The 63508-nt window shown below is 41.5% G+C and overlaps 1 protein-coding gene across 1 annotated transcript; it reads right to left on the bottom strand.

Moving 5' to 3' along the window:
- Nucleotides 1-25602: 25602 nt before the first annotated feature.
- On the bottom strand, nt 25603-58922 carry ubald2 (UBA-like domain containing 2; the record flags this gene model as incomplete). The annotated part of the gene is made up of 4 exons (XM_080723596.1): nt 58520-58922; nt 45252-45308; nt 26961-27114; nt 25603-25853 (listed from the first exon to the last, which is right to left on the bottom strand). Exons 1-4 carry the CDS (start codon nt 58637-58639, stop codon nt 25603-25605), a joined length of 582 nt encoding a protein of 193 aa, XP_080579722.1. The 5' UTR covers nt 58640-58922.
- Nucleotides 58923-63508: the final 4586 nt, after the last annotated feature.

Raw genomic sequence — 63508 nt, 5'->3', positions numbered from 1 at the left:
TCTCCAGGTATATATATATATATATATATATATATATATATATATACCTGGAGAGGTAGTCTCATCCTCTCCAGGTATATATGGATATATATACCCGGAGAGATAGTCTCCAGATATGTATCCTCTCCAGGTATATATAGACTAGAAAAAAAGCCCCCTGCGGGGGCTTAAGGGGAACACACGCTGGACGCGGAGGCGGCGCGGAACGCCTCGTCTGCCGTGCCGACACGCCACTGTTCTATTTGACCAGCATTGCCGCGCGTTGAACATGTTCTCCCATGCTTCTCCCCACCGGGGGAAATGGATGTGCTGTGTGGCAGCGCGCCGCATCCAGTTGGGGTTACCGCGCGGCACTTCACGTGCGTCGATACCGCGATGCGACGCTGCGCAGCTGCCTGCGTTCAGTGTGTGCTCCCCTTTATGTCCCTAGTGCCCAGTTGTCTAGGTGGCCACCTCTCCAAGTGCCCACATATCCCTATTGGCCAGTTAAAGGGAATGGCCTACAGCAAAACACGGCCCTGACTGCGTGGGGCCCCAGACAGCCACTGTCAGACTGTCCATGTTTGCATATTATCTCTTTGTCATTTAAATATTATAGTGACTGTGACAGTGGTGTTACAGTACATGTCAAACCTACACACGGCTATCCTATGCACTCCATAGTAATCACATAAATACAGAGCTATTGGAATCAGGTGCGCCCAAATAATTAATTAATTTATGTCCCGATACTACATTCTTTGGTGCAGTATTGAACAGTATTGTAAAATGAACAGTATTGTAGGACTATATTGTTTTAACATTAGGCTATACAAAATAGATATGTAGGCTATTAGCCTATATAGGTCTATATAAGATATATAATACACCTAATAGCCTATAGAATCAACCTTGCCAGTCAACGGGCATTAAAAACTATTTTGCCATTTTTTAGGAATAAAATGTGATGTAAATAATAAATGTCAAATAAACTGTTAGATTCACTTGACACCACTGTCACAGTCACTATGATATTTAAATGACAAAGAGAAAATATGCAAACATGGACAGTCTGACAGCAGAATTGAGGGTAGGCGAAATGGCTCAGACAGGTAGGTGAAAAGACTCTCCTCCAAGGCGAAAATGCCATGCGAAAGGACCAAATGCGTGTAGGCGAATATGTTATAGGCGAAAGTGCTGGTGACCTTTTTTAGCACCAATATAACAGGAGTCAGGACAAATCAAATGGCGAAAGTAGGCACGTTCTGAGACATTGTCGACCCGTTGATTGTTGTTAATATTTGGGGTTTTTGATGTTGGAAATTACATAAATGCCTCGCTGGTATCATGTTTTTTGTGTATTCCACTATTCCTCATCCTACCCCTGCTCTCCATTGCAGAAAGCAACATAACGAATGAAGCTTGCACGTTAGAGCAGCGTCCCTCCGTCAACACAATGTTACATGCGTAGGCTATTTAGTTACACCATAGCATTTGCACGATCGCGAATGTGTCATTGTGTGCGTTCGGCGTGCATGTTCTATTAACGCATTATTATGATGCACGATCCAGTGGTTATGGAGTGAGGCAATGTTTTTTGTGAACATGGATCGGAGAGACAGAGAAACAGACAGGTTTTCACTGCAGCGCACGCACGCACGCACACGCACACACGCACACACACACACACACACACACACACACACACACACAGGACGGAGGACGGTGTATCTTCCTCTGTCTGTATCATTCCGATCCGAGGCATTAAAACGGTCCGGTCGCGCCCCCCGCCGCCGCCGAAAACCGAAAGAGAAAACGTGTTCCTAAAAGCTGTTTATGTGTTTGCAGCGTGTGTATCTTGTGCAATAACAATACTATCCGTGTTGTGTCCAAAAATGCCATACGATTCTCTGTCTGCTGCTGCTGCTACTGCGTGTTAGATATGGGACGTTCGCGAACGAATCAAGTCTTGTGAACGGCTCTTTGAAATGAACGATGGGATCCGGTTCGTAGTAGGGAGCCGTTTCTTTTGTAAATGAACAGTGGTGGAAAAAGTACTCAACTTCTTTACTTAAGTAAAAAAAATATCAATACTGCAATCCATGTGGAAATACTCTGCCACAAGTAGAAACTTGGAATGTTAAGTAAAAGTACAAAAGTATTGGTATCAAAATGTACTTTAAGAATGTCCTATTTCACAGGTTTTCCAATGAATAAAATGTAAAAAAAATGAAAAAAAAATATTTGTGAGCTTTGTAGATCGGCTATTTTCAAATAGCAGGTATGTAGGCTACATATGTATGTCAGAAATACATTTATATAGGGTTGAAGTTATTTGTAATCATAATCAAAATGCCAAAATCTACATAGTAACTCAAATGAGCCAGTCTTTTGAACGGCTCTTTGAAAGGAACGGATCCGAGATCCGGCTCACTTGAGAGAGCCATAAATCCCATCTCTACTGTGTGCACTGCAGTTGCACATGCGCAGTAGAGTGGGAGGGGGGTCCTAGCGAGAGGTGGCTAAAATATATGCCTGTATAAAAAATGTCGTTTTATATTAATTGTATGACAATTAAGTACAATCATGGCGGCAAACATAGCTTAGTAGCTTGCCAGAGTATTGAGCAGTGTACATGCCAAGCGGGGAACCGTTACGTTTACTGGTTTGCTGGGAATAGCCCTTCATGGCCTCCATGGCCTCTCTCACAAATAATATTATAAAGATATGTATACCTGAAGAGGATATATATCTAGAGACTAATATAGATATATATACCTGGAGAGGTAGTCTCCAGGTATATATACTCTCCAGATATTATGGATATACCGTATACCCGAAGAGATAGTCTCCAGGTATATATCCTCTAGAGCCCGACCGATACATCGGTCAATTCGATATATCGGTCGTTTTGGAGCTATCGGAGGGGTATCGGACATCGGTGAATTATTCCACCGATATCCAATATTAAGTTATATAGGCCTATTTGTGGGCAATACCAGAATTATCCAGCAGAGTGCAGTATAATAGTCCAAGACGCAAGCCAACACTATAGTGGAGTTGCTGCCTCTCGTGTGTCATTCACTCACCACATGTGCTGTATAACTCTGATTTTTCATTTTGGGGTGAAGGAAGGTATGTAGACCTATGTGAAAATCCACAGAGAAATATAGATGTCTGACTAGGGCTAGGCCTACTTTATAACCAATTGGAATGAAATCTGCTCAAACTGTCTGATATACGGATACAGAACCATATATACTAAGGCTATATAATGTCTGGTGGACATTTTTTTTATGTTTTGTAAAAAAAAACATATATATATATTTTTACAAAACATCGGTATCGATATCGGTATCGGTGCTCTAGCACTCTCCAACATCGGATATCGGTATCGGACGAAAAAAATGGTATCGGTCGGGCTCTAATATCCTCTCCAGGTATGGATATATATACCTGGAAAGGTAGTCTCCAGGTATATATCCTCTCCAGGTGTGTGCCGGTGTATATATCCTCTCCGGTTTATATATATTATATATTATATATTATATTATATTATATATTATATTATATTATATATATTATATATATATATATATATATATATATATATATATATATATATATATATATATTACTATAGTATACTTCAGTGTTCCAATGTGTGCCACAGACAAAAACCTTCAACTGAACGCAGTACTTGCGCCTCATATTTTATATGGCCAGAAAGCTGCAGCAAAAAGATGTCTTGGATTTCTGGAAAGAAATCAAGATAATTAATAATAGTAAAATACTGTTGCCTTCCAATATTGACGGGATCACAGGGAGTGCAAAGATTGCAGAAATGTGGAAGCGACACTACAAAGACCTTTTTAATTGTGTTAAAAGTGATGATTTTAGTGTTGGAAAGGTGTCCCCTGATGAAGTAGTCATTAGACCGGATGAACTCAGAAACGCTATAGGAAAGCTAGCTCTTAATAAGTCCTGTGGCCCTGATCAGATAACAGCTGAACACTTGAGGTACTCCAGCCACAGAGCTTCAGTACTACTTGCCCTGTGCTTCTCTGGAATGCTGATGCATGGAATACTTCCTGACTATATGATGTCAGTTATGCTAGTGCCTGTAGTTAAAGAAAAAACAGGGAAAATCTCTAGCATTGACAACTACAGGCCTATTGCCTTGGCTAGTGTGCTGTCAAAAGTGCTAGAGAGAATAATACTTGAAAGACTACATAAGTATATTGTCTCCACTGATGAGCAATTCGGGTTCAAAAGTAAACATGGCACTGACATGTGTGTATATGCTCTAAAAGAGGCAGTCGGTAAGTACAATAAACATAATTCCACCATGTTTACGTGCTTTCTGGACGCCTCTCGAGCCTTTGACCGCATTAACCATGGCAAACTTTTTGCAAAACTAAGAGAGCGAGGGGTCCCTTCCTACTTAATAAGAGTTTTACATTTTTGGTACTCCCATCAAACCATGCAAGTAAGATGGGGTGATACTATATCTGGTCCATTTCAAGTGACTAATGGGGTCAAACAGGGTGGGATAATATCACCTGTGCTTTTTAATTTGTATATGGATGAACTCTCAGTCAGTCAGTCTTAAAAAGTGCAGGACTGGCTGTATGATGGGAGAAAGGCTTGTTAACCACTTAATGTATGCGGATGACCTGGTTGTCATGTCTCCCTGCTCTGCTGGGTTACAGCAGCTGCTTAGAGTGTGCTCAGATTATGGTCAGATGTTTGACATTAAATTTAATCCAAAAAAGAGTGTTGTCATGATAATGAAAACTAAGGAGGAACGAAAGGCAGCTTTCCCTTCTTTTCAGCTGGCCGACAAGGTGCTTAATGTTGTGAACAAGGTCAGATATCTGGGGCACATCATTAGAGACGACCTCAGTGATGATGATGATATACAAAGACAATACTGTAAACTATATGCACAAGCCAATATGCTCTCACGTAAATTTTACATGTGTACTGATGATGTAAAGATAGCCCTTTTTAAAGCCTATTGTACACCACTGTATACTGCCCACTTGTGGTGCAGTTATAGCAAAGGTAAATATAATAAGTTGCGGGTGGCATACAATGATGCTCTCAGAATCCTGCTGCGGGTCCCAAGGTGGACAAGTGCCAGCCAGTTGTTTGTGAACAGTGGGGTTGCCACTTTGAATGCGGTAATCAGGAATCTGATGTACAGTTTCATGATGAGGTTGAAGGACTCAAAAAATGAAATTATAATGACTCTAATCATGCCTAAAAAGAGCAGCATTAGGTACTCCTCTTGTCTCTGGAGACATTGGATTGAGTGTCTGTATGTTTTTTAGTGCCTTTTCTGTTGTGCCCTGTTGTTGTTGTTGTTCTTGTTTTTAATCTCTGTTGTCTCTTGTATTGTTGGTTGTTGATATATGGACCTGTAGAGTCTGAAATAAAGATTGATTGATTGATTGAATATGGGCGCAAGTAATAATACTGGTCAGAATTTACTCCAATACGAGTAAAGGTACCTCATTCAAAATGTTACTTGAGTAAGAGTAAAACAGTACTTGTTTATAAATGTACTTAAGTAGTCAAGAATACATGCGTTTAAATGTACTTCAGTAAAAGTAAGAGTAAAATCACAATTTTTCACAATTACTGTATTTTTATCACAATTCATTTATAGGACCTTGTATAACTCTTGTTTCAGAGAATTAACTCTTTGAAACCACCTTCACTGATGTGCTTGCTTGTAGAACCTGCTTGTAGAACCAATTTACTATGTTACACAAAACCAACCAACCTTCCTTCCTTCCTTCCTCCTTCCTTCCTTCCTTCCTTCCTTCCTTCCTTCCTTCCATTGACTGAAACCCAGGAACTTCTAGCTGTGAGGCAACGGCACTACCAACTGGTGCACTGTGTTTTGTCAACTGCATTTTAGGGGGCAAAGAGTGCTCAGTACTTTTCAGAGTACAAATATTTGTCTTGGAAATGTATTTGAATAAGAGTAATCAAGTATCAAAGAAATCTAATACTCAAGTAAAGTACAAATCCTCAGAATCTGTACTTACCGTAAGTACAGTAGCCTGATAACCTTTTCATTTATTTTTAATTATATTTTTGTATTTCATTTTTTCCATTTTCCCAAATAATTATTAAAAATAAATGAAAAAAGTTATCGAAAAAACACTGCCTGCTCATGTATTAGGAGGGTAATATGAGTCACCAGAAAAAAATAATGGTTGTTTTTAATGAATCTATCATGGTTAAAATAGAGTTTGAAGTTAACAATGGGTGTTACAATGGGCGTGTATGTGGAGAGAGACCCTTCCACTGCTCCCTGTTGAAAGTGGAATATCCATTTAACTGTTCATACAGAATGTTAGTGGAAAGTGTGCGTGTGTGTGTGTTAACTTCTCTTAAATATAATTATGTTAACAACTGAAAATGAAGCCTGATGTGTTGAATGACTAATTGCTTCCACAGATCCATACTTTAAATAGGGCTGAAGTGGTTAAAGTGTGTTTTGTAATAATTCAAATCTACATTATGTCCACTCGTGTTCATAACATGATGGACAGTTACACTGAGGGACATTTTGACACTTTAGTGCTGAATAGCTCAAATTAATAATATTTTGTATTTATACATTAGCTTACAAATATAATATTTTTTTGTTGTGAACAAGATGATAAAGACTTGTGAAACGTAATAAACAGAATGCAGAATGCAACAAAAGACTTGGAAATGTATTTGAATAAGAGTAATCAAGTATCAAAGAAATCTAATACTCAAGTAAAGTACAAATCCTCAGAATCTGTAAACTGTACTTACCGTAAGTACAGTAGCCTACTCAAGTAAATGTATTTAGTTGAGTACTGTCCACCACTGTTGGATATAATAGTGACAGTTCCTGTGCACCTCAGCAAACAGACAACAGCACACTGTCAGATAGTGAACAGGCAGGGGAGTCACAAGGGGGGTAAAATTGGGAATGAGTTATTAGGGCCCAAGGTGGAGGGGCCTTAATTATTTCATACTTTAGCTATTTTTGAAAAATCGTGAAAATGGGTGCAAATCTTTGAATATAGGCCCTATGTATTTTTTATTTGTAACTAAAATTTTGCTTCTGGAACTAAATATTTTGAGATGGGGATCCTTGACCAAATACATATCATTTTGGGGGTACTTGACATGAAAAGGTATGAGCACCACTGACTTAGAAACATAGGTTTTTCAAAAGAATATTTCAAATATTCAAAGATTTTTTTGATAGTTTAAGCACAAAATAATGCGGAATAATGCGTTCCCAGGTCCCCCTATGAAGAACATTCATGGGGGGCCCGCAGTGAATCCTTGTACCCAGGGCCCAGAGTTTGGTGCGACACCCCTGTGAACAGCTCAGCCCTGATACGCGCCATGGCCCCTCCCACCAGACACAACCAAATAATCAGGGTGATTTGTAATATACTGTCACTTCTGTTCAATAGCCAAGAACCAGCACAAAAAATAACATAATGTAGGCCTACATTTCATTTAGACTTTTAACTTTCAGTGCCCAGTGTCCCTGATCTTTAACACCTTGAAAACCATGTCCATATATAGGACGAGGTTGGTTTGGCCCAATTTGGCCCCAATCAGAGGTTGGCTACAGGTGTGTTCCCTGGCAAACCTATAAAAGGAATTCCACCCCATTTTGCTACTATTGGAGCCTGAGCAGAGCTAAGGTGAGAGACTTGTTTGTGTGACCCATTTGTTGAGTCTTCCTTGAATAAATAACTTTAAAGTTTGTAGTTTGGTTGTGTCTGCAATTAAACTAGGTAGAAAGTGTGCACCATTGATAGGCATGTGCCATGCACACTACAGCACAGAACATTGACCATGACAAACACTGTCATAGTGTGTCTAAAGATGTTGTGTATTCTCACCAGGTTCCTGTCAGATCTCCAGGATGTGGACCATGTTGAGTGTCACTGCTGTTCTCTTGGTTCTTTTCATGCAGAATGTTCCTGGAAACAGTCAAGGTAAGCTGACTCTAATGTCTAATTATTAATATTAAAGGGATATTTCACTTTTTAAAAAAATAAAAACTTTGGGCAATTTTATCATCTAATCAGGCTTTTATGAATACCCTGAACAGTTTTTAATTAGCTTGATTGCATATTTAGATATTTGATGTAAATGTTACCAGGCCTTCCAGGCCCATGGCCTCTCCCCACACACACCCATTGTAACTTCAAACTTCATTTTAACCATGATAGATTCATTAAAAACACCCATTATTTTTTTCTGGTGACTCATACTACCCTCCTAATATGTGAGCAGGCTGTGTTTTTTTTTTTTTTTTTTTTTGATAACCTTTTCATTTATTTTTAATTATATTTTTGTATTTCATTTTTTCCATTTTCCCAAATAATTATTAAAAATAAATGAAAAAAGTTATCGAAAAAATACTGCCTGCTCATGTATTAGGAGGGTAATATGAGTCACCAGAAAAAAATTATGGTTGTTTTTAATGAATCTATCATGGTTAAAATAGAGTTTGAAGTTAACAATGGGTGTTACAATGGGTGTGTATGTGGAGAGAGACCCTTCCACTGCTCCCTGTTGAAAGTGGAATATCCATTTAACTGTTCATACAGAATGTTAGTGGAAAGTGTGCGTGTGTGTTAACTTCTCTTAAATATAATTATGTTAACAACTGAAAATGAAGCCTGATGTGTTGACTGACTAATTGCTTCCACAGATCCATACTTTAAATGGGGCTGAAGTGGTTAAAGTGTGTTTTGTAATAATTCAAATCTACATTATGTCCACTCGTGTTCATAACATGATGGACAGTTACACTGAGGGACATTTTGACACTTTAGTGCTGAATAGCTCAAATTAATAATATTTTGTATTTATACATTAGCTTACAAATATAATATTTTTTTGTTGTAAACAAGATGATAAAGACTTGTGAAACGTAATAAACAGAATGCAGAATGCAACAAAAGACTTACATTAGTCTTTTCTTCTTCTAAATCTTTTAACAGCGTGTCCTGGGGCAGCAGCAGATATTGCATTCCTACTGGATGGCTCGGGCAGTGTTTCCTCCAGTGATTTCAACTTGATGAAGACGTTTGTTAAGCATTTGATTGACTCACTACTGGTCCAGGGACAAGCTACACAGGTGGGTCTACCATAAATAGTCTTGTCAAATTATAACTTAAAAGGATTTATTCCAAACTGGGACATTTTCTATGCTGTTGCAACATGCTGATCAGAGGAAAAAGGTCACTGTAGAGCTGCACATATAGAACATTACATATGAATCATGATGTGATAACCATCCATATTACCTGGGGAAGAGAACTCCTTTAGCTTATAGCTGAGGAATTTACTTATAACCAGTTGACTATAGTCCACGGAATGCACTGCTTCCTGCAGCTTCTACTGTAAATACAGTTGACCTAACATGTGCCTACAATACTTGGCCTATTTTCAATGCTATGCTCATGCAGACGTTTGCAAAACAAACTTGGCCCAGTTTGAGGGAGACTGAATATTTAACTGAGATGATGATCGATGACTTTTGGCTTTTTGTCAGCTTGATTGTCAACCACTTCATTTGCTTGAATGTAACTGCACAATACTGGATTTCAGTGAGATCAGTGTTTTCTGTTTTGTTTTTGTGTTTACAGTTCGCCATTGCTCAATACGCGTCGGACACCACCATCCACTATTATTTTGATAATTTTGCCACCTCAGGATCTTGGAGATCTCAAATTGATCGTATTCGTCAAAAACAGGGGGGTACCTATACAGCTAAAGCAATTAAAGATGTTATGTAAGTGCCCATCTTGACAAATGAACACGAATGTCAAATATTTTATGAGAAACGTTTGCAAGTAAAACATTTATTCTTTTCGACAGCAATTACGTTTTTGTAGGACAAAGAGGGCCGAGACCAAACGTGAACAAGTTCCTGATCGTCATTACTGATGGATCGTCTTCTGACCGACACGACTTGCCTAATGCTGCTTCCCTAGCTGCAAGGCTGGGCATTATTCGATTTGCCATTGGGGTAAGTTGTCAGACTCACTTTTCCTTTTGAAAAAAGTACTGTACACTAATGCAGCTGTCAACTGGCAACTGCATGGTCAATGTGCATGTGATGGATGTATTTAATGCTGCTACATTGTGCCCAACAATAATTGTACTCTTGTGTCCAAGATTTAAAATAAAGACGCCTCGACCACTACCTTGAGGATAAATTACAATTACTTTTTTTGTGTGCCTCCTTAGGTTGGAGGTGCTTTTGCAGGTACTGGTACAAAAGCAGAGTTGGAAACCATTGCTACCATTCCACACTCGCATGTGTTTACAGTGACCAACTTTGGAGCTCTTCATATAATCCAGAAAACATTGAAGGATGGCATCTGTAAAGGTAGGCTGATTTCAGAAACCCCATGGAGTGTTTGTTGGTTTATTTTGCAGTGTGGGAGGGTGCCATGTTGTTTTTCCGACCACTTCACCCTAACCTCAGTAAAACAAACGCTGGTGAATGCCAATCTGGTGAATGTTAACCTGGTCAGACCAACAGGAGGTCAAACCAATGCCCAGTCCCCTGTGGGAGGAGGGGATTTGTTTTAGTAGTCATTAGTCAGATCCTATACCTACATGCTGTGTCCTCCAGCATGGTGTTGGGATGAAATTGGTGACCTGCTGAGATATGTGACCATCTTGTGAACGTCACATGGCCTAAAATAAATGCCACTAGCTTTGTTAATAAACACAGCGGTAGGTGAAGAGTTTTGGGATCTGGCTTATGAAGACCATGGCACCACCTGCTTGGCCCAGGCCTTGCCGTGTATATCCCAAGTTTCCTATAGGGAGCTTACTGGGGAAACGAGACTGCATGAATTATGGGCATCGTTTCCTGTTCAAGTGATCTGTGTCGGTCAACAACGTGGGAACACCACCTGACAAATTAAGAAAGGTCATTGTACCGTACAAGAGCTCCCTCCACACGGCTGATTCAAATTAATTGAATGACAACAGGAAGTGATGCCCATAATTCACACATGGCATCATGGGACATTGGAACTCAGAGATGGACTTGTGTGTGTGGCGGGCAATGTTGCAGAGATGCTTTCTTTCATGTTGTCGTTCACATACTGTAATTACAGTGGTTTGTTTGCTAGTGTTGAAGGCCTGAGTTTTTTCTCTTCCCCAATGTACAGTTACTACAACACCACCGACGACTACAACGACAACACCACCGACGACTACAACGACTCGTGAGTCATTAGTCAGCTCCTATACTCAATGTCCTGACTGTATTGTAATTATCAGTACATTATCAGAATTAACTTTTTTTTTTTTTTTTTTGTCTTCAGAAAAGTCATGTCCCAGTGGATGGAAGAAGCTTGCAGACAGATGTTACTTTACAACTACTAAAGATGGAACATGGCAGGACAGTAGAGATGAATGTCATTTGCTAGGAGCAGAAATGCTGATCATTAACAGTAAAGAAGAACAGGTTAGTATGTGTCCACAAAGTTGCATGCATGTTAATAATTCCATGATTAAAGTGAATGTACTGGATAATATTAATGGTGATTCCATCATATACAAATGATCAGGAATTTGTCAGAGGAATGAATCGTTATGACTCATGGATTGGTCTGAAGAGGACCCAGGGCAGCTGGGCGTGGGTGGATGGAACGCCACTTAGTCCTACAACACAGTGAGATGTTTTACATTTTACAGTTTTTCTATTGTGACTCAGAAGTCACTGTATGACTGGATGTGGTTCAAATGCATTGTTCTTTATTGTGCAGGTACTGGGAGAGTTCTCCTCGTGAGGCTAAAGACCTGAACTGTGGAATCTACGTTCACGGGACTGACCCTGCAACATGGCTTAATGTGAAATGTTCAGGTCCATACTCAACAATCTGTGAGAAATGATGTTTTCACTTTGTATTCCTAATAAAATGATTACAATTGCATCTAAAAATGCTTCTCCTTCATTCAAGTTTTGTGAATGTAGCCTTGGCTCAGGAGGAGCTGATGGCTTCAGGCAGTGTCCAACAATCATCGGGTGTTTTGACCCTGAACCGCGAACCCTCTCATGGGTCGGCATTGGTGGCCAAATCACTGCCTATCTCCTCCTCCTGGCCAAGGCTAAACTCCTCTCTTGCTCCATAACGAGCAAGAGGCTCCTCTGGGAAGGTATTGGGTCCCTCATGAGGTTTTGAGGTGACTCATGTGCTTTTACTGGGAGTAAAAGTACTTTTTTTGCAGAATGTCCCGTTGAAAATGGCAGATCTGCTATTTTCAAATATTCTAAGAATGCATAATCTAGGGCTGAAGTAGCATGTTTTTAAAAACTTTAAATCTACAATGTAACTAATGTTTTCAAATTGTAGTGGAGTATAAAGCATAATATTTGCATCTGGAGATGTAGTGGAGTAAAATTATAGAAAGAGACTACAGTAAAGTAAAAATCCTCAAATTTGCACTTGAGTAAAAGCACAAACTGTTGTCTCCATAACCACTTCAATACATCTCTGGGAGTTGAGGGTAATCTAATATGATGTGTCACAGGGCAGCCCGTGCCCTCTACACAGATACAGTGATTGAGGACGGCGTACACACCCAACTGCAAAGCGGCTTCCATTTGACCAACTTGGCTGGCCGGCTTTGGGGAATGACTGAAAGGGTTGGTTCATGCCATGGTCCGTGTTAACGTATTTCAATGTTCTCCAGTTGATTGAATCGTGGTGGTGGTAATCGGGGTCACCTCCCTAGTTGTCTCTCCTGCATGGCTGGTGGCTATTCCTTGTTTAATAGGATTGTGCCAAGCAGGGGCGCATCCATGGGTGGGCCTATGTAGAAAGCTGGGTCACCCACTGGTTTTGGCCAACATTTATTTATTTATTTTTTTATTTCTTTGTATATGCATATGTGTGTATATGTATAGTCTTGCTTAATATGAATAAATGAACAGTACTTTGCAACTGTCGCTCTGATGTTTACACTAGCAGCAGTTGGCTACTGTATGTTTGGAGGGGGAGTGTAACCCTAATGATTAACAGAACCCCCCCCCCCCCCCCCCCCCCCCCTGTGCCCACCCTGAAGTTGCCAGGCCCAGCCTATTTCTCTGTTCTGGCTGTGCCAAGTGCTGTGGAGGAGAGGGGTGTTTCCTCTGTTTGCAAAGTTATGCGTTTATTTAAAATGTCAATAATTTGAAGTTCACCCCAATAGTTTAATTATATTGCATCATTGAGAATGTTTAGGTTACTCATAGCTCTGGGTTATGTATGGAAGTATTTATTTGGTAGTATTAATAGAGGGTATGCGCATGACATCACTGTTGCTGGAAGTTGCGTGGGAACGCCTACTGAGTGGCAAAAAACAAATTTCTGCCATTGACAGCCAAACATACATCCAAACAGAAAAGGCCTTTCTGATTTTATTAAACCAAGTTAAACTCACCAACATTGTGGCTGTATTGAAAGCTTGAATTATTATCCTCTTTCTATCTGCAAAGTTTTTGTTTCATAAAAATTAATCCACCATAGACATGTTATGAGCTACTTTCTGTCAAGAAATTCTGTGCAGGGGATTATTTTTTACAAGTGTCAGAGTTTGGAAGCGCTCGTTTTCAACAACACAACATCCTGCTGCCTCCTGCATTATGTGCAATTTAGAAACGGGTGGTATGCAGGACCGTTGAGTGATTTGCAACTAGCACTTCCAAACGTTTTGCCACTCAGTCTCGATTGGGGGGCGGGTCCCAGTGGACGTGCATACCCTCTATTGGTGCTGTGTCCATTCATTTTTAAGACGAATAGAGCACAATCAAGCAGAAAGTGTAGAAATGCAGAACACATTTTGAGAGGTATGGCCAGAAAAGAGTCAAACTTGCAATCTTCCTTCCACGTTTTGGATGAATGTCATCTGTGAGCAGCAGCAGCTTGGGTTGTAGAGGCACATATGTGTGCCACAGCACGGCAGCTAAAATAAATAAATGAAATTCTTATTCATTACAGAGGGGGCAATCAACCTTTCCCTTTATTACAATAGAGGCTGTGAGACACCACGCCAAACCAATCAGAGTGAGAAACATGGGCTGTAGGGGCCCTCCGACTGCCACCTGGTCCACTCCTTCATCCCTTAACTGTCACGGTTCAAGTCAGGAGAGACTAGAGAGTAGGATCCAAGTGCAAGATGAGAGGCACAGTTCAAATTAGAGTTTTTAATGATCACCAAACTAAACCGGCAAATCAAACACTTCAGGCATGAAGCAACACAAGGAACTGAAGAACACGGTGTAAACTAGGGATTATACACTGGGAAACACTAGGAGATCTTGAATACAAAGCAACAATGAGTCGAGAACAAATAATGTAATAGAATAAAAAAAAGTAGGCTAATCTTTATTCTAAGCTTGAGAGAACAACTGTTTGAGGTGATTCACTCTTTCACCTATCACCAGAATGTCATGAGCTTGTCTTGTATTATTCCTGAACCAGAGCCTTCTATGGATTTTTGTCAATCTGGGTTTTTGTGGAATTGAAGTCTAAAAATCATTTTTCCTTCAATCGCCTGATTTTCTAGCCCCCCAAAAAATAAAATATTGGTTAAATTTTCCAATTTTCTAGCCCACAAAAAGATCTGGAAAATGCTTCAATTTTGCTCAATTTTTTGAACTAGTCCTTACCCGTTCAAAGATATGAGCTCCGAAATGATGTGCAGTGTGTGGGTTATGGGGTGTGCACTGTGCACACAGTATATGAGGGATGGAAAGTAACTTTCTGGTGCTTGCATGATAATGTAGGAGCATCAATGTAAGAAATACCCGTTTCGTTTAAAGGCTACAGAGATACTGTGTACCCCCCCCCCCCTCCCCCCCACCCGCCTACACACACACACACACACACACACACACACACACACACACACACACACACACACAGCTGGTTAAACATGTTGCCCCATGCTAGATGCAGAATAGATATGCCTCATGCTAGATGCAGAATAGATAGTAGATACACCATAAAAATGCTAATATACAGCATATGATTTGTGAAAGTGACAAACGGGCTTCACAGTTATGTTAGGTGTGTTCATATGCTAATGGTGATGCGATTTCAGATGAATTGCTCCAGCCACTGAGGAGAAACGCTGTGACAGACACTCACTCAGACAGACAGACAGACAGACAGACAGACAGACAGACAGACAGACAGACAGACATTCGCAAAATTATAGTATAGACTAGCCCTTACCCGTTCAAAGATATGAGCTCCAAAATGATGTGCAGTGTGTGGGTTATGGGATGTGCACTGTGCACACAGTATATGAGGGATGGAAAGTAACTTTAACTGGTGCTTGCATGATGTACTGTAGGAGCATCAATGTAAGAAACCCGTTTTGTTTAATGGCTACAGAGATACTGTCCCCCCCCCCCCCCCAGCCCGCCCGCCCGCCTGCCTGCACACACACCCGCCTGCCTGCACACACACACACACACACACACACACACACACACACACACACACACACACACACACACACACACACACACAGAGAGCTGGTTAAACATTTTGCCTCATGCTAGATGCAGAATAGATGTGCCTCAAGCTAGATGCAGAATAGATAGTAGATACACCATAAAAATGCTAATATACAGCATACGATTTGTGAAAGTGACAAACGGGCTTCACAGTTATGTCAGGTGTGTTCATATGCTAATGGTGATGCGATTTCAGATCAATTGCTCCAGCCACTGAGGAGAAACGCTGTGACAGACACTCATTATTTGATTTGGAACAGACAAAGAAAAAACCTCTTAAAAAATATTCCTTAAATAAAGGAATTGTTACCTATTTCCTCCCGTGAGGGAAATTCAGTATTTTCAGCCCAACCCAGCTTGATTCCCTGCCCACAAGGAGCGCGTGAGCAATTAGGGGTTAAGAGTCTTGCTCAGGGACACACAATGCCCTGGCCTGCAGAGATGGGATTTGTGGCTCTTTGAAGTGAGCCGGATCTCTGGGATCCGTTCATTTCAAAGAGCCATTCAAAAGACTGGCTCATTCTAGTTACTAGTTACTTTGTAGATTTTTGATTATAATTACAAATCACTTCAACCCTATATACATTTATTTTGGACATATATAGGTACATACCTGCCATTTGAAAATAGCCGATCTACAAGTTTGTAGATCGGCTATTTTCAAATGATTTTTCAAAATGTTATTCATTGGAAAACCTGTCAAACGGGTACTTTCTACCATTGGTACTTTAAGTGCATTTTGATACCAATACTTTTGTACTTTTACTCAAGTACATTTTAATTCCAAACTTCTACTTGTGGCAGAGTATTTCTACATTGCAGTATTGATACGTTTACATAAGTAAAGAATGTTTGTGCTTTTCCCGCAACTCTTCATTTAGAAGGAACGGCTCCCTATTGCGAACCGGATCCCATCGTTCATTTCAAAGAGCTGTTCAAAAGACTTGATTCGTTGGCGAACGTCCCACCTCTACTGGCCTGGAATCGAACCTGGGACAACCAGGGGCTCTGGGTTCCCCAGACGGAACCCTTTTTGCACTGTTATTTTGTTTTATTTTTCTCTGACTATATCTACTGCATAGTACTGTTCTATCCGTCTGTCATTCAATGTTATATGATATACTTCAATTAACCTGACTTTCGCCAGATAGTTGCAGCAGTGCGTAACTCTGCCTTACATCTGGGCTCTCTCGGACACACTCGATGTAAGGGGCGGGCCATTTTTTGAATTTCTGTAGCAGGTGATTGGATGTGGCCGTTTCTATCACAGTCTGGGAGTGCCAACTCCAACCACTCATATTGGCCTGTCTGCATGACGTTGCACCCAGAATCCGCCTCCTGGGTTTCCACGTGGTCTGCAATAAGACTCTATTGGCTCAGAGCCGCTCAGAGCCCGCCCATAGCTGCCGCTGATTGGTCCGGCCCGGGACTTTACGAGTGTTATCAACTCTGGCGGACCGAGCCCAGATGGTAAAGCAATGCAACGCAATGCTGCCACCATCTGGCGAAAGTCAGGTAATACTTCAATGGCTTCCTGTGCAAATAAGCAGAAACGCTTACTAGGATCTCCTTTTAGTTGTCCTTGTACCAGTGAACCATACAGTCATGAAACTGTACCTTTTCATATGCAAACTTCTAATAACGTCTTCAATCAATCAATCAATCAAAGGCTGTATGCTATGGACACAAAACCAGAACCAAAAAGAAATTAATGACTAAAGGCCCATTCCCACTGGGCCAGATAAACAGATAAAAATATCTGTTTCTCCATTCAAGTGGATCGTAAGATTCAGATAAAAAAAAAAAATATCTGTGACAGATATTTTTATCTGTATCTTACGATCCACTTGAATGGAGAAACAGATATTTTTATCTGTTTATCTGGGCCAGTGGGAATGGGCCTTTAAACTGGGCTATACCTTTCAGAATACTAAAATATGACTAAAGTTTAATGAAATTGTATTGAACTCGACTAAAACTACTTCAAAATGTGCCTGTCAAAATGAACAGTGAGTCTGTGACAGAGGCAACAGTATGGTGTCACAGAGTGTCAGTTGGTCACTTCTTGTGTGACTAGATAAGACTCAAAGTCACACAGCAGTTTCACAACAGCTCAACAGCAATGTTCCACCTACTTTACCACATCCTTCCACAATACACAGCTTCACTAATTCACAGAAAACAGGACTTATTTGTAGCTGTGTGAGTGTTTGTGTGTGTATTACTACACGCACGTGTGTGTTGGTGTGTGTACTAATTATGTGAGAGCCGAATGTGTCCTGCATGCAGGGGTGGAAAAAGTACTCACATTTTCTACTTAATAGGGGTGTAACGATATAGTAACTGTATCGAAATATCGTTTTTAACTTTGAAAAATCGAGGTATATCGAAATGAAAAAAGCTAAAATCAAATCGTATCGTTTTATTTTGTATCGTATCGAATCGGCAGTGCAAAGAATCGATTGTAATGATACTACCTTCGTGTGCATTGTATTTAGTATTTTTTAGTAGAACAAATGAAAAGGAGGGATTTAATTACTTTTCCTTTCCATATAGCTACACTGGTCTATCGATAAATGTGTGTAATCTCTGGGTTCATGTCAAGGTGCGGGTTTGTCAATATACAATGTTCATGTGTTTGGCAGATAATCACAGTGTTTACTTATTTATATCCATAATAATACACGTTTCCCTTAAAAACCTGCACTATCCACACCTTTCACACAGATTTAATTTCTTTGCTAAATAGTTACTATATCGATTTTATCATTGAATCGAATCGTATCGTATCGCCATGAATGAACCAATATCGTCCATGTATCGTGATATGCATCGAAATGCTATTAAAATGTATAGGTACACCCCTACTACTTAAGTAAAGTATGCAATACTGCATTGTAGAAATACTCTGTTACAAGCAGAAACCCAGAATTCAAAATGTACTTAAGTAAAAGTACAAAAGTATTGGCATCAAAATGGACTTAAAGTGTTAAAATGTTAAAAGTAAAAGTACAAAATGTTTCAAAATAGCAGATCTACAAACTCACAAAGCTTGGCATCGGCGCATTGTGAGCTTATAGATCGCCATTCCGCCAATGCATTTCAATGAGAATGGAGCGGTTTCATGCCAGTAGAGGAATTTTGTAAAAAAATGCTCCAATCTCATTGAAATGCATTGGTGGAATGGGGAATCCACTCTCATAGGTATTTTGGTGTGTGTGCACCCTTATGTATGTTTTGTAATGTTATAATGTATATCTGCAAACAGTGCACACTAATAGTAACTAAACTTGTCAAATACATGTAGTGGAAAAAAAGTACAATATTTGGATCTGAGATGTAGTGGAGTAGAAGTAAAGGTATTGAGAATTGGAAATACTCAACTCAAAACTGAGAAATGTCTCCTTGTCCTTACAAGAGAAAGTTAGGTTTGGGGGTTTCGGAGTTAATGCCTGATTTGAACATGGTTACGTGGTTATTAAGAGTTCTCAACGGGACTGAAAAATTAAGGCCCGGCCCTAACTGGGCCCTAACTACTGTAGGTAGGCTCGAGGCCCTACTCGGCCCGACTAGTTAGCATACATTTTAGGCCCTACTTGGCCCGAAAACGTCGGGTCGGGTCCGTTATTGTCGGGTTTATCACAGAGTAATAGTAATAAAATAATTAAAACATATATTTTCTTTTTTCATTGAGCCCGAGTACATTTTAGGCCCTACCCTACCCTAAATGTCGGGTCGGGTTCGGGCAGAATTTGAGAACTGGTTATACAGTAAATTACCCATCTAAAAGCTCACAACGCTTGTAGATCAGCTATTTTTGCTTTAGGCTTCAAACCTCTTTTTTTTTACTGGCATTCATAAAATCGGCAGTTCCTAAAAATGTTTAGGTCCTCACAAGTATATAGTAATGCAAACGTGAGTGTGTGTGTGTGTGTGTGTGTGTGTGTGTGTGTGTGTATAAAAATGGGTGTTCTCAACAGAGGATGTCTGTTCACAGTTAACTAGGGCTTTCACGGTTATATGACGATTGTCACTCAAATAATTGCGATTAACAATTTAATTGTGTATTTGTCGTTGACAATTACATTTCTGTACAAGCTCACAATGTGTCGCATTGTGAGGTTGTAGATCGGCTATTTCCACAATTTTTTAATTAAAAGAATATATGAACATTTTTCATCATGGAAACGATTATGACATTTATGAAAAATAATCGTGATTGTCAAATAATTGCGATTAGACGATTATGTAATAATTGTGACAGCCCTACAGTTAACCTGCGGTGAAGCTGCAAAAAGACTCGCCACCAAAAGCCAGACGGAGATCATACTGTGTTTTATTAAACATATTAAACATATAAATACAAATTTCAACAGATAGAGAAAAAGAATGAACACAAAAATACTTGAGACAAGTCTATAGAAAACAAAACAAACAAAAAAAGAGCGTGGATCAGAACATTGTGGATTTCCGAGGGTTCCGTGAGAAAGTAGACAGTTTTTGCTTTCCGTCGAGCGACTTTCCACACACTTGATCGAATATTTAAAATAAAATAAACAATGAACGGACATGGGGTGGGGAGAGTCTTAATAAAATATTCTTCTGGGTTCTGAAAGTGTGGCTCTAAACCTTTTTAGAAGACATCTTTAGAATCGACCCCAGGTCTAATGGGTTAAAATATCCGATCTACAAGGTCCAGAAATAAGAACAGTTCATTCGTGGTAATCGAGGCAACGGTTTCAAACAATCATGATATCGTCTTGAAGTGGTTATCGGCCAGCCCTGTTGTTACTTCAGAACAAATCAGCAAACAGAACGATCAACAGGTCCCAAAACAGAAAGGACTTAAATCTCCACTTACTGGTCGAGCTAAAACTGCTTCCATCACAGTAGATCATAGACATTGTATCTTATAATCAGTTTAATTTGAATAGAAATAAAACTTTTGAAGGCAGAAATGATTTCTTTTGGCATACTTTGCCACCTCGTATTTTTGTCGTAGCAATCAGAATTGTCCGTCTTCCTCTATCACAGTCCAACGCAGGGGTCTTCAACGTTTTCAGGCCAAGGACCCCTTAGTTAAGAGATGAAGCAGGGACCCACTACAACCTTTTCATAGATTCCATATAGTTTCATTGTTTGACATCACAATCATCAGTGTATTTTGGATTCATGTCAATTTGTGTTTTCAGATATTTAACCACTTGAACACTTACTAAACTTGACCTTTCACTCTGTACTTAGTCTGCTCTTTTCCCCCTCTTCACCAAACCTCTTTGCCGAAAATAGACGATCCGCTATTTTGGTTGCAGTTCTCAGAATATTGACGCTAGGGTTCAAGTTGGTTAATATAAAAATAATTGGAAGATTTGGAGTAACTCTGAGGACCCGCTAGGGGTCCCGGACCCCCTGTTGAAGACCCCTGGTCTAAAGACATTTGTGACACAGCAAAACCCTGTCTCATTGTTAAATTATACTTATACAGGACGTCTTCAGACTTTTATCCACAAATATATATTTTTAGTTTTGACATACATGAGTAGTACATGAAAAGCGGTTTTCATCACAAGATAGTCTCTCAAGGTTGTCGTTTCAAAATGTTATCACCGTTGTAAACTTGATCAGAACAATCATGGCCTCGCAGGACTATGTATTTCAGATTATTTCTACCACTTGAATAAACTAAAATACATGTAAAAAAACAAAAATACACACATTTAACCGGTCTGTAATGCTATGATGTAATTCCCTTTACTTTTTGGCAGGAACTACTACAAATATATGAAGCACCGGAGAATATGAACTGCTGGTTTAAAACCATAGGGCACTCAGGTAGAGGCTTGGGTTTTAACTTAACCTCGTCAGGAGGCAGCCGAGAGTACAAATGGAACCAAACGGATCCATTAGTAGACTCTCAGAGTTATGGTGGTCCTTGAATTTAAAAGAAAAGTTTGAGAAACACCGGTATTGTAGTAGGGGTGGGACGATATGAAAATGTCATATCACGATTATTGTGTCAAAGGAAATCGCGATTTACGATATTATCTCAATAATCAAAAAAATCCATTATCCTGGGGCGGAACATTTGCCAAGAAATAGCTCATAACGTTTGCCCGGCTCTAAAAAATAAAAGAAAAAAGAAAAAGAAAAAGAAAAGAAAAAACGGTTCTGGAAAAAAAATTGATGGAAACCGATTCCTGGTTCCGGTTCCTGCGGTTTCCGGGTCCCAAAGGTTACATCGTGACAAGGCAAAACCCTCTACCAAAGTGTCTTATCGCTTTAAAAGCCATTTAATGGTGTGTGTGTCTGCAGAAAAGAATACATTCAAAGCAGGCGTGGGGCCTCCCCTCCCCCCATTCAGAGGTAGTAGCACTGTTGAGCTGCGCTAGGTTGTGTGGAAAGAAATCACTGAGCCGGCCTTTACCCCCGCAGTCCAAATCCTCAGGCTGACGTGTGTTCACATGGAACTTTGCAGCACTCTCTGAGAGCTACAAATGGATTAAAAACAGAAAAACTAAAATGCTGTAAGTGATATATCTTCGTTAAATTAAGTGTTAAAGAGCTCATAATCATTGCGTACGACACTTTCGCCCATCTCTTATAGGAGAGAGACGCAGTTTGGTTTTCTTATGCTTGCTGCAAACATAAATGTAAATGACAAACTAAAAGATGTTGAATCTTGAGTAGGGATGGGACGATATGAAAATGTCATATCACGATTATTGTGACAAAAGAAATCGCGGTTTACGATATTATCACGATAATCAAAATCCATTGTCCTGGGTCGGAACATTTGCCCAAAAATAGCAGATCTACAAGCTCACAACGCGTCGCAATGCGACGCGTTGTGAGCTTGTAGATCGGCTATTTTTTGGCTAAGACATTTGATAGAGTGAAAAAAAGACTATCAAATACGTATATTATAAGTACCTTTTACCAATTATAGAGGGTTTAAATTGTACCGGATATGCAGCTCGGCAAATAAAAGGTGAGTTGATCCCAGTGCATGACGGAGGACGATATTACGATAAATGAAATCTCCACGATACGATTATCGTGAGTGTTTTTTATCGCGTTAAACGATAATATCGCTTAGCGTCCCATCCCTAGTCTTGAGTTGCTTGCAGAGTGTTTGTCTCTCGGGCTCTTTAGTTAACAGAAAATGCCCTTTCTCCTGGTGTCCCACCAGAACATGTTGTTCATTTCTTTTACAATAGATGGGGAGACCCCTGATACCGAACAAACACTATGGCAACTGACTTAACGACAAACTCTTTGTCTGAACCAAAAACATATCCCTTACAGCAGAGTCTTGTCCGTGGCTTAACGGCGCAATTGACGTCCGTGTTTCTTTTTTTTCCGCTGGTCTGTTTTTGTTTACAAGTGCGTTAAGATGCTCCCATAATGTGTCATGGAATACTGGTTTGTTGCACTTCTCCTACAGAACAAAACCCCACCCAAAATAAAAAAGGGACGTAAATCCATCCCGAAACCTTTGCGGAGGTTGTTTTTTTTAGGGGCAATTTTTTGCAGAGCAATAAATCGAATTTCTCAACGAACCACAAAGCGGTGCCTTATTAATGACAATCCTGCGTGACAACGTCAAGTTCAACTCGTAGTTTGTCGCGTCGCAGACCTGCAAGCTCGCGTCGTGTCGCGGATACACCGCGTCGTGAGCTTTGAGGTCGGATATTTTCGCCGCCCCACAAAGCATAAGCTGGACATTATCCCTGCTCAAAGCCTCTTTCCGTATGTTCTAGGGGTGCCACAATACTGAACCCAACCGAATGGCCCTGTACCGAACCGAACAGCCTATACCGAATGAACCGAATTTCGTAATTTTTTTGGTTGTGGCCACATAAATACATAATTTTAACTCTTTCTGTACACTTTTTTGGAGAAAATCTTCCTCCTAGTATAATCATAATAACTGATTATTATGTTTTAGGGGGGAAACAAAATGATTGCACCCCATCTTTAAAATTAACTTAACGTTCTTTATTCTTTATTTTTTCATTTTAAATTTTTACTGTACCGAAAACCGTGAGCCAAAAACCGAGATACGAACCGAACCGTGGGCTGACTGAACCGTGGCACCCCTATGTTCATTCCATCAACCAAAAAGAAAAAAAAAAAAAAAACAATATAAATGTACCAACTCTCCGTCTGGCTATAATCTTACGTCAAAAATTGTCAAATTATTGCTGTTCCTGCCGAACCAAAACCATCTCTTTTTGAGATTCACCTGTTAAACGAGGGAGGAGGGGGGGGCTTTCTTGTTTCTTTTAAATATATCTATATATACGTTCCCCGCCCGCACGCCCCCGAGCCCACATCTCTTCCCTGACACAAGATCATGCGAACACGAGCCGAGCCAGAGTTGAGTTTCACCGCGCTTAGCACTTCTATGGCCAAACGCAGGAAACCCAAGCTCCATCTGGCCCGGGCTCCGTCTTTATACCTCACCTACACCAGTGGATCTCAACGCTTTTCAATCCGAGGACCCCCCCCCCACACACACACACGGTTTGGTGTGCATTATTAGGACACAGAACACCTCATAACTCCCATGGACCCTTACGTAGGGCTGTCACAATTATTACGTAATCGTCTGGTCGCGATTATTTGACATAGTCGCGAATATTTTTCATAACCGTTGAAAAATGTTCATATTTTTTTTTAAGTAAAAAATAGTGGAAATAGATCTAACGTGAGCTTGTAGATCGGCTATTTCCACTATCAATGTTCTTTTTTAAGTATAAAGTTGTCAAATATGTCAGTCATTTCTTTGTATATTTAGGTTATGTGTCATATCTGCCATGTGCAACTTAAAAGCCTACAAGCCAAACAGAAACTCAATTGTCAGCGACAAAAACACAATTAAATCGCTAATCGCAATTATTTGAGTGACAATAAATCATCATCTAAAATGTCCTAATTGTTGACAGCCCTACCCTTACGGGTCCATTTGGACACTCTGAGCTACAGATATGTAAAAAGGTCCATTCGGGTTCCTAATAGCGATGAAGATTTTAAGCTGGGGGACCTCCTGGGAACCCTCTGGGGGTGGGGGGTCCCCGAACCCCACATTGAGAACCACTGAGCTACACTCTTATATCACACTGTACAGATAACTCTCAAACCACAAAATAATATGTATATTAGAAGCATAGATTTCTTTTCTTACAATGAGGGGGGAAAAAATAAAAAACTGCCACTATTTCTTTACTTCTTGTCTTTTTTTTGCACCGCAGTTCCATCCTTCCCGTCTTCTCCCACGTTATTGCAGAGTTCCTCGAGCCCAGAGGCTGGCGGAGATCGTCGACATCCCGACGTCACCGAAAACAAACAAACAAACAAACAAACAAACTAACAGAAAGTTCGTAAGAAAAACGGCCCAAGATGGCGGTCGGTTTTCCAAAGCACCGCGTCACGCGATGGCTCTGGTCCTGTAAGGTACGTGTTTGTTTTTAAGTGCTCTGTCGGGGTCCTTGCATTCACAAAAAGAAGAAGAAAAAAAAAAAAGACGGCATGCGTCCCCGTCTCCTCCCCTGCCGAAAAAACATTCCCCCCGCGAATTCCTGTCCGGTGACGTCGCCTCTCGTGGGCGTCTCGTCGTCCCACCTCCTCCGTGGCGTTAGTGGTTTGTCCCTATTCGAGGCTACGGCTTCCTCCTAGGCTTGGATGGATGAGCATCCATGAAGCGAGAGAGAGAGACGAAGAAGAAAAACAAAAAAGACGCCCTTCCTCTCAAAAAAGGTTGCTCATCATCGTCATTTTAGGAAAACTAAAAAAAAGACTAACAAAAAAACTATAAAGGAAAGACAAACGGCGTCTCGTCCTCGCTACACCCGAGACCCGAAACGTTAACTTTTCGTATCTCACAGCAGGAAAACAACCGATTTTACAAACTCCGCGCCAAAGCGTTGCCGCCACCAAACGCCGAGAACAAACGGTGTTACCTCTCGAAAACCTAAACCCCCTCCCCTCTAAACCCCCTTATTTCCCAGCCAGAACCAATCGACATTAGCCTTTACAAACCGCCTCCCCCCCCCACCCCCAGAGTCTCATCTCTGGCCGCGGAGCGCCGAGACGACCGGCGGGTGCTGCTGCGACACGGCGGGCTGCGAGGCGCCGGGCGGCCACATGGGGGCGGCGTGGTGGAAGTGGTGCATGTGGTGCAGGTGGTGCCCCACCACGTGGTGGTGGTGGTGGTGGTGGTGGGGGCCCGTGGGGGAGGAGGGGGGCAGCCAGGGGGGCTGGTGGTGGCTGGGTGGAGACGAGGCCCAGAAGGAGGAGGAGGAGGAGCCGCCGAAGCCTAGAGGTGGAGGCGATATGGAGAGAGAATACAATGTCACAATTCACTCTTTGTCAAGTCCCACCCCATGTCATTCTGTTACTAGGTGGGACAACAAAGCCAGGGAAGAATATTTTTATAATGGAAGTGAATGGGAGAAAAGTCCCACCCCATGTCATTTTCATACTAGCCTCATTATTGCTATTTAAAGTACCAAAAGTAAAACATCTACGTGATATTAATAAAAAAGGAACACAAAAGTACAGTAGTTACATTGCAAAACAGCGTTTTTCCCCCCAAAAATACAATTAATTAGTTTAATCCTCTGAAACAGGCAGAGAGAGAGACAGAGAGCGCAGTGCAACTTTGGTGACTCGCAATGACCAGGAAGTAACCAGGAACTATAATCTCGCCCTCAACATAAAATGTATGTTTTTAATTGTAATTCTGCCCATTTAAGATATATTTACCCAATCGAATCTCTTAGTTACATCGATATCGTTCATGTGAACTAGTTTGCTGAAGCTTATTCATTATACTCATCAAAATCACTATGACCGTGCCGCGCTGTACCGCATCGTGGCCGTTTTTGGCAAAGACATTTGATAGAGTAAAAAAACTGTATCAAGTATGTATATTATAAGTACCTTTTACCAATTATAGAGGGTTTAAGTGGTACCGGATATGCAGCTCGGCAAATAAAAGGTGAATTGATCCCAGTGCATGACGGAGGACGATATCACGATAAATTAAATCTCCACGATACGATTATCGTGAATGTTTATCACAATAAAATCGCTTATCGTCCATCCCTAGTCACAATTTAAACTGTATCACGACAGTTAGTAACGCTGACAGTATACAAATGGAACCAAATGGACCCTTACCATTTGGTTTCATTTATATACTGACAGAGTTAAGGGGAGACCTTGACATTTTAAAGTTGGAGAACTACTGATTTAGACCAAAATGCAGGTTTAAATGAATTCTGCAATGAATCTCTGTGTTAACAATTCAACAGGATTTTCTATAAGGCTCCCTCATTGTATCACGATATGTAAGACATCTCTGAAAAGGCATATCGTGGAGACATTGTATCGTCTCAACGATGTTTATCACCAGCCCTACCGAAGGCCGACGTCGTCGACGACGGCGGAGGCGAGCACGCCATGGACATGGAGGAGGACTCGGACGCAGAGTCGGACGTGCGCAGCTTGGAGAACATGGTGATGGCGTCCGGGAAGTTGGGCGGCGTCGCCGGAGTGTTCCTGGGAGTGCACATCTGTGAGAGAGAGAGAGAGAGAGAGAGAGAGAGGGGATATATAGCGAGTTAATTAACCCATTTAGGCCTATTATTATTGAACGCTTTAACCAGTGAAAAATAGCAGATATACAAGCTCACAGCGCGGCAAGCTTATAGATCTGCTATTTTTGAAAAAGTCGTGAAAATGTGTGCAAATCTTTGGATATATGTATTTTCAAAGCGAACGTTTGTAACTCAAATTTTGCTTCTGGGGGGTCCCTGGAACTAAATATTTTGAAATGGGGGTCCGTGGCCAAATACATATCATTTTGGGGGTCCTTCACATGAAAAGGTTTGAGAACCACTGACATAGTAGTCTCTCGAGAACAGACCAACTGAGCTTCATTTAAGTGAAAAGGACCTTTTCTTAGACGATGGCTGGCCAGATTGCTGACATAGAAACATAGGTTTTTCAAAAAACCTTAGAAGGATTCAAAAGACACTTATAGAATCGGGTCAAAATTATAATTTTCACGTTTTTTCAAGAATAGCAGATCTACAAGCTCGCAGCGCGGCACCATTTTTCAATAGTTAAAGCATAAAATCAGAAATAGTGGAAATAGCAGATCTACAAGCTCACAATGAGCTCATGATGCGACGCGTTGTGATTTTGTAGATCGGCTATTTCCACTATCAATGTTCTTTTTTTAAGTGTAAAGTTGTCAAATATGTCCTTCATTCTTTATATATTTAGGTTATGTGTCATGTCTACCATGTGCAACTTCAAAGCCTAAAAGTCAAACAGAAATGTAATTGTCCACGACAAAAACACAATTAAATCGTTAATCGCAATTATTTGAGTGACATTTAATCGTCATGGAAAATGTCATAATCGTGACAGCCCTAATTATTAGTCAGATACATTGCTGTATTTTGAAATGTGTTCTCCGCCTTTTTGACCCATCTCTTGGAGCGGTGAGCCCCCCCCCCACTAACAACTGTACTGCTTTGTTAATGGTCTGTGACTCTAACTCTCTAAGTGTACAAATGGAACCAAATGGTCTACAAGCTTGGTTTGTTTGTTGGCGAAATTGTCAGTATTATTTAGTCATAGTTGTTGTCTTCATTGCTTGGTTTTCATTTAGTTTTCATCGGTGGAAATAAAAAGAAGATAGTCAACAGACATTTTTCATCTCAGCTTTAATCGACAAAATCAACACTGGTGTAGCAGTAGCTGCCGTGCCAAAGCCCTTCGACGGGGCCATTCATCAATGTGCTGGTTGAAGAAGCCAGCGCAGCGCTGTCTGTCGTCTTGTGAGACCGTAACAACGCGGACGTAAAACAAACACGCTTCCAAGGATCAGGTGTACGGCCATGAATAGAGGCGGTGGCGTGGTGGACCTCTGGGCTCGTGAGTGAGACCTGTTTTATTTATAAACACACACGCGCTGCCATGGTGGGGCTCTGACATATACACAGGTGAAACTGCATGCCTACTCGCACACTCATACAAACACACACACACACACACACACACACACACACACACACACACACACACACACACACACACACACACACACACACACACACACACACACACACACACACACACACACACACACACACACACACACACACACACACACACACACACACACTGTCGTACATGCATATGTAACGGAGGTGATCCGAACCTCCCCACCCGGCTTCGAACCCGGGTCTCCCGCGTGAAAGTCCAATATCTTAACCATCACTCCAAAGGGAAATCCCTATGGAATGAGAGCAGATACTAGACTTTTGAGGCTTCAGGCTGGGGCTGCGACTCTCTCCGCCACACATACACGTGTACACACAGACAAACGCGCGTACAGGGGACAGTGTATGGACATTGGGGGACTAGTGTAACCAGTTTGTTCTTTTTCTTTTGTCTTCCTTTTTGTGTGAGTGATCAAGATTTTCTTTTCTTTTTATCTTTTTTAATAGCAGATGTGATTTTAAAGTGGATAAGCTTTTGATGCCACATTAACACATGTTGTTGGCAGCCCACTGGAACCCCCTCAAGGACCCCTGGTGGTCACTGGACCACTGCACTAAAGAACCATGACTAAGGCTGGGAAATTTAGAACAGGGGTCTTCAACGTTGTCAGGCCAAGGACCCCTTAGTTGAGAGAGAGATGAAGCAGGGACCCAACCTGTTCATAGATTCCATATAGTTTCATTGTTTGACAGCACAATCGTCAGTGTATTTTGGATTCATGTCAATTTGTATTTTCAGATATTTAACCACTTGAACCGTCAATACTTAATAAACTTGACCTTTCACTTTGTACTTAGTCTGCTCTTTTTCCCTTCTACACTAGAGCTATTTGACGAAAATAGCCGATCTAGAAGCTCACAACGTTGTGAGCTTGTAGATCTGCTATTTCTGGCTAAAGTTGCTTAATAAAATAAACAAGGTGGGTCTGTCTGTCTGTCCATCCAAACCACAAATGCCTGTACAAAAAAAAGACAGATTCACCCACTTCTTTACGCCTGTGATGTGACAAGATTGATTATCTTAACACTCACAAGTGAGCTTGTAGATCGGCTATTTCCACTGTCAATGTTCTTTTTTAAGTTGTCAAATATGTCAGTAATATCTTTGTATATTTAGGTCATGTGTCATATCTACCATGTGCAACTTCAAAGCCTAAAAGCCAAACAGAAATGTAATTGTCAATGACGCTAATCACAATTATCTGAGTGACAATTAATCGTCATGTAAAATGTCATATTGTGACAGCCCTAATTGTGCCTTTGCTCTCTCTCTCTCTCTGCAAGAGGTTGAGACCCACAGTACACACACACACACACACACACACACACACACACACACACACACACACACACACACACACACACACACACACACACACACACACACACACACACACACACACACACACACACACACACACACACACACACACACACACACACACACACACACACACACACTTGGTGGACAGCCAGTGTTGATGTGAGTTGAGAAGTGTGTGAGCCGTTTCGGAGGGTCCGCGGGTGCTTGGCATGCCTGCCCAAGGTTCCCAGTTTGAATCCGGGCTCCCCCTGAGTTAATGTCGAAGGGTCCTTGAGCAAGACTCTGAACCCCTAATTGCTCCCGGTGAGTAGGTTGGTGCCTTGCATGGTTTCCTCCGCCACCGGTGTATGAATGTGTGTGTGAATGGGTGAATGTAATGCACAATCTATGTAAAGCGCATTGGACAAAAGCGCTATATAAATGCACCATTTACCATTTTGTATGATGAAGCAGGGCTTTACTTTGCCAAGAAACATACACATTTTTTAAACTTGGAGATACAAGGTTTCTTCCCGACAGTGACGATATTTACACCCCCGTATTATGTTGGTGTGCCCATGGATTCTTGGGACATGAAAAGTGTGCCCATGCGGAAAAAAGGTTGAGAAACACTGATCTAACTAATCGATTAAAAATAAGCAATGATTTAAAGGAGTAGCTCACCCCCAAAACGATTTTCTATTGATTACTCACGCCATGGAGACTTGAGTTCAATAATACTTTTAGTTTTTTTGTGGTATTAATTTACAATAACATTTATTGTAATTTGATTACAATAAATGTACCGTCATTGATTCTGGATGGGGACCCAAATGCATTTGGGTCCACATCCGAGATCAATGGGGGGAAATTTACTATAATCACATTTTTGTCTTAGGAATGTGACAAATACAAAAAAATATATATATATATTGAACTCAATTCTCTATGGCATGAGTAATCAATAGAAAAAAAGTCACACAAACAAAGTTATCGAATAATGAGTTTTTAATCCCCCATAATACTGGATACTTTTCTCATGCTGAACAAAGTCAACAAAAAGGAGTTTGCCGGTAAATTGCTCAGCCCTATTTAAGCCGAGTCATCACCACAACCAAAACATGTGTTTCCTGGTAGAAAACGTCGGCTTATGTCTGGAGGAACGGGACACTTACAGTATGATATTGTTATGGATGGACTATTAGAAATAATATTATCTTGTTCTAAATACCCACCGGTTGACAAACTAGACACAGCTAACACATAATAATAAGGTTTATCGTGAAAACACTTCCATAGTCATTCTACGCAGAAATGCCACTGACTGGGTACCAACTTTTCCAAAACCTTTTCAGAATATTTAACCCGATTTCCAGGACTATATACAGTAACAATAATTCAGCTCAATAACAAGTCGCTTACTCCTACGCGCAATGCCCAAAGACAGGTAGTGCCAGTGGTTCTCAACCTTTTCAGGCCGTGACCCCCGGAAATGATCATGTTTTAACTGGGGACCCCCCACCCTGACGAGCACTAAGAGTTGAGGAATGTCGTATAACACGGTTCTATTGTGAAAATAGCAGATCTACATGCTCACAACGTCTCGCAACGAGGCGTTGTGAGCATGTAGATCGTCTATTTTCACAATTTCTGCCTCTAATATTTGACAATTTGGCCAATGTTTAATTTGTCATTTCAGAGGTATTAACAAAATCAATAACCAAAGACAATGCATAGCTATTTCTTCCAGGACCTTCCAGGATCCTTGATCAATTCCAAAACTTTTCCAGTACTGGAAAAATATTTTTTCTAATTTAAAAATATTTCCAGGAATTTCATGACCGTGGGAACCCTGATACCAGTTGGTATTCAAGCATTCTGGTCATGTCTATACTGTGTACACTACAGCTTTGTGAGGGGTGGGGGATGGGGGGTGGGGGGGGCTCGCATCGAAACCCCCCAAAACATCCATGGAATTACAGCAGAGCACAGTGACAGCTGGTGTGTGTGCGAGTGTGTGACGTGTGTGTGCGTGTTAGCTAGCCTAGCGAACCAGCCAGTCAGTGGGGAGCGGTCGTGGACTGTGGAATTATGGGTAAAACAATAGGCAGCGTGTCCTATGACCTAACTGTGTGTGAGTGTGAGTGTGTGTGTGCGCGCGCGCGCATGTGTGTTGTTTACAACAGCAGCAGGCTCCCCGGGGGAGCGAGGGGAGATGGTAGAAGGGGAGGGGGGCCGGGCCGGGGGCAAGAAGTTCAACAGCTTTAGGCTAAAAGGCAAGTCTGGACTGGCCTTTAATGTGGCACCCTGCTCACCTCCACAACTATGTACCAACACGTGCACGCACGCCACGTACAGTGTAAGAGCTTCCACATGAATACACTAGTGTTGTCAAAAACATTGATTTATCGGAAAGTATCGATTTTGAATATAGTATTGATTTTCAATATGACTTTTCCATAGTATCGATACTCAGTTTTTACCTCTCTTGTTGGTTTACACCAACGTTACTTTTATGTGTATCCTTCCTACTTTGGCTTATTCCTAGTTATTTTAAAGGCCTGTTTGTACTTAGAATGTGCAAACATCAAAGGCAGGCCTTTAAAAAGTGCACTACCATCTCAAGAAGTTCTGTATTTTTTTTTAAATAAAAATACACATTTTTGCACTAAAATCAAAGTGGTTCTGTGGTATCGAAAATGGAATAGAGTATCGAAATTTTAAAAAATATTGTATCGAAGTTAGAAATCCGGTATTGTGACAAGCCTAGAATACACAGTAAAATCATCAACGTTTGATTTTTGTACCGAATTAAATGTAACCAAATGCACCCTAACACCTCGGATTCTAACTATGTAATGTGCAGAGACTCAGTGACAGTAATGAAAGGGCATAAAAAGAAAAAGGGCCCTGAAATCCCGCTAATATTTTCTGCTGGAGAATTGCATTAAGTGTTAATATCGTGTCGTTAAACTATAGCGTCTGAGATCGGTTGTCGTGGGAAAAGAATGGCCCACTGATAATACAATAAGCGCCCTCAAACTTTGAATACATTCTCCAGGATATTGGATATCGCAGTTAAAAGACACACACACACACACACACACACACACACACACACACACACACACACACACACACACACACACACACACACACACACACACACACACACACACACACACACACACACACACACACACACACACACACACACACACACACACACACACACAGAAGAGAAACTTACATTTTCACCCGTACCAACAAACACTCACAACACTCTAAAGCAGGGGTCTTCAACGTTTTCAGGCCAAGGACCCCTTAGTTGAGAGAGAGAGAGATGAAGCAGGGACCCCCACAACCTTTTCAGAGATAACATAGTTTCATTGTTTGACAGCACAATCATCTGTGTATTTTGGATTCATGGCAATTTGTGTTTTCAGATATTTAAACACTTGAACTGTCAATAATAAACTTGACCTTTCACTCTGTACTTGAACTTGTTCTTTTTCCCTTTACACCAAACCTATTTAAAAGTTTGGTAAGCCTGCTGCGAGGCGTTGTGAGCTTGTAGATCGGCTATTTTTGGCTAAAGACAAGTTCTCCGAATATGGACGGTAGGGTTAAAGTGGTTAAAGGAGAAAAAAAAAAAGTTTCTATCACACAAAGATTTGGAGGACCCCCTGTAGTAACTCTGAGGACCCCATAGGGGTCCCGGACCCCCTGTTGAGTAAACCATGGCCTGTCACTCATTACTGCTGGTGTTGTATTGCTGCAGGTGGTGGAAGTGGGAGTATCAACAGTACGAGGAAGTAGTTTGAGAGTGATAATGTTAAACATTGTTTAGTCGGTTTACGTTGTTACAATACAATGACACATGGTGACTATAGGGACGCACCGAGGTGACATTTCAGATCCTGCTGTAGTGCAGGGATCTTCAACAGGGGGTCCGGGACCCCTAGGGGGTCCTCAGAGTTACTGCAGGGGGTCCTCCAAATGTTTGTGTGATAGAAACCTTTTTTTCTCCTTTTTTGAGCGGTGGTCCCGCCGCTCCTGTGATTCGCTTTCAAGATGTTACTGGCTGGCTGGCCGGCCGTGTATGTCTGTCGCCTGGCATACCTCTCATGACCACACACACAGACCACACACACGTTAAAGGAGGGGCGCTATTGAGCAGGGCAGGCAGACAACACACTCTCTCTCGCACACACACACACGGGTAGCAATGAGGGCGCACACACACACACACACACACACACACACACACACACACACACACACACACACACACACACACACACACACACACACACACACACACACACACACACACACACACACACACACACACACACACACACACACACACACACACACACACACACACGATTTAAAAAATAAGAAATCGTCAAATCGAGTTTCACTTTAATTAGGGTAATTCTTACTCATTGGAGCCTTGCAAGGGGCAAAACGTACACAGCCCGGTCCTCCTAAAGCAGGACGACAAGGTCCGACACCAAATTAATACTGATTTCTCTCTGATGTGTAATTTCTTTGATGCACATGCAGCGCACGTCAGACTGTGTGCTGTGGCAGAGCTCACCACAGCACTGCGCTCACTCGCGCTGGTACAGGCAGCAAACAGAACAAACGCTGCTGAGCTGGTAAACTTACTTATTGTTGTAGTTTGAAAGAAGCTTATTATGCTGTGTTACCCACCTACTGTAGTCCTACTGTCCCTATCACTGTGTTAATTTTGCGTCGGGAGACTCAGGAAGCAAAGCGCTTCGCCTCCGTTTACAATCAATCAACATCTCCATGCATGAGCAGTGCAGGGGCGGCCTTAGCTATTTTTTCACCCGTTTCACCAGCCTCCAAGAGCTGGCTTGTTTTGGCTGTTTTGTCACTCACTATTGATAAGGAAACACTAAGTTAACCAAGTTAACTTCTGTATGTGATTGTTGCGCAACTAAAGTTATTATTATTAGTATTATTGTTTTATTACATTTTGCTATTTGGCTATGTAAAAAAATAAAACAAATAAAACAATAATTTAAAAAAATAATTTCCTTGCATTTTTTAAATGAAAACAACATAGTTGAAACAACGTATTATTCTTTTACCAAAAAATGGAAATCGTAATCGAAAATCGACTTTTCTGAGAAATAAATCGAGATTTTATTTTTAGGCCACATCGAACAACCCTAACACACACACACACTCAGTCAAGAGATATTTAGAGCAGCAGACCCATAAGTACTGCAACCCCCGCTGCACCCACCCAGTAATGCTGTTGCGCAGCCTCCACAACCACCGCTCACTTCACACGGGTGTGATTTTTATATTAACCACTTGAACCCTACAGTAGCGTCCATATTCTGAGAACTTTAGCCAAATATAGCAGATCTACAAGCCCACAGCGTTGTGAGCCTCTAGATCGGCTATTTTCGGCAAAGAGCTTTGGTGTAGAGGGGGAAAAGAGCACACTAAGTACCAAGTGAAAGGTCAACTTTATTAGGTTTTCACAGTGAATCCAAAATACAATGATGATTGTGCTATCAAACAATGAAAATATATAGAATCTCTGAAAAAGTTGAGGGGGTCCCTGCTTCATCTCTCTCTCAGCTAAGGGGTCCTTGGTTGAAGACCCCTGCTGTAGTGCACCATATCGCTGTGCCGTTTACATGCGTTAGAAACACACGCCCCCTTTGTCTCTCAAGTTACGCCACGGGGGGGAAATGGCTTGTAGATCGGCTATTTTTGGTCCGTTTTAATCACCTAGATGATTTAGGCAGAAAGTTAAAGAAAACTCATGTTTATCTGCCTTTATTTCTATCTGCCCAACTCTACTCTCTCAACGCTGCTGATTCATCCTAGCCTAGCGCAACTAAACTCTATCCACCCATGTTAACACACATACTATACCAGTAAGACTCCCTAATAGGGAGATAAGCGACCGTCAGGTCACAGCGTGATTTTAGGGCAAAATGTGTAGGAGCAGGGTCCAAAAATGTGTTTGAAGAAATTTGCCTGTTGGTGGCGCTATATGGAACATCCATATTGATGAGATGAGTGTAGACATACTAGGGGTGTCTTCTAAAAATCGACGAATCGACGCGTCGGAAAATGAGCCTGACGTCGACTCACATTCCCTGCGTCGATTCCTAATTTTCTTTTATTTTTTGGGGGGGTGCGCATGCTCGGTAAACTAGCAGGAAGGCCATGCGTGCAGGAGCGTTTGTATCGCACAGTCGCAGCTATAACTAAAAGGCAAACATGTCTCAAAAAAAGTCTAAGGTTTGGAAGCATTTTGAGCTTATGAAGGACAAGGCCCCTAAAAAGGTCCAGTGTTTACTTTGTAATCAAGAATTTGCGTTCCACTCGTCAACAACATCCATGGCAAAACATTTGGAACGGGTGAGTTTGTTAGTTGCACAGCTGTCATTGGCTATGATTAATTAGGCTATTATTATATAGGCTCGTTGTAGCCTAATATTTTAATTATGACTACTACAATAATAAGTCTAATTACTTAAAACATTCTGCCACAGGCCCATGCAGTAGAGGCGAGCAGTGATGACAGTACTGACTCCCCGAAGTTAACACAGAGAAAGCTGGACTTCAAACCGCCGTTCACAGAGGCTCGGAGGAGGGCTATTACCAACGCTATTGCAGAATTCATTGCTCTTGATATGAGGCCCGTGAACATTGTAGAGGGTATGGGATTCAAAAATCTAATTGAACTGCTGGAACCAGAATACACGATGCCCACAAGAGAGACTGTAATGGAGCATGTTGTGAAGAAATATGACGAAACAAAAGAGGTGATTAAGGAGAAAATCAATGACAGCGCAGCTACAAGTTTCTCTTCTGACATGTGGACGTCGCTGCAAATGGAAGCGTACATGACAGTGACGGCACATACGCTCTCTGCTGACTGGGAACCGGAGTCGTATGTTTTGGAAACTAAAGAGATGACTGAGAGTCACACGGCAGAAAACATCGCGAACAGACTCAGCGAAGTCATGGATGAATATGAGATTCCAGGAGAGAAGCGGGTTGCTATTGCGCACGATAATGCATCAAATATGACTCTCTGCATGAGCAAGTTAGCCGACGATCCATCCTGGGGAAGAGTACAATCGGTTCGTTGCGCTGGGCATACGCTGCAACTGTGCATTAACGCAGCTTTAAAGGAGGAACCGGTCTGCCGCGCCATCGCAGCTGCTAGGCGACTCGTCAGTCATTTTAAAAAAAGTGCGAAGGCCACTGCAGCACTTACAGATAAACAAAAAACACAGAAAGTGAAAGAGAACAGCCTAATCCAAGACGTGCAAACACGATGGAACTCCACGTACTCAATGCTCGATCGCCTTGTCGAGCAGCGATGGCCAGTTACTGCAGTGCTCTCTGACCCCCTCATCACCAAGAAGGCACATCGTGACCTAGACTTGACATCGGTACAGTGGAGAGTAGCAGAAGACCTCGTTTCAGTTCTGAAGCCCATGATTACTCTTACTGAGTTGCTGTCACAGGAACTGAATGCATCCTTGTCTGCTACTGTACCTATGCTCATCAATATGAAAACACGCCACCTGAAAGTGTGCGAGGACGACAGTGCGGTCATCAAAACCCTGAAGAGAAAGATTACTGCACAGTTCGAAGAGAGATGGGGATTAACAGGGCCACAACTACAGAGCAGCCTCTATGTGCAAGCCGCAGTGCTCGACCCACGTTTCAAAAAGTTGACATTCCTATCGGATGCTCAACGAGATGAGGCATATGTAACGGTGACTAATCTGGCTGCATTCTTGTCTCAGGAGAAACAAGACGCGACACCGGCAACGGTACGTGAAGAGGTCGAAAGTTCCGAAGAGGAAAGTCAGCCGACTCAAAAAAAGAAAAAGGAGGAAAAGGAGAAAGAGATTGCCATGCTAATGTCAATGTCAACAGAAGATGGACAAGAAGAGGAGTCTATTCAGAATGAAATGAGAGCCTACTTGCAGAACCAAACGAAAGCTGACGACTGCGGACCCCTGCGCTGGTGGAAAAAAAACGAGGACCACTATCCCAGGCTGGCTTTGGCAGCCAGACGGCTGCACTGCGTCCCCTCCACATCCACGCCGTCCGAGCGAATATTCTCAAAGGCTGGCTTTATTGTTAACAAATCCCGATGCTCACTTCTTCCAAAGAACGTGGACAAACTTGTGTTTCTCGCCCACAACCTACGACAGCTAAACCCAAAGCTACGGATTAAGGAGAAGAAGGATAAATAGAACAATGGATTAACTGGACTCACTGTAACAAGCTGTCTTTTTCTCTTTTCGCGTTTTCTTTTTTTTTGTTTTGGGTGGGGGGGATACAAGGCAAGGTCAGTAGCCTGTGTAATTTTTTCTATGTATGAATGAATACACTCATAGCCTAGTGTAGGCTGGTGAGGCTTTATTTATTAATCATTTTGTTTACAACGATAGGTCAGAATTGAGTATTCGTTTTCTTTTAACCACTGAACAGTGTGAAGTGAATTTGAACACTTGGATTTTATTTTAATATAAAAGAAAAGAGGCTACTGTGTGATGTGTGTACTACTAAGGCCTCCGATCTGAAAAAGAAAGCTTCAGCCGTTCGGCGCGGTGCGCACCGTTATGACACTGTTGTCATATTGTCATTTAATTTGTTCTTAAATAATGCTGTTTACAGAAAAGAAACATTTCGTTTGATTTTTTTGCACAAAAAAAGCAGAGGTACAGATGTATAGGCTATTATTACTTATTTTATTTACATTGAGGTCCTGTAGGCCTAACTGTTCTGTGTCAAAGAAAATAGTTACAACCTGAGGCTGTGAAAATAATAAATGACACGCATTTGTGTTGTCAAAGAGATACATTATTCTCGTCTCTGTTCTTTCTCTGCCCCGCGATTGATGATTCACAATTCACAATTAGGCCTGACGCAATCTTTTCATCAATCATTTAATGTCCGCCCGCAGGTTAAGTGTCTCATATGCACGGCAATAGGCCTAACGGCCGTCAAGTTCATGGATTTAGTTCGCTTTGAAAACAAGTTTGAATGCTTAAAACAATGTTCATGTTACTGTTTTATTGTAGGCCTATTGGCGTGGTTTAAAGCAACACTTTTTTTTCCTTTTTTTTTTCTTTTTTTTTATAAAACGATTCGTCGACGCGTCGGATTAACCCCCGCGACTCGAATCGACTTCATAAATTCCGAGTCGAAGACAGCCCTAAGACATACTGTGTACCGAGTTGCGTGATTTTAGGGCAAAATGTGTAGGAGCAGTGTCCAAAAATGTGTTTAAAAAAATCGGCCTGAAGGTGGCGCTATATGGGACAGATCCATGTTGATGACATGAGTGTAGACATACTGTGTACCGATGTGCGTGATTTTAGGGCAAAAATTGTAGGAGCTGTGTCCAAAAAATTGTTTTGCAAGAATCGGCCTCATGGTGGCGCTAGAAGAGGGTCATGTGTGAATTGATGGGTGGAGGTTGTGATTTAACAGGCACGGAGTATGTGTGCAAAATTTGGCATGGATCGGGGCAACGGTTGCGGAGATATGAGCAGGGCAAAAGTGTGACGTGTGACTGACAGAGACGGACTGACGGACAGCTGGTGGAGGTTTTGATAGTAAGTGCGACCTGACGGTCGCAATCACACGCAGTTAACTGGAAGGAGTTCTTCCACACTACTGCTGCGTTTCCTAGGCTGGGGGTTTTTAAACTTTTTTGACTCGGGGCACCCCCTGTAAATACGTGTTTTCATCAACGGCACCCCTGAATTACGCTGTTAATTTTTAGAATCTTACATAAGCGACGCAAATATGCACATCTTTCCTCCTGAGATACAGTAGGCGATGTCACAGAGACATATCTGTTTCCATCAGAACTGACTGAGAATAACTATATACTTGACGTTTTACCACTTGAACCCCAGTATCCTTATTCCTGGGGGGGAAGGTTCACCAAAAATAGCCGGTCTACAAGCTCACAACGCGACATGACGCGTTGTGAGATTTTGTAGATCAGCGTAAATCAGGTGTCCACATGATGAAGTGATATTGATGTAGTGATATTGCTGAATTCCAAATATCATCAAATTATTCTGAGGCACCCCTGGACTGCCGTCACGGCACCCCAGGGTGCCCCGTCACCCACTTTGAAAACCCCTGGCCTAGGCAATTAGTACAATATGCAGAATTATGATGATCAGGTATTATCATTTTTAGCCATTTGTTTTTTGCTGTTCTACACACAAGCCAACCAGTTGAAGAAATCGCAAGGTTGAGGCTTTTAACTTTTACGCTTTTCATGAAATATCCAAGCCCCATTAGAGATTAAACTGGAAGACGCTTCTGAATTGCACGCGTATTCTATGGCCAATCCATAATACTCTGTGCTATTATTGGAGACATGACTGAAATGAGTCGTGGCGAGTGAGAACTGTTGAAGCCTTTAGTGTGTTTTGTTATTATTGCTACGAAGGCCCCCAGGGGCCTGGAGGAATGCCGGGTGACGAGACGCACAGAGATGGGTGGATGGCAGCTGAACCACCTCCCTCCCTCCTATCTCTGTACTCCGTTGGCAAACACACACACACACACACACACACACACACACACACACACACACACACACACACACACACACACACACACACACACACACACACACACACACACACACACACACACACACACACACACACACACACACACACACACACACACACGCACACACGCACACGCACACACACCAAGTACCAAAAGTAAAAGTACAAAATGTTTGAAAATAGCAGATCCACAAGTTTGTTCAAATAGCCTAGGAATAAAATAGGGCTAAAGTGGTTCATTTATGTTTTATAATATTCTAATTTATACCTGCAGTAAGTAATTAGTAACTAAAGTTTTCAAATAAACGTAGTGGAGTAAAAGTACAATATTTGGATCCGAGACGTAGTGGAGTAGAAGTGAAAGTATTGGATATTATTATAACTCAAACGTGTACTTAAGTACAGTACTAAAGTAAATGGACGCGGTTATTTTACGCCACTGCTCACAAGTATAGTAATACAAGCGCACACACAGTGCACACACACACACACACACACACTTGTATTCTTCCATTAAGCCTCCTTCTCCGCACACACAGAGCCTAGGGCGCTATGATGTAATGACACTGCACCCAAAATAATAACAAACCCAGGCAGCCGCCGTGCACTACCACACACACACACACGCACGCACGCACACACGCACGCACGCACGCACGCACACACGCACGCACGCACACACGCACACCTTCAGGTTGGAACCGGTCTCTCCCAGAGCAACTGACAGCCAGTGGTGAAACAAAACTAAGTACATTTACTTAAGTACTATATTTTGAGGTATCTGTACTTGAGTATTTCAAATGTACTCAACTTTTACTTCTACTCCACTACATCTCAGATCAAAATATTGTACTTTTACTCCACAACACTTATTTGAAAGGATCCATTACTAGTTACTTTGCAGATACACATTTTAATATTATAAAAACATACATAAACCACATGAGCCCCATTTTATACCCTAGGCTATTTGAAAATAGCCGACCTACAAGCTTATCATCGGATCTGCACAAATTCACACAAATGACCTATTTGGATTCAAAACGGCGATTTTCGCAGAAAGGTACAAGTATTGGAAATTGGAAAGACTCACATAAAGTACTACAAATACCTGAAAGTTGTACTTAAGTACAGTAATAAGTACTATCTACTTACGGTAGTTACTTTACACAACTGTGCATTTTTGACCTTCAGTTTGACACATTTCAAAACAGAAACCGGTTTGCGTCGAACGCCGTGTCCAAACCTAGACTTGAGTGTCTCAATAGGAGATGAGAGCAGAGCTGGGACACGAGAGACTTGTCAGAAATAGGGCATTCACGAATAGTGATTTTTAGTATTCAAATTATTCGACCTAAAAGTATTTTAATAGTCGAATATTCGACAGGACTGGCCAAACTGTCAAATATTAAGTAGGCAAGAGGCGAACATTGTGAAAATAGCCGATCTACATGCTCACAACGCCTCGCGTTGCGAGGCGTTGTGAGCATGTGAGCACCTCAGACTGAATAATGAAGTGAAACGAAATGTCAATTCAGGCTGAGTGTCAGGCTAATCTAGCCAAGCTTTATAAACTATATATTTTTTAAAGAGAAAACAATTAAAAAAAATAAGCGAATATTCGACTTCGGTGAACAACGTCGAATAGTGACTTTGATATTCGAATATTCGGTGAATGCCCTAGTCAGAAATGTTTCTAAAATAGGGTGCTGCGCCAGCCGTCCGGACACCAATGTAGCCTCACGGCATGTCACAGGTTCGAGTCCCGATCCCGACGGCCTTCGCCGCGCGTGTCACTCCCCATTCTCTCTTTCCCCATTTCCTGTCAAACTACTGTCCTATCAATAAAGGCATAAAAAGCTATTTTCTTTATCTTTAGAAAATAAGTGTCTCAAGTGTTTCAACTGGTCCTCGTCCTCTAGGGCAGTGGTTCTCAACCTTTTCAGGCCGCGAACCCCCAAAATAATCATATTTTAACTGGGACCCCCCCACCCTGACGAGCACTAAGGGTTGAGGCATTACATTTTTGTGTAACACGCTTCTATTGTGAAAATAGCCAATCTACATGCTCACAATTTTCTGCCTCTAATATTTGACATTTTGGCCAATGTTTAATTTGTCATTTTAGAAGTATTAAAAAGTCCTTAAATTGTCACTTAAAAAATGTGCATAAACCCTCTATACACATAAACTTTATGTTGGTTTGTTTACTGTTGAGTGAGAAAACAATGTTTCACATTAAGTGAATCATCTGGGGACCCCTCAAAATAATTTGGGGGTCCCGACCCACAGGTTGAGAACCATTGCTCTAGGGGTCCACAGAGCCCACGTTGCGAAACAGGGACCTAAATGGCTGTCATTGAGTGGTATTGCGCAAGAGGCAACATTGAGGCAAATGCATCTAGTGTGTGTGTGTGTGTGTGTGTGTGTGTGTGTGTGTGTGTGTGTGTGTGTGTGTGTGTGTGTGTAACTAGCTAGATTTAGATTAAAGGCTATGAATCGGCCCCCCAGCAGAGGGTGAATCGTTCATTCAATACAAATTTGTGTACAAAAAAAAGAAGACTCAATACAGCACACGCCACAGTGCCACGCTGCGAGCTTGTAGATCTATTTTTGAAAAATCCTGAAAATGTGTGCAAGTCTTTGAACATGTTGACCCGATTCTATAAAACTCATGTTTCTATCATCAGTGCTTCTCAAACATTGTCATGTGAAGGACCCCCAAAATAATTTGGCCGCAGACCCCCCATCTCAAAATATGATGTTCCAGGGACCCCCCCAGAAGCAAAATTGGAGTTACAAATGTTCACTTTAAAAATACATGTATATATTCAAAGATTTGCACAAATCTCCACGACTTTTCAGAAATAGCAGATCTACAAGCTCGCAGCAGGGGCACTCGGTGCCGCGCTGTGAGCTTGTGGATCTGCTATTTTTAGTAAAGTATGAAAGAATTCAAGGTCTTAATGGGTGGACTGTTATTATATTATATACTGTACTATTATTATTATTGTTTTATACCTGCCATCATTGTTATTGCTATGATTAACCCATTTAGGCCTGAACACATTATGACGCAATATTTTATGCTTTAACTATTGAAAAATAACAGATATACAAGCTCACAGCGCGGCACCGAGTGCCGCGCTGCAAGCTTGTAGATCTGCTATTTTTGAAAAATCGTGAAAATTAGATTTTTGACCCGATTACATAAGTGTCTTTTGAATCCTTCTAAGATTTTTTGAAAAAAACGATGTTTGTATGTCAACAATCTGGCCAGCCATCGTCAAAGAAAAGGTCCTTTTCATTTAAATGGAGCTCAGTTAGTCTGTTCTTGAGAGACTACCATGTCAGTGGTTCTCAAACCTTTTCATGTGAAGGACCCCCAAACTGATATCTATTTGGCCACGGGCCCCCATCTCAAAATATCTAGTTCCAGGGACCCCCCAGAAGCAAAGTTGAGTTACAAACGTTCGCTTTGAAAATACATATATTCAAAGATTTGCACACATTTTCACGACTTTTTCAAAAACAGCAGATCTACAAGCTCGCAGCGCGGCACTCGGCCTAAATGGGTTAAGTTGTTCCTGTGGCGTGTATTGCTCTCTCTCTTTTCCCCTGACACGGCCATGGCAGATGGCAGCTCACCCTAGAGCCTGTTCCACCCGAGGTTTGATTCCGTTTTTGGAGCGGTGAAAGCGCTCCCAATAGACAGGTATGTCCGTGGGTATGTGGGTGGGTGGCTGGCTGGGTGGCCGTGTCCGTAGCCTGGCAATACCTTGAGTGGCCACACACAACACACTAGTTAAAGGAGGGGCGCTGTTTTGTGCAGGCCAGGCACACTCACCACTCACTCACAGGCACAGTTTACTCACTCACTCACTCACTCACTCACTCACTCACTCAGGGTACAGCTGCTCAAATTCACCGCTCCACTTCTAACCGAGGTTTGATTTTTTCCTTGATAAACAAATAAAAAGGATGGTCGCTTTGGGCGGGAGCGAGGTGTCAATCTGAGGTTGTGAATCTGCTATTTTTTTGCGATATATAATCGAAAATGTTTGGATTCGTTTCCCTTCTCTTCCGTGGGTCACTGCCAAATACATTATCAATTTGGGGGTCTGGTGCAGTGGTTCTCAACCTTTTCAGGCCGCGACCCCCTAAATAATCATATTTTAATTGGGGACCCCCCTACCCTGCACAAGCACTTGGAATTGTAGGAGTCGGCATTACATTTAGTTTGACTCGATCTATTCCATTGTGAAAATAGCAGATCTGCAAGGCGTTGCGAGCATGTAGATCTGCCATTTTCACAATTTCAGCTTATTTGACTATTTTACCAATGTTTGACTAGAGGTACTAAAAAGGTCTTTAAAGTCCTTACATTGTCACTTTAGAAATGTGCACATACCCTCAATACACTTAAACTTCATTTTGGTTTGTTTACTGTTGAGTGAGAAAACAATGTTTCACAATAAGCTAATCATCTGGGGACCCCCAAAAATCATTTGGGGACCCGCCCCCGACCCACAGGTTGAGAACCACTGCTCTAAAGGACGACTGAGAGAGCTAATGGCGTCGGCCGCTCGTTAGTCGTCGTCAGCTTTGTAGACGTGGGTCTGTTTTTTCTTTTGGCACGCCAACGTCGACGCAGCAATAAATTAGGCTTAAGGCCTCGTCGTTTGCTGGGAACCGAATGAACTTACCATCTGGTGGTGGTGACTAGGTATGTTGGCCTCCTGGAAGAAGGAGCTCAGGGCCGTCTGTGGACGAGAGAAAACAGAGAGAGAGAGAGGAAATAGTGTGTGAGAACATGACGACATGAACTTGAGAGGGGGCTTGCTGACTCACACACACACCACGATAACAACGAGTAGTTTCACGTTCAATGCTTTATCTTGCTGCTGGGAATGTGAGTCCTCTACCCCCCCCCCCCCCCCTTCCACACAGACACACAATTCAATTCAATTCAAAGGAGCTTTAGTGGCATGAGAAAACATACGTTTACATTGCCAAAGCAAGTGTCACAAATAAAATAAAAACAGTTGAAAATGGGGAACATACATACAGTTGGAGGGGGTACAGCATTATGTAAACAGAGCTATGTCACATTGTGTATATATATATATATATTATATATATATATATATACATACACACACACACACACACACACACACACACACACACACACACACACACACACACACACACACACACACACACACACACACACACACACACACACACACACACACACACACACACACACACACACACACACACACACACACACACACACACACACACACACAAGGGTCAGTCAGTCAGTCAGCAATGCCGAGTCACGTGATCCCCCGGCAAGGTTAAAACCATTATCCCCCGCGGTGTGATCTATAACAGGGTTTGTAAGGCAGAGAGCAAGAAGGTTCTAAACACGATAGCCAACACCTAGCGAGTGCTGCTAAGGGTGGCATGACTTTGTTTCAGTATCTCTAAAAAGGAAAACCAGGAGAAGCGATTACTTTATTCATATTGCATTGTTTCATAACAGCCGTGTTATCACAAGGGGCTTTACACATTGCACTTTCACTGTATATTCTATGTGATAATCATGGAAATCATGGAAAGTGTACAGAAATGAATGGAAAACAATGTAACAATTGTTTTCCATTGATTTCTGTACACTTTCCATTGCTGCCAGAGGTTTTCTTAACCTGTATTCTATTTCATACCCAGTAGTAGCATCTTGTTCTTATGTTGCGACTGTTAGCACAGTCTGCAGTATGTGACATCAACGTGTGACTGTTTTGTACTTGTATAAGTGACAAATAGACCCCTTTGAATCTTGAACACTGAGACTACTACTGTAAACAATTTACGTTTTAAAGCTTAAATGCTTAAATGTGTCTATGTTTTTACGTTTAAAAGTAGAACCTGTGCAATAAGCACCTTCAAAAGTACCTCAGAATTATTGATATGATGATTACTGTTTCTTTACCGCACTACTTTCTTGTTAATATCATTTACTTATTTTGTTTGTTGTAGTTGCTACAATGTTGAGGAACAGAGACCAAAGAATTTGTACTCTTGTCTCATATATATGAGATATAACAACAAATGAATTCTTTAATAGCGAAATGCGATAGCCTGTACTTCTTCAATCAATCAACAGAACACACAAGTAGAGAATGTTGCTACAACAGACAGCTTCTCCAGGAGGTCAAACAACAGGCAAGGCAGAGAGAGAGAGAGAGAGAGAGAGAGAGAGAGAGAGAGAGAGAGAGAGAGAGAGAGAGAGAGAGAAGCATGAGAAAGGTAAACAAGTTTCATGGTCGCCTCCCCCGACGCAAAACAAGGAAGTACACGGCAGCTGACTTCTATTGTTTTGTTGTTTTTTTCAGTGGTGTAAAGTAACTAAGTACATTTACTTAAGTACTGTACTTAAGTACAATTTGGAGGTATTTGTACTTTACTTGAGTATTTCCATTTTCCAAAACTTTTACTTCGACTTCACTACATCTCAGATCCAAATATTGCACTTTCTCCACTACATTTATTTGAAAACTTTAGTTACTAGTTACTTTGCAGATATAAATGATAATATTATAAAACATAAATTAACCACTTTAGCCCTATATTTCATACCTTGGCCATCTACAAGCTTGATCTACAAGTTCACAACGCCTCGCATCGCGATGCGTTGTGAGCTTGTAGACCTGCTATTTTCAAACATTTTGTACTTTTACTTTTGGTACTTTAAGTACATTTCGACGCGAACACTTTTACTCATACTTTTACTCAAGTACTCATTTTGAATTCCGGAGTTTTACTTGTAACGGAGTAGTTAGTTCTACATTGCAGTATTGATAGCCTAGTTTTATTTAAGTAAGAATAATTAGTACATCTTCCACAACTGTTTTATTTTATGTTGTGAACAACCGAGCGACGGCGAGGGCCAAAGGGAGAACTCGATGACCCGCCACTCCCCCACTCCAGCGACAACAACACTGATAAGTGAGAAACCAAAACATTGGCCAGCTCGGCTTGCTTTCCTCACAGGAGCCCAAACACATTCCTCCCAGCGTGTGTGCGCTCCCTCCGACTCGGAACGTGATTCACGCTTAATGCTGGGAATGAACGGTGTGGGGCCTTGCTGGTGGTGAGGTCATTCATTACCTTGGAAAAGGAAAACAATAATCACTTGCTGCTACGAATGCCAAAAAACTAAAAGGTCTTGCTAAACATCCACCCGTCACTGCTTTGCTTTCTCAGAAGAATTCCAAACAAAGTGCCCAGTAAAGTCCTCAGTTCTCATAAATTCATTTGTTAAAGGAGCTATAGTTAACTTTTTCTTGAAAAACGGACGCTAAAATAAAAATAATGACGAAAATATTTTATAAAAAAAGATTAAGCTTATTATATGTGTTTCTATTCAAAAATGACCACAAAAAGCGTAAAATAATGATAACATAATCATTTTCGCCATTGTTAGGCCGACTTTGTTTATATCCCCTTTTATATGGATTGATAAGGGATGTAAACAAAGTCAGCCTGACAATGGCCAAAAAAATTTGACTATTAGCTCCTTTAACTTACTATGAACATTTGTACATGCTCAAAAATAAACGACAACAGTGATACAACCGCGTAAATTGCCATGTTGTAACACAGTTATAGCAATAGCACAATTATAACTCAACTGAAGAGGTAAGCAGTAGACCTCGGTTGTAGTTGTAGAAGTGTGAGTTGGGTTTAGCCCTTCATTTCCTTTTCACTGGAGGCCTACTCCTCCTCCTCGCCAACAACACTTGAATGAATGTGTGCTTTCCCTTGTGCGTTCTCCCCTCCCCCCAACACACACACACACACACACACACACACACACACACACACACACACACACACACACACACACACACACACACACACACACACACACACACACACACACACACAACACACACACACACACACACACACACACACACACACACACACACACACACACACACACGGTCTGCTTGTTTGACAACAGCAGCGGTAGTGCAGGAATGTCTGCCCAGTCTCAAAACAACGTGACACACATATCAAAGCTTCAATGCAGCCCGGGCTGCTATTGTGCACCGAGGGCCACCGAGTCCACGCTCCTTTTGTCTTTCACCGTTTTTTTCTTCTTCTCCCCTCTCTTTTTTCCCAGACCCCGAGTTTTTTTTTTGTCCGCCATCAATCATGAAAGCTTCACTGTGTCGACTCGTATTTCCTGCCGCTGTAAACACAAACAGCGAGCGACGTAGCCAGCCGAGCCGGGTTCCGGGCCACGGCCTGAACCTACACTACATGAGAGCGAGACCGCTAGGGAAGAGGAGGGAGGAGGGGGTTCAATTCAAAAGGTCTTTCGCTGGTTAGATTCCCATATACACAGTGGCGTCAGTTCAGAAAAAGCTAAGGTATGGCAACATGACTGGTGTCTTGCCTTTGCGCGCGTGCAAGACACCAGTCATGTTGCCATACCTTAGCAACAAGGCATGATCCATTTATTTTAAGAAGTACATTTTATTCCCCCCCCCCGTTTCTACGGTTTATTGGGCTGGATATGGCAGCCTGGAACGGTTGTTCAAGTGCAGCTAAACTTGGCATGATAGGCTACCATTTTGTCAAGATGGGGAGAATAAAAGTGTGGAGGATATAATTATAATAGCTTGTTAAAGTGACCATTTTGTAACATTTTGCATTTGTAGTTATTTTTAGTGTAATTTAACAACATAATAACCAGAACATATACATTCATGGATTTATATGTAAACTTAACTTTTATTTTCCCCCTGGACCCAGGGCATGGCAGCTGCATACCCCTGCCATACCCAATTGACGCCCCTGCATATACATACATCCGTGTATGAATGGGGCGAGTGAAAGAGACACACCGAGCTAAGCGGCTACCTTATGTAACATGGCAGAAGACTGCCGTTTTACAAACTGACAACTAAGACACAAGAACCTCGACAGGCCTCTGCACGTACAAGCAGATGGACACTTAACCCCGCCGGTGAGACGGGAGGGAAGGGCCTGGAGGGGGAGAGCGAGGTCAGAGACATTAGAAACTAGAAAGAAAAGAATGCTATTAGACCTAATATTAACCACCTCAAAGCATGTGTATGCACTGTGTTGACTGCGGTCCCCCAGGGGTCTTATGGGGCTTTTAAGCCGTGACATAATTTTGTAGGCAGAGGAGAACTCATTTTCTGTCCCTCGCAATTTCAACAGATCCGAGACAAAAATAATGACTAAAGTATAATTCTAACACTTTCCTTTCAACAACAAAGAGAAGAAAAATGTGTAAATAGTAAAAATAGTAAAAAGATTCACGGAAACTGGGGGCAGAAATTCTCCTCTGCCTACAAAATGATGTCATACTTAACAGCCCCATAGTTGGTACACTCTTTTTTACCCCCTTCGATCTTACAAATTACTGCACCGGCTACTTTCACCAAATGTTTGCCCGGAGAATAGAGACGCCTAGGGTACATGTAGGGGTGGGCGATGTGGTGATAAATATCGTTGAGACGATACAATGTCTCCACGATATGCCTTTTCAGAGATATCGTATACATTGAGGGAGGGATAAAAAGTCCCGTTGAATTGTTAATACGGAGATTCATTGCAGAATCCATTTAAACCTGCATTTTGGTCTAAATCAGTAGTTTTCAAACTTTAAAATGTCAAGGTATCCCCTTTAACTCTGACAGTATACAAATGAAACCAAATGGACCCGTTAGGGTCCATTTGGTTTCATTTGTATACTATCAGAGTTACATACTTGTAAGGGTCAATTTAGACCTCCCAAAAGGATCTTTTTCTTTTAGTTTCTGTTACCTTGTAGGTGGTTGTAAACCAACATGAAAAAGAATCGTGATAAGATTGTGTATCGTGATACAGGTTGGAAAAATATCGTGATATTGTATATTTCCATATCGCCCACACCTAGGTACATGTAAAATAGGCTTAACTGGTTTTTTTTTTGTTTTGTTTATTTTATTTAAGCCTCTTGAGAATTCACTCGAACAGCCAGACTTTTATCCAATAAACAGACGTGTTTGTTGTCTGCATCTCCTCAATGGCCTAACGATGTATTTAGCGGTGTTATTTGGCACAACAATCAATGCACAGGCCTTCGCAAGGAGAGGGGCTGTACAAGTAAGCTGTGTAATTAACCTACCAGTGTATTATCGTTAACAAGGCGAGTTGGCGGTGTGGAGACGGAGCGTTCACCGCTCACATCCTGAGAATAACTGGCTTAGGCGCATCGCTGTTCGAGTCCAATTCCTGACGACATTTGCTGCATGTTTCTCCCCATCTCCCTCTGCCTGTTTCCTGTCTGTCTCTACTGTAAATTAAAAATAAAAAGCCGCCAAAAAATATATTTTTTACAGCGTCCCCAATATGAACAGCACGTTAATGCGCGTGTCGTGTATGTACCGTATGGGCACCTAAATATGAACGCAGGATGCAGAGATGCACCATAGGCATTTTCATCAAGGTGGGGGACAATTATTTTAGCGCTCATCACGTGTAAAGACTGAACCTTTTAACACCATGGTTGGTGGTTTAGCCAATGGGACAGTCACAGTGACAGAACGTGATAACATCAATGTAAGCACCGAAAACAAGTCTACTGTTATTGTTGTTTTTAATTGTTTTATTTATTTTATTGTGGATTTGGAAGGATAAATCTGGATAAACCACTGTGTCTGGATGGCATTTTGGGGCTAAAAAAGGCCTCACAAAACTATGGTTTAGTGATGAGTCATCACTTTTCACAGTTTTGTGGGGGCCGTTTCTAGGCCAAGGAATGTTTTTTTTTTTTTTTTTGCAAAACAAATGCTTGCATTGGATTCAGGAAAATGGAAAAACCCCTAGTTTGACCCCTCACATGCTACTTAAAGCAGATTTATTTCTTTGTATTATTTTTCTGTATAGTAAGTCAATGGGACACCCCCCAACCCATTTTTTGGAGTGGCTAACATGCTTTTTGGGAAAGGTAGGTCCAGAGGAAACCTTGTACAAAATGTGGTGCTTGTATCACAAATGGGCCGCGTCAGGGTCCCGTCTACGCATCGGAGGACCAGGGAAGCTGTCTGCATGACACCGCGTCTCAAGTCCTTAAATTATTCCTATTTCCTTCACTTGTTTCCAATTTCCTTGTCTGTTAGTCCCGGCCACTGGGAGTTGGCCTATCACCTGTGATGTTGTCATCAGAAATGGCCAATGGGACGTCTCCTCTTCTCTTTTTCCTCAATGTGAGGGACTAACATACAAGCAAGGAAATAGGAAATAGGATTGATTTAAGGACTTGAGACGTAGCTTTTGTCTCAGCGATGCATCCACTCCAACCAAACAGGCTTTCCAAACATGTCAACAACCTGAGAAGAGCCCTGAAAGCATCCCCCTGCTCCTCTGGCCCTCAAGAGATCAACAGCCAAGCCGCTGACGTCACCAATAACAGACTGCTGGTCATTGAACGCACAGGGAGGCGTGGGTCTACGGGCATCCCACAGACACAGTGTTCATGTTGACAGTAAACTTCAATTTAGTTTAGACAGTCTTTTGAATAAATCGTCTGAAATGTTTTAGTATTAGTCTAGTTTTAGTTTTTTTTTTTTTTTTTTTAAATCTACAGTTGATTTTGTCATCAAAAATGTATTTCGGCAGGCCTTGATGGAGTCGTACTCGTAATGGTGAATGATTTTACTCTTGGTTGCATGCTGCTTGTAGATCTGCTATTTTCAGAGCGCAACACCCCAGTGCAACCAAATGATAAAATGATTTGTTTTTAGTTCTAATCTAGAGTATCTCTTCACCACTAGTCCCTCCCTAACATTTAAGTAATTTTTTTATTTGTTGACGGAATTGTCAATATATTTAGTCTTAGTTTTAGTCAGAAAAGCTTCGTTTTTTATTTAGTTTTCTTCAGTGAAAAAAGGGTAGTCGACAAACACTACCCTAGTCAAAGAAACATTGTGCTGCGGGGTGGTGCTTGTTGCACCAACAGCCCTGTTGAGCACCAACGTATTTCAACCTAGCAGCCAGAAGCTCCTGAAAGAGGATTCAGTATTTAGGTAATAGTATTCAGTTAACGGCTTATCCACACTGCCAGAGACGTGAGCGATGAAATCTCATTAAAATACATTTGTTTCAATGAGACGGTCCTGACGTCCCCTTCGCTCACAGAATCTCTATTTGAGCGAGGTTTCGCAGCCATGTCCCGCTGACCAAACACTTTTTTAAATGTATTTATTTATTTGATTGGTTCGGGCTACGTCACTCGCAACGCAATGGCCGGCGCTTCATACGAGGGCAGTAGGGCTGACCTTCATTAGTCCATTAGTCGACTAATCGATCGAAATGGGTCTTAGTCGACTAACAATCTCTTAGTTGAATAATGTTTTTGCCATTTTTTTTGCATGATTCAACCGAGAGATTGGCCTAATTTGTTAGAAGAATAATAAAAAATAGGATATATATCATGATTTATATCCCATTAATCTAATACACACTTTTCATGTAAAAGTGCTTAATTTCCGTGCAACAACAGTAAACAAGCTTTCTTGTTTAGAACCTAGCCTAGCTACATCATCACAATAGCGATGGCCAATGACTTGGCTCTGATGCTATCTTAGAATATATGTCGACCTATTTCACAGTGCAGACACATAATTGCTTTCTTTGATGCTTTAACGATTCGTCAACGAGGATCAGCTGGGTCAGATACGCAGACCTCGACTCTGCAGAGCCTAAACTGAAGTGACCGGAGTCGAATTCCTCTCCAAAAGCATATAGTAAGCTCACATTTCATATTGCACTAGCCCCATATATATATATATATATATATATATATATATATATATATATATATATATATATATATATAGGGCAGACACTGCCCTAGAGGACAGTATTTTGCGTGACATCGCGTCACTCGCATCGCTGGCAGCGCGGACGAGCCATTCCGTTTGTGGCTTTGAAAACCACAGCGTGTTGACCAAAACACAAGAGCAAATGGCATTAATGTAAGGACATCTACAGTACACTCGGTCAAAAACCTTACCATCACAGCAGAAGACTGCAATGCATGGGAATACACAGTTAAATCCTCAGTGTTGATTTAGCCCAGAGAGTGTAAATGGAACCAGATGGACAGTCCATCTGGCTCCGTTTACGCGCCCAAGTTAAATTAACACTAGATCTTACTGTACACTACAGTATGTCCACAGCTCGGGTTACCGTTTGTGAACAGCTGGGAGGGTAATGTGTCTTAATGAGCCTATATATAGCCATCTTTCTTTCATACATGACAACAATCTTATGACCACTTGTCCTCTATCACAACATGCCCAAAAGCAGAAATTGGGACGAGAGACTTCACTTTTCCATGAGTACCGTTCAAATTCTAGTGTAAAAAGCGCTATCACTACCTATTAGCATATATGAGATTTCCACAGGCAAAGTATGCCCCCAGGTTGGGGGCATGCATGCAAGTGGCTAAATATGTATTTTTAGACACAATAAGCCCATTCCCAAGATGCACCAAAATCTTTCTTGGGCAGTGACTTATAGGGGCTGGTGTAAATAGTAACAAAGAAATTGTCAGCTTATTGTGCCTAAAAATACATATTTAGCCACGTGTACGCATGACCCCAACCAATGAAATCAAAATACTAAAATGGCTAAAACGAAAGAAAGCAGTAAATGAAAACATTTTAATACTCATCTTTTCTTTTCTCTAATTACAAACTAAATTATGAACTCTTGTTGTAAAAACTAAAGTTATCCTTTAAGTTTAAATGTGTGTACGTAATGATTAGATGTAGGTGACATGTGACATGGACACATACAGGTCATCAAGATGGGACCTTGTCCTAGAAAATGGCATCAATATTACAATATCTATCCAGTAGAACTGTTGAACATTATGTAGACTGGGATATTAAAAAATAAAATAAAAACATTCAGTGTTAGGTGATTAAAACTAGGGATGGCCAACGGCTAACCGTTACCGTTAAACCGATAAGAAATTGGTTACCGGTTAGCACTAACGGTCAATTTTGACCGATAAAAAAGAAAAGAAAAAGGAAATCAACCCATGTGTCACACCAAAAGCCCCGTACACCAATATCTACGCAACATCAAGTCATCAACCAATGACAACCATGCAACTATACGCGCTGTGGTCACACATTTCTGGGACACAAATGTCTGTGTAACATCCATGCATTCACGCAACTGCGAGTCTGCGACGCGAGTCGTACACGCTGACTTGTTCAACAAATGCTCCGTCGTCGATTGAATTTTACAAAACAGACCCGTCACATTGAATCCCGTTTAAGAAGAGCTTAAAACACCACTTTCTAATGTTACATGTTGATGACGTGAGGAACGCTAAAGTCGTCTTGGTTACAGAGTAGGATATGCGAAAATAACAAAGCTGAGCTCAGAGTCGCAAATTCAATGATCGCTGCATCAGCACACACAAAACACGGACGAGAGAGAAGAAAATGAATGAAATGGACATCACATTTAGCCGATTCAACCATTCCAAAAGTCATACGATTGAACGTTATTGCTCTACATACGAGCATCTCGCTGAGGCTGTTTTGTTAGGCGATAGCCAGGGAGTGCACAGAATGTTAGAGAGGCATGGGCTGAATGGCATTTTGGTGGACAATTCTGTTGATAAAAGTTAAGGGCTCCAGCCCCCTTTGCTGTATGTGCGCACGTGCCTGGCGAAAGCGCATCACATTACAGACTGATCATTTCAATGCCACCGTTTCTTTGCAAAAACACATTTCTTTTAGAAAACATTTGTATTCTTGTTTCTCCTAGTTTTATTGTTTGTAATGTGTAAATATGGCACTTTATTATGGGGAAAAACGGGTGTATTTTCCTTTTTTAAATCGCTAAAATAGCGCATTTATGAACACATTTACTTAACGCATTTTTGAAGACATTTCCTTAACGGTTAACGGTTAATTAACTGATAAGGCCTTTCGGTTACCGGTTAAGAAAAAAATCTCCATTTGGCCATCCCTAATTAAAACTGATAGTTATACACTTGTTCATGTGTTTTTGCCAATTAAATTTGGATTTTGCTTGAACACACATGTATCAGAGTGCCCTTCTGTATCACAGATGTATACAGAAAGCCGATCTACAAGCTTGTAGATCTGCTATTTTTGGTGAACCTTCAAGTGGTTAAACTTCAAGCATTTCAGTCATTTCTGATGGAAACGGATATTTCTCTGTGACATAGCCTACTGTATCTCAGGTGGAAAGATGTGAATATTAAGTCGCGTAATATGATGTAAGATTCTAAAGATTTAGAGTGTAATTCAGGGGTGCCTTGGATGAAAAGGTTTACAGGGGTGCCCCGAGTCAAAAACGTTTTGAAAACCCCTGTTTTAGAAAGAGTATGATGTTCATCGTTTACCTGGTCACCCGGAGTTTCAAATGAACATAAAGTTATTTAAATATAGCAGCATGTTGTTTAGACAGATGTTAGACTCATGTAAGATGTAGTATCCTAGGTTCTTTGAGGCACTAATATTGTTCTCTTTGCACCATTTATGTTAGGCTAGCATGTTTGTTGACTACAGTTCCATGACATTTCCTCTGAGGCTATATCCACAACAATATTCATGGGTATCATTTAGTCCTACAAGGCCATGTTGAGGACCGACACAGGTGTTTCCATTTGTCTGATTGGCATCGAACCAATGTTCTACACCAATCAGAACACCTGTGTTGGTTTTCAAAATGGCCGTGTCGGACTACAAATGAAACCCATGAATTGGAAAGAAACTGGCCCTCTTCTTCACTTCCTTTCTTACCAAGTATACTAATTGAGACTCTGTTGCATTCAGGTCAAACAGAATAACGTGCTGACTCTGCCAATGTCACACAAGTGTGGTCTCACGGGTGTGTAACTCTTGAGTGTACGAATGGAACCAAATCAGCCTCACTTGCAGATGAGGGTCCTTGAAATTGAAACGTTTGAGAACCTCTGTGCTGCTCCAAACGGAACAGAGACTTGATTAGTACAATTCACCCTTTGTCAGCCTTCTGGTTGGTCCCTGACTGACCAACCAGCAGGCTCAATCTGCCTTGTCCCGCCCTGGTTCCGCCTTTTTGATGTTGAATTTGCTAAAACATAATTTTTGTAGAAATAAAAACATTTAAAAACATGCTAGTCACTATATTGCCACTGAGCAGCTCCATTTGACTGAAACCAAGTTTTAAATTAGAATTGAACACGCAGAATAACAATACGAAGCAACTGAATTAGAATGGTAGTGGATGGAGTGTCCCACCGAATGTCCCACCAAGACACTGCAACCAATGGGTGTGAAGAGGGATGGGACAATGGGCGGGACTTGACAAAGGGTGAATTGATAAGACCTGTGAAGGAAGAGGCCCAATTTCTTTCCAATGGCTGCAGTGCATAGAGCCCATTAGAATCAGGTGTCCCCACTTGTAAATCACTCTGGATCAGAGCATTGATAGATGCCTAAATGGTACAAATCTGTATATAGCATGCTGATAATTGCTCATATCGGTAACCGGAAGAGTGGGCACCTCATAAAAAAAGAAGAATTTGGCTGAACCGGCTCTAAGGTTGGCATTGTAAGGCCTAAAATGGTTCTACAATTGCTTCAAATTGCTACAACTGTGTGAGATATCCGGCCATTAAAACGTTGTTGAAGGGTAAATTAAGAGTACCAGACCATTTCCGAAATTCTTTAGTTTTTTGTTTTTTTTCACAAACAAATCTTGAGGTGCTCACAATGTTTGGTTGCTTTTCCCAGTATCCAAGGTACCGTGGCCTATATGGCAGGGGTTCCCAAACTTTTTAGCTCAATACCCAAAAGAGAAGTCAAATGTTTGCCCGGGACCCAAACTAGTGAACATAGCAGATCTACAAGCTCACAAATGCATCACTTCACGCTGCGTTGTTGGCTTGTAAATCGGCTATTTTCCACTACTCGTATGTTTTTCTTCTAATTTATTTGATTTGGTTTTTATTTACACATGATTCTTTTGAACAAACATTTAACCACAAAAATGTGTTCACGGCCCAGAAATGGGTCCCAACCCACGGTTTGGGAAACAGTGCTTTAAATGGTATCATTCGACGACAGCGGGTAGTAGGCCTAGTCAACAATGACACTGTGATTCCTGCCAAGAATGTACATGTAAACAAAACCCCGGCCAATGGAATCCATGCAGCAACCACGTCCTCAAAACGTCCTCGACGCTCACACCGACTAAACCGTCCAAACAAGGAACAGGTCTTGTAGATTTGCTCTGCATCTACACGCTGACAAAGAGCATCTAATCTACAAGATTAGCTGTGATCTGTTCTGTTTGACCGAGCCACTAGTACGTCTTGCCAACGAGTGTTCGGCTTATAGCGCATGATCTGTGTGTGTGTGTGTGTGTGTGTGTGTGTGTGTGTGTGTGTCACTGTCAATAGAACCAAAATAATGATCCATTTGGTTCCATTTTGTACAATCAATCAATCAACCAAATAATTGTAGTAAAAGTACAATATTTGCCTCTGAGATGTAGTGGAGTAGAAGTAATTCAAATGTTTATTTATCTGGAGTAGAAGTAAAAGTATTGACATTTGCAAATTGTCCAGTAATTTGCAAAAAGTTACTTGAGTACAGCACTTGAGTAAATGTACACACAAACGAAACACTTAGTTGAGACCAACTGACACACACACACACACACACACACACACACTCACACTCACACTCACACACACACTCACACTCACACTCACACTCACACACACACACACACACACACACACACACACACACACACCATGACACGGATCAGCAATCAACACAGAAACAAGGCGATCACTCATCATGGAGGGATCATACTGTGTGTAGTGTAGTGTGTGTACCTCGAACTGCCAGTGCGCTGCTTGCAGCAGCTGCTGGGCCTGGTCCGCAGCGCAGCCGGCGGTCAGAACGAACTGGTTGATCATCACCTGATGCCTCAGCTCGTCCATGTTCACCGACATGTTCTGATATGTGCTCCCCCCGGCCGGGTCCTCCTCGATACACACTCACAATCACACTCACACACACCGAACCGAACGAACACACAACCTCCTCGATCTGCCGAGTTGCTCCTCCGACCCACCGGCGAGCCGAACCGACGTTTCCTGGAGGAAAGCCGAGAAGAAGAAAAAAACGGTTTGATGTCGACGTCGTGTCGATTTATCATGAACGAACGCGTGTTTGAGATGAATGTGATGTTGTTTCCTGCTCCTCTCGCCCTGGATCTGTGTGTGTGTATATGTGTGTGTGAGTGTGTGTGTCTCTCTCGGGTTACTCTGTCTGTCTGTCCTCAACAACAACATTGCAGCGTTGCCAGGGTTTGCGAGAGAACCACGCGAAGAGGTCAATGAAAACTATCGGCTATATTTGAACAGGGTTGGGGAAAAGTACTCTGCAAAGTAGAACTCTCTGTCAGTCCGGAATTCAAAATGTACTTGAGTAAAAGTGCAAAAATGTTGTCATCAAAATGAACTTAAAGCACCAAGTTATCATGCAGAAAGTCCCATTTCAATTCAAATAACTATTTGTAGTGTTTTTTTTTTGTCAGATGAGCCGGAGGGGGGTTAATTTAGGGGTACTTGACAAGAAAATGTGTAAAACAACCTTAGGAAGCAAGCCCCAAATAACCAACAACACTAGAAACGAGCCCAATATTTATAAGTGACGTTATGGTTAAAACAAGCCCGAGATAGCTTACAATAAGCGGACATGGCAACGCTGCAACGTTGCCGTGATGACCTCACCAACAACAAAGAGCTAAGAGGCCTACCATTGGTCCGTCCGCGGGTTGAGCCCGCCCCCGCCGGACGCCCATTGGCCCCCGTTGCTTTTAAATGGACGGTGCGCGTGGTTGTGGTCGAGGCGCGCCGCCGGTGAGTGGAGAATGGAGATATTTGAAATATTATTGTCCTTTTGTAATGGGTGAAAAGACAACATGGACACACCTAACGTTTATGTAATTAACATTTTCAAAATGTACAGATATATAAAAGGGTGATACATTCACAACAGGAAACTGGAAGAATAGAATAAAATAACAATGTAAGTAGATAAAAAAAGACCATTGGAATAATAGGCCTATAACTTCTGACAGCAAATGCTCAATTTGTGTGTACATAAACAATTCCATTTTTAATTTGTACATACATACATTATTTTATTTTGTTTTGTTCCACTTTCACTTTGTGACTAGACATATTTTCTCATGCCAAAAAATAACTACGTATCTTACCTACAAGATCTCAGTCTCCACACAGCTGATTCAAATGAACAATATGGCTCCACAGCTGATTCAAATGAACAATCAATGGCTCTTCACGTCTATTGCCGTTCTTAAGTGACACCTGGCTTGTTAAGTGACTTCGATCAGCACTTGATAATAAGCATTGATCATAGTTTTGAATCAGCTGTGTGGAGAGAGATCGTGTGCACCTTGTAGGGAAAGTGACCCTTTTGGATCTCTGTCAGGTTGGAAGTGATGACACTTGATTGACAGCAGCTGTGTCTCTGAAATAATTATTCAGTAAACAGTGCACACATGTGCAGTATTAAGGCTAGCGTCTTATAATAAAATTCCATAGTATTCATGGGTTTCATTTGTAGTCCTACACCGCGGCCATGTTGAGGACCAACACAGGTGTTCTGATTGGCGTAGAACATTGGTTCAATGCCAATCAGACAAATTGAAACACCTGTGTTGGTCCTCAACATGGCCGTGTAGGACTATAGAAACCCATGAATATAGGCTTGCATCTATAACATGGGGTAGTGTATGTAGTGTCTGCGCTGTGTCTGTATCACGTTTTCCGCTACATCTCTGTTTGCAAATGTGTGTGTATGAGCGCACAATGCCTTGCAGCAACAGCTGATGGCTGTGCATGTTTGGAACGAGCGAGTGATTCTACCTCAAAATACTTCCGCGTCTTGAATGCCTTGGATCGGCTGCGAGCACCCGAAGGGCGAAATTCTAGTTACTACATACTCAAAGTTATGGGGGTCCAAATGAAATGTTTGAGAACCACTCAAACGTGGTGGACTCATAATGTGCCATAGTGTCATCGTAAATCAGTGCCATACATATTCTGAAGACAACCTGGAGACTTGACATTCAGTAATTGGGTCTTATGATAAAAAATAAGAACATTATAATAAATGGTGTCAGAAAATCTAACATTTCCCAAGGACAAGGCCAAGTCTTTGCCATGGACACATTGGTCGAAAAACACATTTGTGTGGAATGGTTATCGTGGGGTCAAAGACTCTGTCAAACCTTTGTTTATTTGAAAAAGGGACACAGGGGACATAAAAGGAATAAACATGAGTGACTATAGGATCTAGTGTGAGGCTTATTGTCCATACTGTCTTCTATTTACCAGTTAGATAAGGCCCTATACTTTATTTGACTTTGTGTTGTTGTTGTTTACACATGGCCTTATGATGTGTTCTAACTATCTGGACCTTACATAGTCAAGACAAGCAGCTGTTTATTGTTTCGAATGCAGCTTTTATGAGACTGGCTCCCTCCTTATCTTTGTGTCTATATACAGTATGCTCCCATCAATGATGAACTACTTGACCTCCCAGTGATTACTTCTTCCCCCATAAGCTCTCATATACAGTAAGAAACTGCTACGTTATCAAAGTGTCTCTCAGACTCGTTTTGCTTGAACATATTGCATATAGATAGATCCAGCAGCATTTCTCTGTAGAAATTTCAGACCACAATGGCTTAGATCTGAAGTTCTGATTGTCTCAGCACATATCGTCGCAGTCAGGTGGAAACCTTGTATGTCCAAAACCGTTACTTTTTGCACGCAGCACAGATCTCCAATGCATGGAGTTCCGTGCTCATATACACTTAAAGTAATGACGTCACGGACAGCGCGGCCCAATACAGGTGACATCACCTATGTAAAAGTCCATATATGGGTATTCACCAGAATCCCTTTTATGCCCATATATGAAGATCCTTGATGTCATCGATATAATTTATATCACCAATCTCTGTATATGGGTGTATGTTGTGATGTCATGGGAACCACTCTGGACTATATTGTATGTTGTGATGTCATATTGGGATTGGGAACCACTATGGAAGAATACAGCCCATATCTGTGCACGCCCATGTATGGGCATAAAAGGGATGCACTACAGTACATGGATCTCCATATATGGGTAACTGGACCGATATACATCACTGGCCAGCTGGCCCTAAAGGGCGAGGTCACATGTCGCCCTGAGGCGTCTTACTAGTAGTTTGTATTACTTTTGTAGTATGATGAAATAGGGCAATTCATTTACGAAAAAACGAAATAAAAAAGAAATATGGAGATACAAGGTTTCTGCATGACATTGTCGATAAACAGTACATGTTCACATGCTTGCACACGTCATGACCTCAATATCAGTGCAGGCAGTTATCTCGTGACCAAGTATGTGTCATGCACACGGGCTAGATAATCACCATGTGCTTTCTCATAGCTACAAGACATGCAGGCCTAGTGTCAATATTTGACTCCAATGCATGCTGGGACGTGAAAAGCCTATGCCCTATATGCAAGTTAAACGCTTGAACCCCAGTGTCCTTATTCTTAAAATAGACAATCTACAAGTTCACAACTTGTCACGCTGCAACTCTAGGCAAAGGGATTTGGGGTAGGGTGTACCAACTGTAGGCCTCTACAGTTGCAATCTGTTTTACTACGAATAGAGGGTTTAAGTCAGGGGTGTCCGAAACCTTTTTCAAAGGAGCCCATAATAATATGAAAATACTTTAGGGCCGACTGCATCTTCTGCCACACTGTACATTTGGACCATTAAAGTCACATAGAAATAGAAGAATTGCATATATTTGTTATAGGCCTAGCTACTGCACTGTCATATTGTCTTTTTGGCAGTGTATAGCCAAATGTCACTCAGGTTCAGGTTTATTGTCACATACAAAGTATAAATACAATGAAATGATTGTGCTAAGAGTACTCATATCTGTGCTGTGACCAAAACAAGATTTTCTCAGTCTTATTTTCACAGTCAAAATAAAATATAAATAACTTATTTTTCATCTTCAGAATGACACAACACAAGGAACAGGCAGTTAGGAATCTTGTGAAATTCTAGCCTATCTGCAGGTTAATTTCAAAATACTCCAACAACTTCAGCCAGCGTATGAATTTCACGTGACTATACTGGTGGGCCATGAATAATACATTTTAGGAAGGAAGCCATGGGCCATATCAAATTGAACCTCGTTTAACAAAAAGCCCCCAGGCCGGACTTTGGAGACGTCTGGTTTTTGTGGTTGATGTTGTTGTGATGGAACCAGGGATGTCACAAGGGGGGGAAAAGTGGGACTGAGTTACTAGGGCCCAAGGTGGAGGGGCCTGGAATTATTTTATACTTTAGATATACATACAGTATGTAAGCCCACAGCTTGTAGCTCTGCAATTTTTGAAAAGTCGTGAAAATGTGTGCAAATCTTTGAACTAACCCTAACCCTATATGTATTTTTTAAGCGAACATTTGTAACTCAAATGTTGCTTCTGGGGGGTCCCTGGAACTAAATATTTTGAGATGGGGGTCCGTGGCCAAATAGCAAATACATATAATTTTGGGGGTCCTTCCTTCACATGAAAAGGTTTGAGCACCACTGACATAGAAATATAGGTTTTTCAAAAAACCTTAGAAGGATTTGAAATATTCAAAAACTTGCAAAATTCACCCTTTGTCAAGTCCCACCTGTTGTCCCACGCCTCTTCACACCAACTGGTTGCTGTGTCTTGGTGGGACACTCCATCCACTACCATTTTAATTCAGTTGCTTCGTATTGTTAT

The sequence above is a fragment of the Nannobrachium achirus genome (assembly GCF_963921795.1).
Source record: "Nannobrachium achirus genome assembly, chromosome: 4".
NCBI classification, from domain to species: Eukaryota; Metazoa; Chordata; class Actinopteri; order Myctophiformes; family Myctophidae; genus Nannobrachium; species Nannobrachium achirus.
The sequence above is the reverse complement of the archived record's forward strand: the minus strand, read 5'-3'. Positions and strand labels throughout refer to the sequence as shown.